General features: G+C 48.1%; 2 protein-coding genes across 3 annotated transcripts in view; both read left to right on the plus strand.

Moving 5' to 3' along the window:
* The window catches only part of cldnk (claudin k), a 280,906-nt gene extending 276,090 nt beyond the window's left edge, over nt 1–4,816 (plus strand). The window contains exons 1-2 of one of the 2 annotated variants that reach the window (XM_065010830.1): nt 1–1,549; nt 3,552–4,816. The exon at nt 1–1,549 is cut by the window's left edge and continues 626 nt beyond it. In XM_065010830.1, the coding sequence (XP_064866902.1) occupies nt 3,852–4,496 (645 nt within the window). In that variant the 5' untranslated portion in view covers nt 1–1,549; nt 3,552–3,851 and the 3' untranslated portion in view covers nt 4,497–4,816. The remainder of the gene's footprint in view (nt 1,550–3,551) is intronic. The other variant, XM_065010831.1, reaches the window with a different exon arrangement.
* A 5,717-nt stretch (nt 4,817–10,533) lies between these two features.
* hgs (hepatocyte growth factor-regulated tyrosine kinase substrate) lies at nt 10,534–60,651 on the plus strand. The gene is given in 20 exon segments (XM_065010985.1): nt 10,534–10,692; nt 12,124–12,208; nt 12,450–12,525; nt 13,093–13,185; nt 14,854–16,185; nt 28,340–28,701; nt 29,984–30,089; nt 32,178–32,276; nt 32,360–32,455; nt 35,539–35,577; nt 36,469–36,663; nt 37,138–37,348; nt 38,352–38,566; nt 42,388–42,458; nt 46,618–46,657; nt 48,283–48,312; nt 50,192–50,360; nt 54,411–54,535; nt 59,185–59,376; nt 59,713–60,651. Coding segments are annotated over 20 exon segments (3,669 nt in total). The 5' UTR covers nt 10,534–10,655; the 3' UTR covers nt 59,809–60,651.
* The last annotated feature ends 3,054 nt before the right edge of the window (nt 60,652–63,705 follow it).

The raw sequence follows: 63,705 nt of genomic DNA on the forward strand, positions 1-63,705 counted from the left end.
CCACTACAAGACCATGGTGTTTACCTACGGAGCAGCAAGGTGAACTGCCTCTCCTTGCCTTCAGGCTCAAACCCTACACCCCAACCTCTCGAGTGGTGCAGCGGTCTAAGGCATTGCATCTCAATGCTAGAGGCATCACTACAGACCCTGGTTTGATTCCAGGCTGTATCACAACCGGCCGTGATTGGGAGTCCCATAGGGTGGCGCACAATTGTCTCACCGTCGTCCGGGTTAGGGTTTGGTTAAATAAAAAAATAAAACACCTTGAGTACTCCGTTCTGGTGTCTTGGTCCTCCCACCCCTAGGGGAGTGGCAGCTCCCACTGAGCCCAGTCAAAGCTCTTCTCTGTCCCGGCACCCCAATGGTGGAACGAGCTTCCTCATGAAGCTAGGACAGCAGAGTCCCCGTCCATCTTCTGAAGACGTGTGTACCTCTTCAAAGAGTATCTTAAATAAGACATCCCACTCTTATTTCCCCTCCAACTTAAATTATACTTCTCTTTTCCTACAAGCACTGACCTTGCTGATAACTACTTCATTGAGTTAAAAAGGGACTTACTGTTAAATGTGGTTGTCCCACCTTGCTATTTTAAGATGGATGCACTGACAGTAAGTCACTCTGGATAAGAGCGTCTGGTAAATTACTTAAATGTAAATCGTAAAAAAAGTTTTATTTCGATCCCTGTCTGTTCTCCCAGTACTTCCTGTTTCTTTCGTTGGTTAGTTGAATTCTCGTCGTTGATCAGCATGGTTAACGGGCTGATGGTTGGTTACCACAGCTACAACGGTCCTTTCGTAGCTCCCAAAGGTCAAGTTAAAGGCAGGTCTTTAGGAGACTGGAGACATGTGAACAGGAGGTAGAATAAAGGGAGAGAACTGAACTAGAGCCCTCTGTGACCCGCCTCAGTCACCAACTTCAGTTGAACACATTAAACATTAGAAACAGGGAGATGAAAAGAATGGAGCACATCAAAGAACAAGAGAGGCGAAAAGATGAAAAAGAAGACAGAATGGGTTGTTGGCCTGGATGGATGGAGGAATGAATGGATGATGGTGTGGGGGTGTCGGAGAGAGAGAACAACAGTGGAGAACAGAGTGTCATTGTACTTGAACACCAGGCACTGGGAGACACACACACACACACACACACACACGGCTACACACACTGTCACACACGCTTACACAGACACACTGACAGACACACAAGCGTATGCTTCTACCCACTGCCACACAGACTTGCGCTAGCTGGCATCTCAGAGGGCAGCCCTCTCTCCAGTCCTGTCCTGTCCTGGGTGTTGAAGCTAGCTGGATGTTGAAGCTCTTCGCCCCTCTGCAGAAGCCAGCCTGACCTCTCAGGTCCTCGTTCGTACCTGTGGACTGAGCTGAACCTTCCAAGGCCTCTGTCTCTGCCTCCCCCTGAACCAGCCAACCGGTTACCTACATCCACCTCTGACCTATACAACCACAGCTCCACAGGACTGCTGAAGAACACGCTGCTTCTCCAACGACTGCTTGGAAGAGGAGAGGAGATCCATCACACTACATCTGAGGTGACTAATGTACTCTAATGTACTGTTGATTTGTGTATTGAAAATACTACGGCGTTAGTACAGTCAACAAAAACATTGTGGTATTGAAACATTCCACCTCAAGGTTAAGAAGGTGTATTCCGTAGCTTGTTGTACCTGTCTGTGTCAGGATCTCACTGTCTATTATACTAATGTGTTTATTCTCTTTTAGGATCTCACTGTCTATTATACTAATGTGTTTTATTCTCTTTTAGGATCTCACTGTCTATTATACTAATGTGTTTATTCTCTTTTAGGATCTCACTGTCTATTATACTAATGTGTTTTATTCTCTTTTAGGATCTCACTGTCTATTATACTAATGTGTTTCTTGTCTTTTATCATTAGTATGATACTGTAATTTATAAACTGGGTGGTTCAAGCCCTGAATGCTGATTGGCTGAGAGCCGTGGTATACCGTACACCACGGGTACGACAAATAATTTCTTTCTACTGCTCTATTTACGTTGGTAACCAGTTTATAATAGCAATAATGCACCTCGGGGGTGTGTGGCAAATTGGTCAATATACCATGACTAAGGGCTGTAATCCAGGCACTCTGCGTTGCGTCGTGCTTAAGAACAGCCCTTAGCTGTGGTATATTGGCCATATACCACACCCCCCCAGGCCTTATTGCTTTAAGTATCTGATGCCTATTCTTTTTTTAAACAATGTGGCATGAAACTAGAGAGGGGAAACTAAAGATAAAGGTCCCCTGTTAGACAATATTTTAATCATAGTCTTATTTCATCACCCCACTGGGCACAGACGTCAGTTCAATGTCAAGTTTGGATTTACATTTGGTTGAGTTGTCAACTAACCGTGAATTCAACTTGAAATGAACAACAAATGTCACCATGTCATTGGATTTAGGTTCAAAGTTAGGTGAAAAAAAAGACAAACTGTCCTTACGTTCATGACTTTTTGATCCGATAAGTTTTCCACGTTGATTCAACGGCGTCACGTAGATTTGTTGTTGTTGTTGAGATGACGTGGAAACAACGATGATTCAACCAATTCTTGCCCAGTGGGTTAACCTCTACCAATTCTTGCCCAGTGGGTTAACCTCTACCAATTCTTGCCCAGTGGGTTAACCTCTACCAATTCTTGCCCAGTGGGTTAACCTCTACCAATTTTGCCGATACAAGTAGTGATTGATCCATCTATTGCATCAGTCCAGCTGTTATTTCTCCCAGTGTAATTAAGACAGTCCAGAACAGAGTTAAACCGAGCTGGGTCCTCAGTCAACAGAGCCTGGGCCCACTGTACCAGTCCAGAACAGAGTTAAACCGAGCTGGATCCTCAGTCAACAGAGCCTGGGCCCACTGTACCAGTCCAGAACAGAGTTAAACCGAGCTGGATCCTCAGTCAACAGAGCCTGGGCCCACTGTACCAGTCCTGTATGAAAGCCCTGCTGTGTTCCGATCCTCCTCATGTTTTTCTGAGATAACCCAGTGTTCCGGCCAGGCAGGCGTAGCAGCTCGTAGCTCCAACACCCACAGCAGCACAGTCAATGGAAACCGTTCTCTCTCTGCTCCTTCGGGTCCACACTGGAATCCAGTCACTCTCAGGCCCTCCCCCCTGCCTGTTTACAAATAGTTATGATAAACATTAGTTACAGTAGCTAAACACTGGGATTATTTGGACTTTTAAATGTTTATGAATGCTATGCTAATCTGTGTAGGATTCAATAGACTGGGTGAATGGTACGTATGACTGACAACACAGCTCTTAGCTCCCTCAGTAGATGCCTACTGGAGAACTTTTATTTGTATTGCATTTCATCTTTTTAAGGAATTTATCTTATTAACACTTTGTTCTAGCTAGCTATTTGTGTAGGTAGCTATCAAGTAAACACAATGATTCATGATATGATTTGCTATTATTCTGGTGGTTTAGAAGTTCATTTGCATAAGTGCAGTTCAGAAATGTCCTCAACTGGATCATTATACCAACCACTGCTTTTATTTCATCTGGTTGTTAGGACGTTTGGCCTCGTCTGTCCCCAGTTGGCCTCCACATCAACCAGAGAGAAGGAGAGGGGCAAGAAGAAGAAGAAGGAGGAGGAAGACATCTGTTTTTCAAGATTTCGGGGGTGCATAGACTTTCCACGGCTTGGGACTATTTTAGTGAGACAAAGAGAAAGGACTTTAACATCCCAGTTACAACCAACGTGGTACAAATACTTACAAAAATCCAGCCAAATACCGGTAGACATCGTCAACCGTCACCACAACCGTTACTACTGCCACAACAACAACAACAACAGCCTGACACCTTAACCATGGCGACCACCGGCATGCAGCTCCTGGGCCTGATCTTGTCTCTGGTTGGCTGGGTGGGCGGCTTCCTGGTATGCTCTGTTCCGCTGTGGCGCGTCACCGCCTTCATCGGCAACAACATCGTGACGGCTCAGATCATCTGGGAGGGGCTGTGGATGACCTGCATCGTCCAATCAACGGGCCAGATCCAGTGCAAGGTGTACGACAGTCTCTTGGCCCTGCCCAGCGACATGCAGGCGGCCCGGGGCCTCACCGTGCTCTCCGTCCTCCTCTGTGGCCTGGCCCTGGCTCTAGGTGTGGTGGGGGTAAAGTGCACCAAGTGTATTGGTCAGAATAGTCTGAAGGCTCGTATTGCAAGGATCTCCGGCTTTCTGTTCGGCATCGCTGGGTTTCTCTACCTGGTTCCTATCTGCTGGACGGCCCACTCCATTATCAGGGACTTCTATGATCCCCACGTGGCCGCGCCGCACAAGAGAGAGCTAGGCCCCGCCCTATACCTGGGCTGGGGGGCGTCGGCCTTGCTCCTGATTGGTGGGTCGCTGCTGTATGCGGGGTCGAGTCCTCCCGGCATCCCCGGGTCTCCGACCTTCAGCAGTGACAGCAGCCCCCGTAGAGGACCTGCTGCTCAGGTCAAAGGTTACGTCTGATCAGAATGCCACAAAACCCCATGATTCTATGATTCCATGATTCCGAGATTCTATGATTCCATGATTCCGCCCTGACAACATGAAAAACCCTCCTCCTCTCTTAGTATTTATACTTTTTAATACTTTGGAATGTTAATGTTATTATTATTCGGTGGTGCTTTTTCTCATTCTTTCAAAAGATGCACTAGGAGGTTATGAAGGGAATTGTGAAATCATTTTGTTATTTCATGTGTCCCTGTTGTCCTCCGATAACCCTACTGTCTGTCAGTCTGTCTGTCTGTCAGTGTAAAACCCAATAAAATCATCAGTCTTTCAATTCCTCTCTGGGAAACTCCTCTGTGTGAATTCCTCTATTCTAGGATACAGTAGCCTATATTTGCCTCAAACCAGAGGATTAGGATGGTCACCAAGAGTAAATGTCTTGGCATTGTAGTGGGCCAACAGAACATGTTGTCATGTCGTCACCATTTTGCACTGTGATGGTGGTGCAGATTGGAACGGAACAATGGAACAATGGGGAACTGTGTGTGTGTGTACGTCTGTGAGTGTGTGGTGTAGCGCTGATGGAGAGAGCACCAGCCAAGGGCCTTTTCCCAACCAGCTACCACTCATCCTCCATCTCCCATCAGGTCATCACTACAGACTGTACAGTTATCTCCATGTTTCAATGTCTCCAGTCCAGTCTAGATATCAAAACCGGGCTCCTGTCCTCAGTTCTTAGAGGACACTGCCGCGTCCCAAATACCACCCTATTCCCTATACAGTTCCATGCTTTTGATGGAAGCATAGAGCTCTGGTTTAAAACTAGTGCACTACAATGAGCTCTGATCAAACAAACTATTCCCTATAACAGTTCGATGCTTTTGATGGAAGCATAGAGCTCTGGTTTAAAACTAGTGCACTACAATGGGCTCTGATCAAACAAAGTGCACTATATAGGGAATAGGGTTCAATTTAATTGAAAACTCAGACTCCAGTCCAGTTCAGCAGAACCAGGCTCCTCACAAATGATTGGCTGACAATGACATCATCAGGTGATGATGTCATTGTATCGTTCCCATACACCGTACGACAGGTTCGTCAGCCAAGTTTTTGCCTCGGGGCCCAAAAGGTTTTCAGAGCTAATAGTTAGCGGGCCGGAACACAATTAGCATATAATAGGAGCAGTTAATAGAGGCATATGTAACAGTATAACTTCAGACCGTTCCCTCGCCCATACCCTAAGCTAGCCGTTTCACATCCGTTACACATACAGTACAAATGGAACAACATATAATAGGAGCAGTTAATAGAGACATACAGTACAAATGGAACAACATTGTTTCTAAACACATGATTCAGACGTAATACATTTAATGACAATAACATCATCATTTTCAATTGATTAAAACTCATAAAATCTCCAATGTCTTCTTTATTCAGTTATTATTGTTGTGTATGTCTCTGTGTGTTGATTGGCAGGGAAAAACAGCTCTAGAATAGTCTACTGGAGGCTACGCTACTTTTATTAACGTCCACATTCCTACAGAACAATTACCTTCCATATACTGGAAGATCTGATGTCAAATCTCCACTGCTGATTCAGTACATTAGAAGAAATGACAAACATCTCTCCAATCAAACGGTAAGTGTGTGTGTGTTTTGTCAAAGCATGTTATGTGGGATGTGTTGAGCGCCAGTAATAACTATTGTATTCATGAGACATAGTTGACATCCTTCAGATTCTACAGTTGCAGTGCTGTTATAGCTACTTTAATTTGACAAGCCATTTCATAAGATCTATCCATCTTATAAATATGACACAACCCACATCAGCGCCAGGAATAATGACTACCAATGTATCATATATAAATGCAGATTTCATTAACTGAAGCAGTAGATATGGAACACAGTGCATATGGCATGTAGCCTCTTAGTGAGGTATATAAATAAATCAAGGCACATATTTTAAACACACACATTCTACTTTTAATTCAAGTAGATTTTCTGCACATAAAATGGTATCCATCTCATTAAATGAAACACGTTGTCATCTGCTAGAAGCATCTGCTATATACATCGTCTTGTTTCTTTGACTGGTGGGTGGTGAGGAAGCTCCTGGCAGCTCGTCTCTCTCTGTGTCCAGCCCTACCAGCTAACAGTAGAGACTAGTAGACAGTCTTCCTCTCTCTCTGTGTCCAGCCCTACCAGCTAACAGTAGAGACTAGTAGACAGTCTTCCTCTCTCTCTGTGTCCAGCCCTACCAGCTAACAGTAGAGACTAGTAGACAGTCTTCCTCTCTCTGTGTCCAGCCCTGCCAGCTAACAGTAGAGACTAGTAGACAGTCTTCCTCTCTCTCTGTGTCCAGCCCTACCAGCTAACAGTAGAGACTAGTAGACAGTCTTCCTCTCTCTGTGTCCAGCCCTGCCAGCTAACAGTAGAGACTAGTAGACAGTCTTCCTCTCTCTGTGTCCAGCCCTACCAGCTAACAGTAGAGACTAGTAGACAGTCTTCCTCTCTCTGTGTCCAGCCCTACCAGCTAACAGTAGAGACTAGTAGACAGTCTTCCTCTCTCTGTGTCCAGCCCTACCAGCTAACAGTAGAGACTAGTAGACAGTCTTCCTCTCTCTGTGTCCAGCCCTACCAGCTAACAGTAGAGACTAGTAGACAGTCTTCCTCTCTCTGTGTCCAGCCCTACCAGCTAACAGTAGAGACTAGTAGACAGTCTTCCTCTCTCTGTGTCCAGCCCTACCAGCTAACAGTAGAGACTAGTAGACAGTCTTCCTCTCTGTGTCCAGCCCTACCAGCTAACAGTAGAGACTAGTAGACAGTCTTCCTCTCTCTGTGTCCAGCCCTACCAGCTAACAGTAGAGACTAGTAGACAGTCTTCCTCTCTCTGTGTCCAGCCCTACCAGCTAACAGTAGAGACTAGTAGACAGTCTAGAGACTAGTAGACTCTCTCTCTGTGTCCAGCTCTACCAGCTAACAGTAGAGACTAGTAGACAGTCTTCCTCTCTCTGTGTCCAGCCCTACCAGCTAACAGTAGAGACTAGTAGACAGTCTTCCTCTCTCTGTGTCCAGCCCTACCAGCTAACAGTAGAGACTAGTAGACAGTCTTCCTCTCTCTGTGTCCAGCCCTACCAGCTAACAGTAGAGACTAGTAGACAGTCTTCCTCTCTCTGTGTCCAGCCCTACCAGCTAACAGTAGAGACTAGTAGACAGTCTTCCTCTCTCTGTGTCCAGCCCTACCAGCTAACAGTAGAGACTAGTAGACAGTCTTCCTCTCTCTCTGTGTCCAGCCCTACCAGCTAACAGTAGAGACTAGTAGACAGTCTTCCTCTCTCTCTGTGTCCAGCCCTACCAGCTAACAGTAGAGACTAGTAGACAGTCTTCCTCTCTCTGTGTCCAGCCCTACCAGCTAACAGTAGAGACTAGTAGACAGTCTTCCTCTCTCTGTGTCCAGCCCTACCAGCTAACAGTAGAGACTAGTAGACAGTCTTCCTCTCTCTGTGTCCAGCCCTACCAGCTAACAGTAGAGACTAGTAGACAGTCTTCCTCTCTCTGTGTCCAGCCCTACCAGCTAACAGTAGAGACTAGTAGACAGTCTTCCTCTCTCTCTGTGTCCAGCTCTACCAGCTAACAGTAGAGACTAGTAGACAGTCTTCCTCTCTCTGTGTCCAGCCCTACCAGCTAACAGTAGAGACTAGTAGACAGTCTTCCTCTCTCTGTGTCCAGCCCTACCAGCTAACAGTAGAGACTAGTAGACAGTCTTCCTCTCTCTGTGTCCAGCCCTACCAGCTAACAGTAGAGACTAGTAGACAGTCTTCCTCTCTCTGTGTCCAGCCCTACCAGCTAACAGTAGAGACTAGTAGACAGTCTTCCTCTCTCTGTGTCCAGCTCTACCAGCTAACAGTAGAGACTAGTAGACAGTCTTCCTCTCTCTCTCTGTGTCCAGCCCTACCAGCTAACAGTAGAGACTAGTAGACAGTCTTCCTCTCTCTGTGTCCAGCTCTACCAGCTAACAGTAGAGACTAGTAGACAGTCTTCCTCTCTCTCTCTGTGTCCAGCCCTACCAGCTAACAGTAGAGACTAGTAGACAGTCTTCCTCTCTCTCTGTGTCCAGCCCTACCAGCTAACAGTAGAGACTAGTAGACAGTCTTCCCCTCTCTCTCTGTGTCCAGCCCTACCAGCTAACAGTAGAGACTAGTAGACAGTCTTCCTCTCTCTGTGTCCAGCCCTACCAGCTAACAGTAGAGACTAGTAGACAGTCTTCTCTCTCTCTGTGTCCAGCCCTACCAGCTAACAGTAGAGACTAGTAGACAGTCTTCCTCTCTCTCTGTGTCCAGCCCTACCAGCTAACAGTAGAGACTAGTAGACAGTCTTCCTCTCTCTCTGTGTCCAGCCCTACCAGCTAACAGTAGAGACTAGTAGACAGTCTTCCTCTCTCTCTGTGTCCAGCCCTACCAGCTAACAGTAGAGACTAGTAGACAGTCTTCCTCTCTCTCTGTGTCCAGCCCTACCAGCTAACAGTAGAGACTAGTAGACAGTCTTCTCTCTCTCTGTGTCCAGCCCTACCAGCTAACAGTAGAGACTAGTAGACAGTCTTCCTCTCTCTGTGTCCAGCCCTACCAGCTAACAGTAGAGACTAGTAGACAGTCCTCCTCTCTCTCTCTGTGTCCAGCCCTACCAGCTAACAGTAGAGACTAGTAGACAGTCTTCTCTCTCTCTGTGTCCAGCCCTACCAGCTAACAGTAGAGACTAGTAGACAGTCTTCCTCTCTCTGTGTCCAGCCCTACCAGCTAACAGTAGAGACTAGTAGACAGTCTTCCTCTCTCTCTGTGTCCAGCTCTACCAGCTAACAGTAGAGACTAGTAGACAGTCTTCCTCTCTCTCTGTGTCCAGCCCTACCAGCTAACAGTAGAGACTAGTAGACAGTCTTCCTCTCTCTCTGTGTCCAGCTCTACCAGCTAACAGTAGAGACTAGTAAACAGTCTTCATCTCTCTGTGTCCAGCCCTACCAGCTAACAGTAGAGACTAGTAGACAGTCTTCCTCTCTCTGTGTCCAGCCCTACCAGCTAACAGTAGAGACTAGTAGAGACAGAGACACAATGTCACTGTATGGAGCATCAGCAGCACAGCCAAAACAATGGCCTCCAGTGTTGTGAGTGCCAGGTAGTGACTCATACATAGAAATATAATCCACAGAAAAGGGCTTGGAACCTCTAACCCTGGAAATTTGACTGGTATATGGATGGGTACACTTCACATTGGCTGTCAGTCCACCCATAATGCCATCATTGACTTGAATGGGGTGGGTCGTTCTATGCATTCTGCTTCTATGTACTCATCTATGACCTATGTATACCAGTGTAGGGAGGAGGAGAGTGTGATGAAATACAGCAAAGCAGTTCCTCTTATTCCTCATAACAATGTGATGGAATGGATAGATGGCTGGATAGGGCCTGATCAACACTTGATGACGTAAGCCAATACCACAGGAGGCTGCCGACGGAAGGATGGCTCATAATAATGGCCGTGATTGACCACATGGGAACCATGTGTTCTATGTAGGTGCTACCCGTCCACCCCAACTAAAGTGCCACCAACCTCCTGTGGCCTAGACACATAGAAGGCTGCAGCTCCACCACCCACCGACACTTAACGATCCCTCTCTTCTCTTGAACAATTTCATGTCGATTAAATTGGCTCACACAGATAGACTGTGAATGGGCCTCCGATTTGTTCTCTAATTTAAATGTCTCCCTGTATTTCACTGTATCAAACTGAGTAGAATTTAGGCGAACCAACTGATCAGAAAAACACCATTGGTGAGGATTTATTGAGTACCCAGTAAGGCTAGCTTGTTGCACCGTCATAAAATTATTCCTCTGTCAAACGTAATGTTGTAGAACCCATGTCAATTTGAATGAACTGTACACAACCAAGTCCCCCTGTACAATCCCCTCTTCAGACTCTAGGGGGCAACGTCACAATACCTTTTGGAATAGACGGACTTCACCACCGAACCACAGAGTTTCTAAACCCGAAACAGGAAGTAGGAAGTAGCAAATAACTTTACAGCTGGCTAGCGATCTATACAGTGGATGTGTTCAAATCATTTTTGGATTGACCCCCCAAAAATAACGTTCTCGTTAGCTAGCCTGCGTCATTGGATCAGCCATGGGAAAGGGTGGTGGTACATTTGAGAGGCTTCTTGGTAAGATATGAGTATCTAAACATTTTACACCGGTGATTGTTTTTTTGCGTATTGTTTTGGCAGTCGTCTGGGGCTGTGACACAGCCCTGCTAACAAGCTAACATTAGCTAACGTTACCTAGCTAAACTTGGCATTGTCTGTGTTCAGTTCGACGATAGGCCGAGGCCTCTAATCGAGTATCGTCTTTTCTATCCAGTATTGCAGTGTAACTGCTTATCAATAACATGTCATTTAATCTAATCTAAACTATGTTTACATGCCAGGCATTTTGTCTAGCCTAGGTTAGCTTGGCTAGCTAGCATGCTAGCAACGCAATCAGAGGACGTTGTGGGTGCGCTGCGCCCCGATTTTCCCGACATAAAATACAAAATAAAAACATATTTGTTTAGTTGGATATCCCCGATCGTCAGACATAAATAATTGTTTTTATAATTTGCATAACTTTCATTATTTGCCATCCAGCTAGCTAGTTGTTCTAGATATATTAGCTCGTTTGCTAGTAGTAGCTTAGTTGGCTATCTATCCAGCTCACCCCACTGCGCCAGACAACGTCACCAGACATATGTTCTTATCAGTCTCATCGTAGACTAACTTCAACCCCAAAACAGTTTAGACAACTCGCTGACAACTGTAATCATCAGTAGATTGCTTCAAGTGCTCTGATGTTATTGAGGGTGCCAGTGCCTATTGTTGAGCCCTGTGTTGGCATAATAATTTAAGGCCAACACATCATAAACTGGCCAACAGAAAAGGCCGAAGGTTTGTGTCAATCATAATAACATACAGGCTCATTCCCGGTTACCGACGTTTCCTCTTAGTTTTGCAACAGCCGCAAGCTAGTTAGTTACTGTGTAGAAATGCATTCCATAACAACATACCTTGACCCACTCACTATTAATCACTAACTAGGCCTACCCCACCCCCATCATTTACTGAATGGAGAAATCCTCTGTTTCATACCTACAGTGATCGTATACTATGATCAGTTACATTTGTATAGGCTCACACGTCATGCCTGGACATGTTCATGTTTTATTGTGATGTGGGAAAGGCTGCTTTCTGAGTCATTAATGGTTTTGAATAGGCGCTAGTCACAATCAATTTCACCTGCTCACAAGCAAACACACAACTCCACTGTTTAGAGAAATAGCCTATGCTTTCAGGTGTAAGGTTTTGTCTTATCCACCCTGGTTAAAAGACCCTCACACTTCTCTTTTCTTACTAACACTGACTTAGCTGATAGCTACTTTATTGAGGAAAAGTGTACTTGCTACGACTGTGATATGTGGTTGTCTCACCAAGCTATTTTAAGATGAATGCACTGACTGTAAGTCGCTCTGGATAACGTTGTCCGCTGAATGATGTAAATGTTTATGATGATCTTGAATGAAAGACATGTGAGACACTGAATCCTCTCCTCTCTGTCTGCAGATAAAGCAACCAGTCAGCTGCTGCTGGAGACAGACTGGGAGTCCATCCTGCAGATCTGTGATCTCATTCGTCAAGGAGACACACAGTGAGTAGTAGAGTGCCGACCACGGCCCTGATCAAATATTTAGAATCCTTCCTTCCTTCTGGTAATCACTAGCCTAATCTCTGTGATTGGATAATTGCAGTGGAGAGGTCCTTAAGTGTTTCCGTGCCGAGGCCTAGGAAGGAAGGAAGGAAGGAACCATTTGAAAATAATTGGAACTAGCCCCATGTTTCTCCACACGATAGAAGTGTGTCTGGTCTGATCAGTCTTTCTCTTCCTGCAGGGCGAAGTATGCCATCGGAGCCATTAAGAAGAAGCTGATGGATAAGAACCCGCATGTGGCCCTTTATGGTCTTGAGGTGGGTTACTAGACTGACCAATGCTGCGTGGCTCTACGCTGAACCACTCCCCACTTGTAATGACACAATCATAACCTTCTAGTGTTGCTTTACAGGATGGATGATCAATGATTCACATTGGGCCATTTTCAGATGTTTTGAATAATAAATGTGTTAAGGAAATGATATCCAGATATTTATATATTTATACGCCTCCATCACACCGACAGCGTCAGTCCATTTGGATACACCAGAGGTACGTTAGTTTCTAGTGGAACGCTGCGTTTGCCTTGCAGCATTCTATTGCAGAGGCAGTGCGTTCTGTGTGGTGCAGAGGTTGGATTTATGGAACGTAAGCATCAAACTGTATGTGTCGACGGCTCGACAGAAATGGTAGCGGAAGGTGAATGTTGAACTTTTGTTGCCCACATATCCAGATGATGCTGCGTAACATTATGAGTAATGATGCTGTCGGTGTAACCACGGTGACAGGCTAGTTCCATAGTGAAAGGTCTGACGTGAGGCGTAATCAGAAGAATTAGGCCTCTGTGTTGTGAAGTGTGATTGAGTGTTTCTTCCCCCTGTCAGGTGTTGGAGTCAGTAGTGAAGAACTGTGGTCAGACGGTCCATGATGAGGTGGCCTGTAAAACCACCATGGAGGAGCTGAAGGATCTACTGAAGGTGACCCTGTCTTGATTCACCACTCTACACCTCCTTCAACCCCTCTACACCTCCTTCAGCCCCTCTACCCCTCCTTCAGCCGCTCTACCCCTCCTTCAGCCCCTCTACCCCTCCTTCAGCCCCTCTACACCTCCTTCAGCCCCTCTACACCTCCTTCAGCCCCTCTACCCCTCCTTCAGCCCCTCTACCCCTCCTTCAGCCCCTCTACCCCTCCTTCAGCCCCTCTACACCTCCTTCAGCCCCTCTACCCCTCCTTCAGCCCCTCTACCCCTCCTTCAGCCCCTCTACCCCTCCTTCAGCCCCTCTACCCCTTCCTTTCACCCCTGTCATGCGCCATCTTTCTTAGCATCATAGCAGAGCGATACTCTTAATGATCGGCTATGAAAAGCCAACTGACATTTACTCCTGAGGTGCTGACTTGCTGCACCCTCGACAACTACTATGATTATTATTATTTGACCATGCTGGTCATTTATGAACATTTGAACATCTTGGCCATGTTCTGTTATAATCTCCACCCGGCACAGCCAGAAGAGGACTGGCCACCCCTCATAGCCTGGTTCCTCTCTAGGTTTCTTCCTAGGTTTTGGCCTTTCTAGGGAGTTTTTCCTAGCCACCGTGCTTCTACACCTGCATTGCTTGCTGTTTGGGGTTTTAGGCTGTGTTTCTGTACAGCACTTTGAGATATCAGCTGATGTACGAAGGGCTATATAAATACATTTGATTTGATGATAGCAGTCTTTCACTTCGATGATTTCCCAGGTGGGGCACAAAGGCTCAAAGGTCAACACCAGGAGCCTCTTAAACCAAAAGTTTCAATTGAAACCAACTGAAGCCAAATCATTTTAAGCAGGTTACTCAGATGATTCTCTCTCTCACCCTCCCACTCTCCGCTTGCTCAGTTCCACTCCAAGGAAGCTCCATTGAGACCTGGATGACCCCTTTCTGATGGGTCATTCCTTAAAACAAGTAGAGTCAGACCTAATGGTGTCACGTCCTAACCCTTACCTCCACTCCTTGTTGTATAGGAGTGTTACTCTAGAGTGGACTAGTCTGCTGTGGTCTTCTACAGGCCTACATCCCATCAATCTCCTCCTTGTTCTATAGGAGTGTTACTCTAGAGTGGACTGGTCTGCTGTGGTCTTCTACAGGCCTACATCCCATCAATCTCCTCCTTGTTCTATAGGAGTGTTACTCTAGAGTGGACTGGTCTGCTGTGGTCTTCTACAGGCCTACATCCCATCAATCTCCTCCTTGTTGTATAGGAGTGTTACTCTAGAGTGGACTGATCTGCTGTGGTCTTCTACAGGCCTACATCCCATCAATCTTCTCCTTGTTGTATAGGAGTGTTACTCTAGAGTGGACTGGTCTGCTGTGGTCTTCTACAGGCCTACATCCCATCAATCTCCTCCTTGTTGTATAGGAGTGTTACTCTAGAGTGGACTAGTCTACTGTGGTCTTCTACAGGCCTACATCCCATCAGTCTCCTCCTTGTTGTATAGGAGTGTTACTCTAGAGTGGACTGGTCTGCTGTGGTCTTCTACAGGCCTACATCCCATCAATCTCCTCCTTGTTGTATAGGAGTGTTACTCTAGAGTGGACTAGTCTGCTGTGGTCTTCTACAGGCCTACATCCCATCAATCTCCTCCTTGGGTTACTTCCATTCAGACAGCTCTCATAGGGCCAGTTATGTTTGTGCTGAGCCAAGAGAATGAAGGGACAGGAACAGTTGTGTTTGTGCTGAGCCAAGAGAATGAAGGGACAGGAACAGTTATGTTTGTGGTGAGCCAAGAGGATGAAGGGACAGGAACAGTTGTGTTTGTGCTGAGCCAAGAGAATGAAGGGACAGGAACAGTTGTGTTTGTGCTGAGCCAAGAGAATGAAGGGACAGGAACAGTTGTGTTTGTGCTGAGCCAAGAGAATGAAGGGACAGGAACAGTTATGTTTGTGCTGAGCCAAGAGGATGAAGGGACAGGAACAGTTGTGTTTGTGGTGAGCCAAGAGGATGAAGGGACAGGAACAGTTATGTTTGTGGTGAGCCAAGAGGATGAAGGGACAGGAACAGTTATGTTTGTGGTGAGCCAAGAGGATGAAGGGACAGGAACAGTTATGTTTGTGGTGAGCCAAGAGGATGAAGGGACAGGAACAGTTATGTTTGTGCTGAGCCAAGAGGATGAAGGGACAGGAACAGTTATGTTTGTGCTGAGCCAAGAGAATGAAGGGACAGGAACAGTTATGTTTGTGGTGAGCCAAGAGGATGAAGGGACAGGAACAGTTATGTTTGTGCTGAGCCAAGAGGATGAAGGGACAGGAACAGTTATGTTTGTGCTGAGCCAAGAGAATGAAGGGACAGGAACAGTTATGTTTGTGGTGAGCCAAGAGAATGAAGGGACAGGAACAGTTATGTTTGTGCTGAGCCAAGAGGATGAAGGGACAGGAACAGTTATGTTTGTGCTGAGCCAAGAGAATGAAGGGACAGGAACAGTTATGTTTGTGGTGAGCCAAGAGGATGAAGGGACAGGAACAGTTATGTTTGTGCTGAGCCAAGAGAATGAAGGGACAGGAACAGTTATGTTTGTGGTGAGCCAAGAGGATGAAGGGACAGGAACAGTTATGTTTGTGCTGAGCCAAGAGGATGAAGGGACAGGAACAGTTATGTTTGTGCTGAGCCAAGAGGATGAAGGGACAGGAACAGTTATGTTTGTGGTGAGCCAAGAGGATGAAGGGACAGGAACAGTTATGTTTGTGGTGAGCCAAGAGAATGAAGGGACAGGAACAGTTATGTTTGTGCTGAGCCAAGAGGATGAAGGGACAGGAACAGTTATGTTTGTGGTGAGCCAAGAGAATGAAGGGACAGGAACAGTTATGTTTGTGCTGAGCCAAGAGGATGAAGGGACAGGAACAGTTATGTTTGTGGTGAGCCAAGAGGATGAAGGGACAGGAACAGTTGTGTTTGTGCTGAGCCAAGAGGATGAAGGGACAGGAACAGTTATGTTTGTGGTGAGCCAAGAGGATGAAGGGACAGGAATCAAACTACACATTAGAATAATAAAAGCATGTTATCATTTCAATGTAGGTCAGAAAAGGAATGTCTTGTTTTTATGTCGACTGTCAGTTTTACAAGATCCAACTCATTGTGATCTCAGTGTAGAAACTGGGAGTGTTGGAGCACTGAAGTACTAATCCAATCACGTCAGGGTTTCTTCTGGACGAGGGGGAGGTTCTCCCTAGACACTGATCTTGGGTCAGTTTGCCCCCCACACTAATGGTTAAGGTTTGGAGTGGGGGAGGGGAAGCTGACCCTAGATCTAAACCTAGAGGAAACTCCAGCCCAGAGTGCTCCTTGTGGAAGGAATGCCCTCTCTTTCTCTGGAGCTCTTGTGGTTGAGTTGGGTAAAGACTAGGCTGTGTGGGCTTGCTTCCCAAATTACACCCTGTTCCCTAGTGTGCTACTTTTGACCAGGGCCCACATAGGACTCTGGTATAAAGTAGTGCACTATGGGGGGAATAGTGTGCCGTTTGGGACGTTACCATGGCGATCACAGCAGACCAGAACGGCTGTAATAACACAGCAGACACCCCTCCCTCTGCTCTGATTTCTCCACCGTGTCTAGATAGCAGACGTATTCATGGTCCCTCTACTACTGAAATCAGCTTCACCAGCTACAGTTTGTACTAGTTTTTACACACACAGTGTGATCTGTCTGGGGGATATGTCTGAGCCTTGTGCTGCACACTCCAATCCTTATGACCTTTTCACCCTGCGTCTTAGCCTCATAATCACCCACTGGTGCTGTAGTGAACTGCAGACCTGGGTTCAAATAGGGTTTGAAGTCTTTCAAACATTTCTGGTGTTTTGCTTAAACCTGTCTGGAGTGCCAGAATCTGCAGGGTTTACCGTTTTCAGACTTCTATTGGTTGCATTGCTCCAGGTGAGCGAAATCAAGCCTTGATCAAGTCTTTAAAAGGATTTTCAAATAGTATTTGAACCCTGTATTCTGACAACCTGGGAGCTGGCCAGAGGTCATTCAGTTTTCCACATAGAAATGTAGCCTAATGAGTGGAGTTGACACGATTCCTTACAAGACTGTCAATTGTATGTTCTACACAATGCATTTCTATCTGCTATGTTCAGAATAAGAGACTGATTTCAGTTTTATTCATAAAATATCTATTTTTAAATATTTATTTTTAACCTTTATTTAAGGCAAGTCAGTTAAGAACCAATTCTTATTTTCAATGATGGCCTAGAGGCAGAACGACCTTGTCAGCTCGGGGATTCGAACTCACAACCTTTCGGTTACTTGTCCAACGCTCTAACCACTAGGCTATTCTACCTGACAGTTATATCTGTTCTACACAACGCATATCTATCTGATTGTGAATGGTATGTGCCACCCTCTTGAACAGTTCATTTGGATACACTATACAGCATGACATTGCAGTCTTTTGATTGGCTTCCCACCCTTGTCAGGTGACCTTCTGTTGACTTCCTGATGGTGGTGTCATAGCTTGGTCACACGCTAATTCAGATCAGACCGACTGAGGGACTTCCCAGCACAAGTCTCTACTCTCTGTGAGAGAACACAGCGAGACAACACTCTGAACATGTAGTCTCTGAAGTGACATCTGGAATGGGATTATTTAGTGGGGGAAAGGACTGAAGGAAACCTTTTAATTTGAAGTATTTCTCTAGAGACTTGTTGGTCTGGTAAAACAAGTGTCTCTACCTAGGTTAGAACCTTGTTTCAGTCTAGGTGTATTCATATCATATTATTATAGTATATAGTGTTATCAGTCTAGGTGTATTCATATCATATTATTATAGTATAGCCTAGTGTTATCAGTCTAGGTGTATTCATATCATATTATTATAGTATAGCCTAGTGTTATCAGTCTAGGTGTATTCATATCATATTATTATAGTATAGCCTAGTGTTATCAGTCTAGGTGTATTCATATCATATTATTATAGTATAGCCTAGTGTTATCAGTCTAGGTGTATTCATATCATATTATTATAGTATAGCCTAGTGTTATCAGTCTAGGTGTATTCATATCATATTATTATAGTATAGCCTAGTGTTATCAGTCTAGGTGTATTCATATCATATTATTATAGTATAGCCTAGTGTTATCAGTCTAGGTGTATTCATATCATATTATTATAGTATAGCCTAGTATTATCAGTCTAGGTGTATTCATATCATATTATTATAGTATAGCCTAGTATTATCAGTCTAGGTGTATTCATATCATATTATTATAGTATAGCCTAGTATTATCAGTCTAGGTGTATTCATATCATATTATTATAGTATAGCCTAGTATTATCAGTCAGGTGTATTCATATCATATTATTATAGTATAGCCTAGTATTCATATCATATTATTATCAGTCTAGGTGTATTCATATCATATTATTATAGTATAGCCTAGTATTATCAGTCTAGGTGTATTCATATCATATTATTATAGTATAGCCTAGTGTTATCAGTCAGGTGTATTCATATCATATTATTATAGTATAGCCTAGTGTTATCAGTCTAGGTGTATTCATATCATATTATTATAGTATAGCCTAGTGTTATCAGTCTAGGTGTATTCATATCATATTATTATAGTATAGTAGTGTTATCAGTCTAGGTGTATTCATATCATATTATGTCTATAGTATAGCCTAGTGTTATCAGTCTAGGTGTATTCATATCATATTATTATAGTATAGCCTAGTATTATCAGTCTGGTGTATTCATATCATATTATTATAGTATAGCCTAGTGTTATCAGTCTAGAGTGTATTCATATCATATTATATAGTATAGCCTAGTGTTATCAGTCTAGGTGTATTCATATCATATTATTATAGTATAGCCTAGTGTTATCAGTCTAGGTGTATTCATATCATATTATTATAGTATAGCCTAGTGTTATCAGTCTAGTATTCATATCTATTATTATGTTAGTGTTATCAGTCTAGGTGTATTCTCATATTATTATAGTGTTATCAGTCTAGGTGTATTCATATCATATTATTATAGTATAGCCTAGTGTTATCAGTCTAGGTGTATTCATATCATATTATTATAGTATAGCCTAGTATTATCAGTCTAGGTGTATTCAGCCTATGGTATGTATTCATATCATGTATTATAGTATAGCCTAGTATTATCAGTCTAGGTGTATTCATATCATATTATTGGTATGTAGTGTTATCAGTCTAGGTGTATTCATATCATATTATTATAGTATGCCTAGTATTATCAGTCTAGGTGTATTCATATCATATTATTATAGTATAGCCTAGTGTTATCAGTCTGGTGTATTCATATCATATTATTATAGTATAGCCTAGTATTACTCAGTCTAGTGTATTCATATCATATTATTATAGTATAGCCTAGTGTTATCAGTCAGTGAGTGGTGTATTCATATTCATATTATTATATTATAGTATAGCCTAGTGTTCTGTGTATTCATATCATATTATTATAGTATAGCCTAGTGTTATCAGTGAGTGGTGTATTCATATCATATTATTATAGTATAGCCTGTGTTACTCAGTCTAGGTGTATTCATATCATATTATTATAGTATAGCCTAGTGTTATCAGTCTGGTATTATGTATTATCTTGTATTCTGGAGGTGTATTCATATCATATTATTATAGTATAGCCTGTGTTATCAGTCAGTGTATTCATATCATATTACTATAGTATAGCCTAGTGTTATCAGTCTAGGTGTATTGTATCATATTATTATAGTATTCTGTGTTACCCCAGTCTAGGTGTATTCATATCATATTATTATAGTATAGCCTCAGTGTTATCAGTCTGGTGAGCTAGTTCAGTGAGTGGTGATGTATATTAACAGTATAGCCTAGTGTTATCAGTCTAGGTGTATTCATATCATATTATTATAGTATAGTAACTAGTGTTATCAGTCTAGGTGTATTCATATCATATTATTATAGTATAGTGACTAGTGTTATCAGTCTAGGTGTATTCATATCATATTATTATAGTATAGCCTAGTGTTATCAGTCTAGGTGTATTCATATCATATTATTATAGTATAGCCTAGTGTTATCAGTCTAGGTGTATTCATATCATATTATTATAGTATAGCCTAGTATTATCAGTCTAGGTGTATTCATATCATATTATTATAGTATACCTAGTATCAGTCTAGGTGTATTCATATCATATTATTATAGTATAGCCTAGTATTATCAGTCTAGGTGTATTCATATCATATTATTATAGTATAGCCTAGTGTTATCAGTCTAGGTGTATTCATATCATATTATTATAGTATAGCCTAGTATTATCAGTCTAGTGTATTCATATCATATTATTATAGTATAGCCTAGTGTTACTCAGTGAGTGGTGTGTCATATCATATTATTATAGTATGCCTAGTGTTATCAGTCTAGGTGTATTCATATCATATTATCTGTATAGCCTAGTATTATCAGTCTAGGTGTATTCATATCATATTATTATAGTATAGCCTAGTATTATCAGTCTAGGTGTATTCATATCATATTATTATAGTATAGCCTAGTATTATCAGTCTAGGTGTATTCATATCATATTATTATAGTATAGCCTAGTGTTATCAGTCTAGGTGTATTCATATCATATTATTATCAGTATAGCCTAGTGTTATCAGTCTAGGTGTATTCATATCATATTATTATAGTATAGCCTAGTATTATCAGTCTAGGTGTATTCATATCATATTATTATAGTATAGCCTAGTATTATCAGTCTAGGTGTATTCATATCATAGTTATAGTATAGCCTAGTATTATCAGTCTATCTGTGTATTCATATCATATTATTATAGTATAGCCTAGATTATCAGTCAGTGTATTCATATCATATTATTATAGTATAGCCTAGTGTTATCAGTCTAGGTGTATTCATATCATATGGTATAGTATAGTCAGTGTTATCAGTCTAGGTGTATTCATATCATATTATTATAGTATAGCCAGTGTTATCAGTCTAGGTGTATTCATATCATATTATTATAGTATAGCCCCTAGTATTATCAGTCTAGGTGTATTCATATCATATTATTATAGTATAGCCTCCTGATCAGTCTGGTGTATTCTGATCATATTATTAAGATTGTGCTCATGAAGGTGGAGGGTCAGTCAGATCCCAGATCAGTCTAGGTGTATTCATATCCTAGCCCCTAGACACTCCTATTATTATAGTACCTGTGTTATCAAGTATTCATATCATATTATTATAGTATAGCCTAGTATTATCAGTCTAGGTGTATTCATATCATATTATTATAGTATAGTCTAGTATTACCTGGATTCATATCATATTATTATAGTATAGTCTAGAAACACGGTGGCAGCTGTAGTATCCCTTGTTTCTCAGGTGTCCTCAGGTTTTCCAGTCGGGTCTGGAGGTTGGCTATGATCTGGGATTCAGACTAGTGTTACACAGTATTCACTAACTAGTGTTACACAGCAAAACAGAATAGTTATCAGTCTAGTGTCACAGTAAATATTGATCTTGTATTAAAAAAGTCTTTATCCTGTATTGTTAGTGTTACATCTTGTATCTCCTATTATTATGTTCCAGGTCACGTGTTTCCAGAGTTCAAGTGAGAGGTGTATTCATATCGCCTAGTATTATGTTTGCTGCAGAGTTAGAGTAAGAGTCTTCCTCTCACTGATGTTGTTCTGGTTCATGATTAAATGTCAGGGATGATACATCCTTACTACAGTGAATGTTCTCAGCTTGTTAGGAGGACCTCTAATGTCTGGTGTGAGTGGTGATCTCTCTACAGTGTGTGTCCAGGCTCCAGATTGGGTGGTTTACCTTCCAGGCCTGGGCCCAGCCTTGGATGCGGAGGAGTGTGATGTCGCTACAGTGTGACTGGGTTCAGTTTGGTGATGACTAGAAACAGTGTAGCTGTACTGTAACTCATGAGACGGCTGGCAGAATGACAGACTGGTGTATCTGTGACTGGCAGTGAGTGGTGATGTACTACAGTGTATCTGTGGACTCAGTGGTGGGAGGTACGGACTGTGACTGTGACTCAGGAGTGGGATGGACAGTGGACTGACTGTAACTCGGGAGTGGTGATGTACTACAGTGTATCTGTGACTGTAACTCAGTGAGTGGTGATGTACTACAGTGTATCTGTACTGTGACTGTAACTCAGGGTGGGATGGAGGGACAGTGACTGTGACTGTAACTCGGGAGGGGAGGGAGTGGTGATGTACTACAGTGTATCTGTACTGTGACTGTAACTCAGGAGTGGTGCTGTACTACAGTGTATCTGTGACTGTAACTCAGTGAGTGGGAGTGTATCTGGACTAACTCAGGAGTGGTGATGACTACAGTGTATCTGTGACTGGGTGAGTGGTGATGACAGTGATCTGGCTGTAACTCAGTGAGTGGGATGTACTACAGGTAGTGACTGTAACTCAGTGGTGGGATGTACTACAGGAGGACGGACTGTAACTCAGTGAGTGGTGATGACAGTGATCTGTGACGGGAGTGGTGGACTACAGGTCTGACTGTAACTCAGGAGTGGTGATGTACTACAGGTATCTGTGACGGGAGTGGGAGGACAGGATCTGTGACTGTGACTCAGTGAGTGGTGATGTACTACAGTGTATCTGGACGGGAGGGAGGGAGGACGGACTGGCGGGAGGGAGGGAGAGAGGAGGGGACGGACTCGGGAGGGAGATACAGGAGGAGGTGGAGAGGGAGGGAGTGGCGGGAGGGATGAGAGGGAGGGAGGATGACTACTTCTGTGACGGAGACTCAGGGGGAGGACAAGGGAGGGAGACTACCAGGTGGACTGAGGACACGGGAGGGAGGGAGGGAGGGTGGAAGTACTGTGGGAGGGAGGGAGGGATGAGGACTGTGAGGGACTCAGTGACTTTGTACTCTGATTGGAGGGAGTGGGGATGGACTCGGGAGTCTGTCTGAGGGAGGAACTCTCACCACTCCTGAGAGGCAGGGAGGACGGACTGTAACTCAGGAGTCAGATCTGTCTGTCTGTGTATCTGACACTGTAACTCAGTGAGTGGTGAGTACTACACCATCTGTACTGTGACTGTAACTCAGTGAGTGGAGACGGACAGTGTATCTGTGACTGTAACTCAGTGAGTGGTGACAGACTACAGTGTATCTGTGACTGTAACGGACTGAGTGGTGATGGGAGTGTATCTGTGACTGTAACTCAGTGAGTGGTGATGTACTACAGTGTATCTGTGACTGTAACTCAGTGAGTGGTGATGTAGGGACAGTGTATCTGTGACTGTAACTCAGTGAGTGGTGCTGTACTACAGTGTATCTGTGACTGTAACTCAGTGAGTGGTGATGACTACAGTGTATCTGTGACTAACTCAGTGAGTGGTGATGTACTACAGTGTATCTGTGACTGTAACTCAGTGAGTGGTGATGTACTACAGTACTGTGACTGTAACTCAGTGAGTGGTGATGTACTACAGTGTATCTGTGACTGTAACTCAGTGAGTGGTGATGTACTACAGTGTATCTGTGACTGACTCAGTGAGTGGTGATGTACTACAGTGTATCTGTGACTAACTCAGTGAGTGGTGATGTACTACAGTGTAGACTGTAACTCAGTGAGTGGTGATGTACTACAGTGTAGACTGTAACTCTGAGTGGTGGATCTATCTGTGACTGTGAGTGGTGATTCAGGAGTGGTGATGAGAGGGACCACTTCTCCAGGTTTTCCTCCTGTTGCAGGGAGAGAGGGTGGTCATTGATCTGTCTGCCTGGCATCTGACAGGGAGAGCAGCACCACTGTAGAGCCTGAGGCCTCAGCCTTGTTTACTGTCAGGACTGGAGGTGGAGGGTTCAGATCCCAGATCAGCCCCTAGCCCCTGTTGAGGGAGATGGCTACTGGAGGAGGATCAGAGAGAGACACTCTGTCTGTGACTGTGGAGGGAACACGGAGGAGGATTCTCAGGTGTCCTCAGGTTTTCCATCGGGTCTGGAGGTTGGCTATGAGGGACTGTAGAGGAGGTCACAGTAAATATTGATCTTGTATTAAAAAAATCTTTATCTGTATTCTGGACATCTTGTATCGGGAGGGACTGGGTTCAGGGAGTGCACCACTGTAGAGGACTGATGTTGTTCTGGTTCGATAGATCTTACTACTGAATGTTCTCAGCTTGTTAGGGAGGACTGGCAGGAGGGAGGGATGCGGAGGAGGACTGCCGGGAGAGGAGGGAGCATGGACTGGCAGGAGGACGGACTCAGAATGAGGACTGACGGACTGGCGGGAGGGAGGACGGACTGGCGGGATGACAGACTCGGGAGGGAGGACAGACTGGCGGGGGAGAGGAGGGACGGACTGACTGGCAGGGTGGACTGGCGGGAGGGAGGGAGGAGGGACTGGGGGAGGGAGGACGGACACGGGAGGGAGGGAGGAGGAAGGACTGGCGGGAGGGGGAGGACGGACTGGCGGGAGGGAGGAGGACTGGCGGGAGGGAGCGGACTGGCGGGAGGGAGGGAGGGAGGGAGGACGGACTGGCGGGAGGGAGAGAGGGAGGGAGGACGGTGGCGGGAGGGGAGGGAGGACGGAGGCGGGAGGGAGGGAGGACGGACTGACTGACTGGAGGGAGGGAGGGAGGGAGGACGGACTGGCGGGAGGGAGGGAGGACGGACTGGCGGGAGGGGAGGGAGGAGACGGAGAGAGGGAGGGAGGGACTGGCGGGGAGGGAGGGGGGAGGGAGGACGGACTGGAGGGAGGGAGGAGGACGGACTGGCGGGAGGGAGGGAGGGACGGACTGGGGGGAGGGAGGGAGGGAGGGACGGACTGGCGGGGAGGAGGGGGGGAGGAGGAGGACGGACTGGCGGGAGGGAGGGAGGGAGGGAGCGGACTGGCCGGACTGGCGGGAGGGAGGAGGGAGGGAGGAGGAGGGGGGAGGGAGGGAGGAGGACGGACTGGACTGGCGGGAGGGAGAGAGGGAGGGAGGGGGAGTACGGACTGGGAGGGAGGGAGGACGGACTGGCGGGAGGGAGGAGGAGGGAGGACGGACTGGCGGGGGAGGGAGAGGACGGACTGGCGGGAGGGAGGATCGGGCTGAGGGGCTGATCTGGGAGCCTGAGGTCAGGACGGACTTCTAGGGAGGTAGACGGAGGGAGGGAGGACGGACTGGCAGGCGGACCGGGAGGGAGGAGGACGGGAGAGGCCTGTGGAGGAGGGATCTGACTGGCGGGAGGGAGAGAGGGAGGGAGGGAGGACGGACTGGCGGGAGGGAGAGAGGGAGGGAGGACGGACTGGCGGGGATTGGGAGGGAGAGGGAGGACGGACTGGCGGGAGCTTGGAGAGATGGGAGGGAGGACGGACTGCGGGAGGAGAGAGAGAGGGAGGGAGGGAGGACTGGCGGGAGGGAGGGAGGGAGGACGGACTGGCGGGGGAGGGGAGGACGGACTGGCGGGGAGGAGGAGGGAGGACGGACTCGGGGAGGGAGGGAGACGGACTGGTGGGAGGGAGGACAGACTGGCGGGAGGGAGGGAGGACGGACTGGCGGGAGAGAGAGAGAGGAGGGAGGGAGGGAGGACTGGAGGGAGGGAGGGAGGGAGGGAGGGAGGACTGGCGGGAGAGGGAGGACGGAGGGAGGGACGGGACTGGCGGGAGGGAGGGGGACGGGGAGGGAGGGACGGACTGGCGGGAGGGAGAGGGAGGGAATGAGGACGGACGGGAGGGGAGGGAGGGAGGACAGACTGGCGGGAGGAGAGAGGAGGGAGGACGGACTGGCGGGGGAGGAGGAGGGAGGACGGACTCGGACTGGCGGGGAGGGGGAGGGGGGAGGACGGACTGGCCTGACGGGGAGGGAGAGGGAGGGAGGGAGGTACGGACTGGCGGGGGAGGCGGACTGGCGGGGGAGGGAGGACGGACTGGCGGGAGGGAGGGAGGGAGGACGGACTGGCTGAGGGAGGGAGGACGGACGGACTGGCGGGAGGGAGAGGGAGGACGGACGGACTGGCGGGAGGGGAGGAGGACGGACTGGCGGGGGGAGGGAGGACGGACTGGCGGGGGAGAGGAGGGAGGGAGGGAGGGGACGGACTGGCGGGAGGGAGGGAGGACGGACTGGCGGGGGGAGGGGAGGGACGGACTCGGACTGGCGGGAGGGAGAGAGGGAGGAGGACGGAGCGGGAGGGGAGAGGGAGGGAGGACGGACTGGCGGGAGGGAGGGAGGACGGACTGGCGGGAGAGGGAGGGAGGGAGGACGGACTGGCCGGACTGGGGAGGACTGGCGGGAGGGAGGGAGGGAGGACGGACTGGCGGGGAGGGAGGAGAGAGAGAGGGAGGGAGGACGGACTGGCGGGAGGGAGGGAGGACGGACTGACTCGGGAGGGAGAGAGGGAGGACGGACTGGCGGGAGGGAGGGAGGGAGGGGACTGGCGAGAGGGAGGGAGGACGGACTGGCGGGAGGGAGAGAGAGGGAGGGAGGGAGGAGGACGGACTGGCGGGGAGGGAGGGAGGACGGACTGGGAGAGGGAGGGAGGAGGACGGACTGGCACGGACTGGCGGGGGAGGGAGGGAGGGAGGGGGAGGACGGTGGCGGGAGAGAGGGAGGGAGGGAGGGAGGACTGGCGGGAGGGAGAGAGGGAGGACGGACTGGAGGGAGAGAGGGAGGACGGACTGGCGGGAGGGGAGGACGGACGGACTGCCTGACATTCTCTCCCTCCTGTTGCAGCACCACTGTAGAGCCTGTGGTCAGATCTTCTGTCTGTCTGACATTCTCTCCCTCCTGTTGCAGCACCACTGTAGAGCCTGTGGTCAGATCTTCTGTCTGTCTGACATCCTCTCCCTCCTGTTGCAGCACCACTGTAGAGCCTTTGGTCAGATCTTCTGTCTGTCTGACATTCTCTCCCTCCTGTTGCAGCACCACTGTAGAGCCTGTGGTCAGATCTGTCTGTCTGTCTGACATCCTCTCCCTCCTGTTGCAGCACCACTGTAGAGCCTGTGGTCAGATCTGTTTGTCTGCCTGACATTCTCTCCCTCCTGTTGCAGCACCACTGTAGAGCCTGTGGTCAGATCTGTCTGTCTGCCTATCTGCCTGTCTTCTGTCTGTCTGACATTCTCTCCCTCCTGTTGCAGCACCACTGTAGAGCCTGTGGTCAGATCTTCTGTCTGTCTGACATTCTCTCCCTCCTGTTGCAGCACCACTGTAGAGCCTGTGGTCAGATCTGTCTGTCTGCCTATCTGCCTGTCTTCTGTCTGTCTGACATTCTCTCCCTCCTGTTGCAGCACCACTGTAGAGCCTGTGGTCAGATCTCTCTGTCTGTCTGACATCCTCTCCCTCCTGTTGCAGCACCACTGTAGAGCCTGTGGTCAGATCTGTCTGTCTGCCTATCTGCCTGTCTTCTGTCTGTCTGACATTCTCTCCCTCCTGTTGCAGCACCACTGTAGAGCCTGTGGTCAGATCTCTCTGTCTGTCTGACATCCTCTCCCTCCTGTTGCAGCACCACTGTAGAGCCTGTGGTCAGATCTGTCTGTCTGTCTGACATTCTCTCCCTCCTGTTGCAGCACCACTGTAGCGCCTGTGGTCAGATCTTCTGTCTGTCTGACATTCTCTCCCTCCTGTTGCAGCACCACTGTAGAGCCTGTGGTCAGATCTTCTGTCTGTCTGACATTCTCTCCCTCCTGTTGCAGCACCACTGTAGAGCCTGTGGTCAGATCTGTCTGTCTGACATTCTCTCCCTCCTGTTGCAGCACCACTGTAGAGCCTGTGGTCAGATCTGTCTGTCTGCCTATCTGCCTGTCTTCTGTCTGTCTGACATTCTCTCCCTCCTGTTGCAGCACCACTGTAGAGCCTGTGGTCAGATCTCTCTGTCTGTCTGACATCCTCTCCCTCCTGTTGCAGCACCACTGTAGAGCCTGTGGTCAGATCTGTCTGTCTGCCTGACATTCTCTCCCTCCTGTTGCAGCACCACTGTAGAGCCTGTGGTCAGATCTTCTGTCTGTCTGACATTCTCTCCCTCCTGTTGCAGCACCACTGTAGAGCCTGTGGTCAGATCTTCTGTCTGTCTGACATTCTCTCCCTCCTGTTGCAGCACCACTGTAGAGCCTGTGGTCAGATCTTCTGTCTGTCTGACATTCTCTCCCTCCTGTTGCAGCACCACTGTAGAGCCTGTGGTCGGATCTGTCTGTCTGTCTGACATTCTCTCCCTCCTGTTGCAGCACCACTGTAGAGCCTGTGGTCAGATCTGTCTGTCTGTCTGACATCCTCTCCCTCCTGTTGCAGCACCACTGTAGAGCCTGTGGTCAGATCTGTCTGTCTGACATTCTCTCCCTCCTGTTGCAGCACCACTGTAGAGCCTGTGGTCAGATCTGTCTGTCTGACATTCTCTCCCTCCTGTTGCAGCACCACTGTAGAGCCTGTGGTCAGATCTTCTGTGGGAAGTGTTCCTCCAAGTACTCCACCATCCCCAAGTTTGGCATCGAGAAGGAAGTGCGTGTGTGTGAGCCCTGCCACGAGCTGCTCAACAAGTGAGTTACCGGGAGTTAGTGAGTTACCGAGGGAGTTAGTGAGTTAACGAGGGAGTTAGTGAGTTAACGAGGGAGTTAGTGAGTTACCGAGAGTTAGTGAGTTAACAAGGGAGTTAGTGAGTTAACGAGGGAGTTAGTGAGTTACCGAGAGTTAGTGAGTTACCGAGAGTTAGTGAGTTACCGGGAGTTAGTGAGTTACCGAGAGAGTTAGTGAGTTAACGAGGGAGTTAGTGAGTTACCGAGAGTTAGTGAGTTACCGGGAGTTAGTGAGTCACCGAGCGTGTTAGTGAGTCACCGAGAGAGTTAGTGAGTCACCGAGAGAGTTAGTGAGTCACCGAGAGAGTTAGTGAGTCACCGAGATAGTTAGTGAGTCACCGAGAGAGTTAGTGAGTTACCGAGAGTTAGTGAGTTACCGAGAGTGTGAGAGAGAGAATATGTTACCTGGCTAGAGAGAGAGAGAGGCTCAGTCAAAACCACCCTCAATTCCATTTCATCAGCCTGTATATTTAAAATGTCCCACTTCAGCCTTCATAGAGCATTTCATCAGCCTGTATATTTAAAATGTCCCACTTCAGCCTTCATAGAGCATTTCATCAGCCTGTATATTTAAAATGTCCCACTTCAGCCTTCATAGAGCATTTCATCAGCCTGTATATTTAAAATGTCCCACTTCAGCCTTCATAGAGCATTTCATCAGCCTGTATATTTAAAATGTCCCACTTCAGCCTTCATAGAGCATTTCATCAGCCTGTATATTTAAAATGTCCCACTTCAGCCTTCATAGAGCATTTCATCAGCCTGTATATTTAAAATGTCCCACTTCAGCCTTCATAGAGCATTTCATCAGCCTGTATATTTAAAATGTCCCACTTCAGCCTTCATAGAGCATTTCATCAGCCTGTATATTTAAAATGTCCCACTTCAGCCTTCATAGAGCATTTCATCAGCCTGTATATTTAAAATGTCCCACTTCAGCCTTCATAGAGCATTTCATCAGCCTGTATATTTAAAATGTCCCACTTCAGCCTTCATAGAGCATTTCATCAGCCTGTAGAAGTTGTTGTTCTAGTATAATGGGTACAGATAACGAATGATCTGTATGGATACCTGTGATCTTCTACTGTAAATACCATTCTGCTGCTCAGTTCCCCGTCGGTTTCCATCCATCCAGTTTATTGTCCATGTCCAACAACCTCTGACTCACCAAGTTGTGTGTCTGACCCCTGACCTCCCTTCTGACCCCTCTCCTCACCAGCCACCCTTCCCTCTCTCCCCCGCCTAGGAAAGCTGAAGGGGGTAAACCGGTCGGGACATCCACGTCCGTGGCCCCAGGCCCGGCAGAGCTGCCCCCAGAGTACCTGACCAGCCCCCTGTCCCAGCAGTCTCAGGTAGTGGTCCAGGAAACAGTAAGTGAATGTATGGCCTGAGAGACGACCCCCCCCCCTGGTGGTGATAGCCAGGGTCAAGGTGTCTACGTCCCAAATGGCACCCTATTCCCTACATAGTGCACTACTTTGGGCTGTGACCACCAGAGCTCTATGGTAGTGCACTACTTTGGGCTGTGACCACCAGAGCTCTATGGTAGTGCACTACTTTGGGCTGTGACCTCCAGAGCTCTATGGTAGTGCACTACTTTGGGCTGTGACCACCAGAGCTCTATGGTAGTGCACTACTTTGGGCTGTGACCTCCAGAGCTCTATGGTAGTGCACTACATAGGGAGTAGGGTTTCATTTCAAGTGCAGACCCAGACAGTCTCATCCTCCCCCAATAGAGACGATGTATGGGGGATCAGTTTAACATGCCATAAACTACAACTTGGGAGTTGTAATTCGATGAGCCTTTTTTTTTTTTTGGGGGGTTGTAGTTTGACGTGGTAAAATGATTCCCAATGATCACCAATCATCTCCCTCCCCCGTTCGAACACACAGAAAACAAGTCTTTGTTATTAGATTCTTATCAGGCCCACCTGCTGTCTCCCATTTCTCCTAACTCTCCCTGCCTCCTTGACCGCGGTGGGGTTCCAGGTTGTCTGGGGTTCCAGGTTGTCTGGGGTTCCAGGTTGTCTGGGGTTGCAGTGAGGCTGCTCCTCCATACATGCCCCTTGGTTGGAGAGCGAGGCGGCAGCAGTGTTCCCTTCCCTCTGATGATCAGATCTCACAACGTCTGTCGGACTGTTTTCAAGTCAACCATCAATCCTGGAACCGCAACAATATGATAAAAGTAATATTCTGGGCCTCCCGGGTGGCGCAGTGGTTAAGGGCGCTGTACTGCAGCGCCAGCTGTGCCATCAGAGTCCCTGGGTTCGCGCCCAGGCTCTGTCGTAACCGGCCGCGACCGGGAGGTCCGTGGGGCGACACACAATTGGCCTAGCGTCGCCCGGGTTAGGGAGGGCTTGGTCGGTAGGGGTGTCCTTGTCTCATCGCGCACCAGCGAATCCTGTGGCAGGCCGGGCGCAGTACGCGCTTACCAAGGTGGCCAGGTGCACGGTGTTTCCTCCGGCGCATTGGTGCGGCTGGCTTCCGGGTTGGATGCGCGCTGTGTTAAGAAGCAGTACGGCTTGGTTGGGTTGTGTATCGGAGGACGCATGACTTTCAACCTTCGTCTCTCCCGAGCCCGTACGGGAGTTGTAGCGATTAGACAAGATAGTAGCTACTACAACAATTGGATACCACGAAATTGGGGAGAAAAAGGGGTAAAATTCCTTTCCCCTGGGGGCCTCCCTGGTCCTCCCTGGTCCTCCCTGGTCCTCTCTCCTCCCTGGCCTTCTCCCCTGGGGGCCTCCCTGTTCCTCCCTGGCCCTCTCCCCTGGGGGCCTCCCTGTTCCTCCCTGGCCCTCTCCCCTGGGGGCCTCCCTGTTCCTCCCTGGCCCTCTCCCCTGGGGGCCTCCCTGTTCCTCCCTGGCCCTCTCCCCTGGGGGCCTCCCTGGCCCTCTCTCCTCCCTGTGGGCCTCACTGGTCCTCCCTGGTCCTCTCTCCTCCCTGGCCCTTTCCCCTGGGGGCCTCCCTGGTCCTCTCTCCTCCCTGTCCCTCTCCCCTGGGGGCCTCCCTGGTCCTCTCTCCTCCCTGGCCCTTTCCCGTGTGGGCCTTCCTGTTCCTCCCTGGTCCTCTCTCCTCCCTGGCCCTCTCTCCTCCCTGGCCCTCTCTCCTCCCTGGCCCTTTCCCCTGGGGGCCTCCCTGGTCCTCTCTCCTCCCTGGCCCTCTCCCGTGGGGGCCTCCCTGGTCCTCTCTCCTCCCTGGCCCTTTCCCCTGGGGGGCCTCCCTGGTCCTCTCTCCTCCCTGGCCCTTTCCCCTGGGGGCCTCCCTGGTCCTCTCTCCTCCCTGGCCCTTTCCCCTGGGGGCCTCCCTGGTCCTCTCTCCTCCCTGGCCCTCTCCCGTGTGGGCCTTCCTGTTCCTCCCTGGTCCTCTCTCCTCCCCGGCCCTCTCCCCTCCGGGCCTCCCTCCCCTGTGGGTCTCATCTCTCTTCCCTGTCTCACCAGGTGCCCCCCAAACGGGACGAGGCGGCCCTGCAGGAGGAGGAGGAGCTTCAGCTGGCCATCGCCCTATCACAGAGCGAGGCTGAGGAGAAGGAGAGGATGGTGGGTAGTGCTGTATATAAATCATGGGACTGTAGCTCCACAGTGGGAATGGAAAGACACTGATACATGTTGTGTGTCTACAGAGACAGAAGAACTCGTACGGGGTCTACCCCAAAGCTGACCCCGCCCCAGTCACCTCCTCAGCCCCGCCCGTCAACTCACTCTACTCCTCTCCTGTGGTAAGACTTACTCTCATCCACTCCCTCCATCCTCTCTCTCTATAGATGTACTCTGTGTTCACACCATCCCCTCTCTCTCTATAGATGTACTCTGTTAACACCATCCTCTCTTTCTCTATAGATGTACTCTGTGTTAACACCATCCTCTCTCTCCCTCTCTATAGATGTACTCTGTGTTAACACCATCCTCTCTCTCTCTATAGATGTACTCTGTGTTAACACCATCCTCTCTCTCTCTATAGATGTACTCTGTGTTAACACCATCCTCTCTCTCTATAGATGTACTCTGTTAACACCATCCTCTCTCTCTCTCTCTAGATGTACTCTGTGTTAACACCATCCTCTCTCTCTCTCTCTCTAGATGTACTCTGTGTTAACACCATCCTCTCTCTATAGATGTACTCTGTGTTAACACCATCCTCTCTCTCTCTATAGATGTACTCTGTGTTAACACCATCCTCTCTCTCCCTCTATAGATGTACTCTGTGTTAACACCATCCTCTCTCTCTATAGATGTACTCTGTGTTAACACCATCCTCTCTCTCTCTCTATAGATGTACTCTGTGTTAACACCATCCTCTCTCTCTCTCTCTCTCTCTATAGATGTACTCTGTGTTCACACCATCCTGTCTCTCTCTATAGATGTACTCTGTTAACACCATCCTCTCTCTCTATATATAGATGTACTCTGTGTTCACACCATCCTCTCTCTCTCTCTCTCTCTCTCTCTCTCTATAGATGTACTCTGTGTTAACACCATCCTCTCTCTCTCTCTATAGATGTACTCTGTGTTCACACCATCCTCTCTCTCTAGATGTACTCTGTGTCACACCATCCTCTCTCTATATAGATGTACTCTGTGTTAACACCACCCTCTCTCTCTCTATAGATGTACTCTGTGTTAACACCATCCTCTCTCTCTCTATAGATGTACTCTGTGTTCACACCATCCCCTCTCTCTAGATGTACTCTGTTAACACCATCCTCTCTCTATAGATGTACTCTGTGTTTACACCACCCTCTCTCTCTCTATAGATGTACTGTGTTCACACCATCCTCTCTCTCTAGATGTACTCTGTGATAACACCATCCTCTCTCTATAGATGTACTCTGTGTTCACACCATCCTCTCTCTATAGATGTACTCTGTGTTAACACCATCCTCTCTCTCTCTCTATAGATGTACTCTGTGTCACACCATCCTCTCTCTATAGATGTACTCTGTGTTCACACCATCCTCTCTCTCTATAGATGTACTCTGTGTTCACACCATCCTCTCTCTCTCTATAGATGTACTCTGTGTTCACACCATTCCCTCTCTCTAGATGTACTCTGTGTTCACACCATCCTCTCTCTCTATATATATGTACTCTGTGTTCACACCATCCTCTCTCTCTAGATGTACTCTGTGATAACACCATCCTCTCTCTATAGATGTACTCTGTGTTCACGCCATCCTCTCTCTCTAGATGTACTCTGTGATAACACCATCCTCTCTCTATAGATGTACTCTGTGTTAACACCATCCTCTCTATAGATGTACTCTGTGTTAACACCATCCTCTCTCTCTATATAGATGTACTCTGTGTTCACACCATCCTCTCTCTAGATGTACTCTGTGATAACACCATCCTCTCTCTATAGATGTACTCTGTGTTAACACCATCCTCTCTCTCTCTATAGATGTACTCTGTGTTCACACCATCCTCTCTCTCTATAGATGTACTCTGTGTTCACACCATCCTCTCTCTATAGATGTACTCTGTTAACACCACCCTCTCTCTCTCTATAGATGTACTCTGTGTTAACACCATCCTCTCTCTCTCTATAGATGTACTCTGTGTTCACACCATCCTCTCTATATAGATGTACTCTGTGTTAACACCATCCTCTCTCTCTCTATATGTACTCTGTGTTAACACCATCCTCTCTCTCTCTATAGATGTACTCTGTGTTCACACCATCCTCTCTCTATAGATGTACTCTGTTAACACCATCCTCTCTCTCTATAGATGTACTCTGTGTTAACACCACCCTCTCTCTCTGTAGATGTACTCTGTGTTAACACCATCCTCTCTGTAGATGTACTCTGTGTTAACACCATCCTCTCTCTCTCTATAGATGTACTCTGTGTTCACACCATCCTCTCTCTCTATAGATGTACTCTGTGTTCACACCATCTTCTATACACCTTCTATACACCTGTAATTACTCTGCCGGGGGCCCATGCACCTGTAATTACTATGCCGGGGGCCAGTACACCTGTAATTACTATGCCGGGGGCCCATGCACCTGTAATTACTATGCCGGGGGCCCATGCACCTGTAATTACTATGCAGGGGGCCCATACACCTGTAATTACTATGCAGGGGGCCCATGCACCTGTAATTACTATGCAGGGGGCCCATGCACCTGTAATTACTATGCAGGGGGCCCATGCACCTGTAATTACTATGCCGGGCGCCCATGCACCTGTAATTACTATGCCGGGGGCCCATGCACCTGTAATTACTATGCAGGGGGCCCATGCACCTGTAATTACTATGCCGGGGGCCCATGCACCTGTAATTACTATGCAGGGGGGCCATACACCTGTAATTACTATGCAGGGGGCCCATGCACCTGTAATTACTATGCAGGGGGCCCATGCACCTGTAATTACTATGCAGGGGGCCCATGCACCTGTAATTACTATGCAGGGGGCCCATGCACCTGTAATTACTGTGCCGGGGGCCCATGCACCTGTAATTACTATGCCGGGGGCCCATGCACCTGTAATTACTATGCAGGGGGCCCATGCACCTGTAATTACTGTGCAGGGGGCCCATACACCTGTAATTACTATGCAGGGGGCCCATGCACCTGTAATTACTATGCAGGGGGCCCATGCACCTGTAATTACTATGCAGGGGGCCCATGCACCTGTAATTACTATGCAGGGGGCCCATACACCTGTAATTACTATGCCGGGGGCCCATGCACCTGTAATTATTGTGCAGGGGGCCCATGCACCTGTAATTACTGTGCAGGGACTTAACCATGTATGGGCTCTGTTGTGATGTATAATGTGTGTGTTCTTCACAGAACTCCTCTGCTCCCTCAGCTGAAGATGTCGACCCTGAGGTAAGACACATGTCAACTCTGACACTCCTGTGCTGTCTACTGAGCTGTCTACTACGCTGTCTCTGAACAGTCTCTGAACAGTCTCTGAGCTGTCTCTGAGCTGTCTACTGAGCTGTCTACTGAGCTGTCTCTGTGCTGTCTACTGAGCTGTCTCTGTGCTGTCTACTGAGCTGTCTCTGTGCTGTCTACTGAGCTGTCTCTGTGCTGTCTACTGAGCTGTCTCTGCTGTCTACTGAGCTGTCTCTGTGCTGTCTCTGTGCTGTCTACTGAGCTGTCTCTGTGCTGTCTACTGAGCTGTCTCTGTGCTGTCTACTGAGCTGTCTCTGAGCTGTCTACTAAGCTGTCTACTAAGCTGTCTACTGAGCTGTCTACTGAGCTGTCTACTGAGCTGTCTACTGAGCTGTCTACTGAGCTGTCTACTAAGCTGTCTACTGAGCTGTCTACTGAGCTGTCTACTGAGCTGTCTCTGCTGTCTACTGAGCGGTCTACTGAGCGGTCTACTGAGCTGTCTCTGTGCTGTCTCTGAGCTGTCTACTAAGCTGTCTACTGAGCTGTCTACTGAGCTGTCTACTGAGCTGTCTACTGAGCTGTCTACTGAGCTGTCTCTGTGCTGTCTCTGTGCTGTCTAGAATTAAACCTATGTCTCATTTGATACAGTTACAGTTACAGCTCAGACTGCACTATAGTGTAAATGAACTATATACTGGGGTGAGTTTCCCAGAAACATAAAGGTGATTACTAGATCACTGGTTGTCCATTGCCCACTTATGGATGTATGATCTTACTGCTAAAGACGATCTTTATGTGTTTGGGAAACTGGTCCCAGGTCAGTATGTCTAGTCATGTTTTTGTTGAGAGGACATTCCTGAACTATAATGGTCTTCTCTCCAGCTGGCTCGCTACCTGAACAGAACGTACTGGGAGAAGAAACAGGAAGAGGCACGCAAGAGTCCCACCCCGTCTGCCCCTGCCCCCGTACCATTGGCTACTGAGCCTCTGCCAATCAGCCAGCCCCAGCCAGTGGAAACTGTCGCACCACTCCCAGCACAAGTCGTCATGGCCCCGCCTCCAGTCAACATAGTGGAGGTTAGTTGTACACTGCTGTGTTATGAGAGATGGGAGACAAACGGATTTTCTTATTTGTTCAGGTGAAAATTCATGCATAGCAGCAGAGATTGAAGTAGATTTAGATTAGAAATGACTACATGCTCTGTCATTAGCTGTTTGTTCCTGCTGATTGACTTTCCATCCTTTCTCTTCCTCCCCGTCCTCCCTTTCTCCTCTTCCTCCCCGTCCTCCCTTTCTCCTCTTCCTCCCCGTCCTCCCTTTCTCCTCTTCCTCCCCGTCCTCCCTTTCTCCTCTTCCTCCCCGTCCTCCCTTTCTCCTCTTCCTCCCCGTCCTCCCTTTCTCCTCTTCCTCCCCGTCCTCCCTTTCTCCTCTTCCTCCCCGTCCTCCCTTTCTCCTCTTCCTCCCCGTCCTCCCTTTCTCCTCTCCCTCCCCGTCCTCCCTTTCTCCTCTCCCTCCCCGTCCTCCCTTTCTCCTCTCCCCCACCCCCAGCAGCAGTATCAGAACGGTGAGTCGGAGGAGAACCACGATGCGTTCCTGAAGGCTCTGCAGAACGCGGTCACCACCTTCCTGAACCGTATGAAGAGTAACCACATGCGTGGTCGCAGCATCACCAACGACAGCGCTGTGCTCTCCCTCTTCCAGTCCATCAACACCATGCACCCCCAGCTACTGGACATCCTCAATCAGCTGGACGAGAAGAGACGTGAGTTAGGGGGGAGATTTGGTTCTGAGTGTGTGTGGGGGGTGGTTCTGTGTGTGTGTGTGGGGGGGTGGTTCTGTGTGTGTGTGGGGGGTGGTTCTGTGTGTGTGTGGGGGGTGGTTCTGTGTGTGTGTGGGGGGTGGTTCTGTGTGTGTGTGGGGGGTGGTTCTGTGTCTGTGTGTGTGGGGGGTGGTTCTGTGTGTGTGTGTGGGGGGTGGTTCTGTGTGTGTGTGGGGGGTGGTTCTGTGTGTGTGGGGGGTGGTTCTGTGTGTGTGGGGGGTGGTTCTGTGTGTGTGTGTGTGTGGGTTGGTGGTTCTGTGTGTGTGTGGGGGTGGTTCTGTGTGTGTGTGTGGGGGTGTGGTGTGTGTGTGGGGGGGGTTCTGTGTGTGTGTGTGTGTGTGTGGGGGGGTTCTGAGTGTGTGTGTGACTTTGTTTCAGTGTTTGTTTATGTAAGCCGGGATTCAATCTGAAAGCGCTTTGTCTGCAATGCATGTTTTAAAAACGACGTTCCCATGTTTGTGGAGACCACATTCACTGTAAACAATATGTCTCAATCAGGAATATCCTATAAATGGCATGTTGTCCAAATCTGTGATTGGATTCGATCCCGGCCTCACTCTTGCTCAAACCGTGGGCATGTCTGTCTGCTTGTTGGTTTACCATGTTTGTTGTCTTGGTCCTGTACAGTTTAACCACTAACTAAACATCTCCATGTCTGTCTGCCAGTGTACTACGAGGGTCAGTTTAACCACTAACTAAACATCTCCATGTCTGTCTGCCAGTGTACTACGAGGGTCAGTTTAACCACTAACTAAACATCTCCATGTCTGTCTGCCAGTGTACTACGAGGGTCAGTTTAACCACTAACTAAACATCTCCATGTCTGTCTGCCAGTGTACTACGAGGGTCAGTTTAACCACTAACTAAACATCTCCATGTCTGTCTGCCAGTGTACTACGAGGGTCAGTTTAACCACTAACTAAACATCTCCATGTCTGTCTGCCAGTGTACTACGAGGGTCTGCAGGACAAGCTGGCCCAGGTGCGTGACGCGAGGCAGTTTAACCACTGTCTAACTAAACGCTCTGAACGCCCTAGGGCTGTCGAGACCACTAACTAAACAGCAGTCAGAGAGAAGCTGCGTCGTGCTGCCGAGGAGGCGGAGAGACAGAGACAGATCCAGTTGGCCCAGAAACTAGAGATCATGAGACAGAAGAAACAGGTGACAGAACTGGGGAACAACGGGGCTGGGAGTCTGTTTAGGAGAGGTGCTGTGTTATAGATAATAACAGGACTGGGAGTCTGTTTAGGAGGGGTGCTATGTTATAGATAATAACAGGTGACAGACTAGGGAAGAACAGGGCTGAGTCTGTTTAGGAGAGGTGCTATGTTATAGATAATAACAGGGCTGGGAGTCTGTTTAGGAGGGGTGCTATGTTATAGATAATAACAGGGCTGGGAGTCTGTTTAGGAGGGTGCTATGTTATAGATAATAACAGAGGCTGGGAGTCTGTTTAGAGGGGTGCTATGTTATAGATAATAACAGGGAACTGGGAGTCTGTTTAGGAGAGGTGGTTATAGATAATAACAGGGCTGGGAGTCTGTTTAGGAGGGGTGCTATGGGATAATAACAGGGCTGGGAGTCTGTTTATGTTATAGATAATAACAGGGCTGGGAGTCTGTTTAGGAGAGGTCTGTTATAGATTAACAGGGCTGGGAGTCTTTTAGGAGAGGTGCTATGTTATAGATAATAGGGTGCTATGTTATAGATAATAACAGGGCTGGGAGTCTGTTTAGGAGGGGTGCTATGTTATAGATAATAACAGGGCTGGGAGTCTGTTTAGAGGGGTGCTATGTTATAGATAATAACAGGGCTGGGAGTCTGTTTAGGAGGGTGCTATGTTATAGATAATAACAGGGCTGGGAGTCTGTTTAGGAGGGTGCTATGTTATAGATAATAACAGGACTGGGAGTCTGTTTAGGAGAGGTGCTATGTTATAGATAATAACAGGGCTGGGAGTCTGTTTAGGAGAGGTGCTATGTTATAGATAATAACAGGGCTGGGAGTCTGTTTAGGAGAGGTGCTATGTTATAGATAATAACAGGGCTGGGAGTCTGTTTAGGAAGGTGCTATGTTATAGATAATAACAGGACTGGGAGTCTGGGAGTCTGTTTACTGGGAGAGGTGCTATGTTATAGATAATAACAGGGCTGGGAGTCTGTTTAGGAGAGGTGCTATGTTATAGATAATAACAGGGCTGGGAGTCTGTTTAGGAGAGGTGCTATGTTATAGATAATAACAGGGCTGGGAGTCTGTTTAGAGGACTGGGAGTCTGTTTAGGAGAGGTGCTATGTTATAGATAATAACAGGGCTGGGGTCTGTTTGGGAGTCTGTTTAGGGCTGGGAGGTTTAGGAGGTGCTATGTTATAGATAATAACAGGACTGGGAGTCTGTTTAGGAGAGGTGCTATGTTATAGATAATAACAGGGCTGGGAGTCTGTTTAGGGAGGTGCTATGTTATAGATAATAACAGGGCTGGGAGTCTGTTTAGGAGGTGCTATGTTATAGATAATAACAGGGCTGGGAGTCTTTTAGGAGAGAGTGCTGTTATAGATTAACAGGGCTGGGAGTCTGTTTAGGGGGGTGCTATGTTATAGATAATAACAGGGCTGGGAGTCTGTTTAGGAGAGGTGCTATGTTATAGATAATAACAGGCTGGGAGTCTGTTTAGGGAGGGGTGCTATGTTATAGATAATAACAGGGCTGGGAGTCTGTTTGGGGGGTCTGTGTTATAGGAGGGAGGTGCTATGTTATAGATAATAACAGGGCTGGGAGTCTGTTTAGGAGAGGTGCTATGTTATAGATAATAACAGGCTGGGAGTCTGATAATAACAGGGCTGGGAGGAGTGCTGTAGTTATAATAACAGGGCTGGGAGTCTGTTTAGGAGAGGTGCTATGTTATAGATAATAACAGGGCTGGGAGTCTGTTTAGGGGGTGCTATGTTATAGATAATAACAGGGCTGGGAGTCTGTTTAGGGGGTGCTGTGTTATAGTCTGGGAGTTTAGGGGGTGCTATGTTATAGATGATAACAGGGCTGGGAGTCTGTTTATATGTTATAGATAACAGGGCTGGGAGTCTGTTTAGGAGAGGTGCTATGTTATAGATAATAACAGGACTGGGAGTCTGTTTAGGAGGGGTGCTATGTTATAGATAAGTCTGTTAAGGTGCAGGACTGGGAGTCTGTTTAGGAGGGGTGCTATGTTATAGATAATAACAGGGCTGGGAGTCTTTTTAGGGGGGTGCTGTGTTATAATAACAGGGCTGGGAGTCTGTTTAGGGCTGGGGGGTGCTATGTTATAGATGATAACAGGGCTGGGAGTCTGTTTAGTCTGAGGAGGTGCTATGTTATAGATAATAACAGGACTGGGAGTCTGTTTAGGAGGGTGCTATGTTATAGATAATAACAGGACTGGGAGTCTGTTAAGATATATTGTGTAGAACAGATCAGCTGTTTAGTGTTTAAAGGCCCAGTGCAGTGTAAAAACGTGATTTCCCTCTTATTCACATGAGGTATGGGTTCTGCGGTAGGGGGTTAGTCACATGATGAGGTATGGGTTGTTTTGCATCGGGGTTGGTCACATGAGGTATGGGTTGTTCTGCATTAGGGGGTTAGTCACATGATGAGGTATGGGTTGTTGTCCAGTAGGGGGTTAGTCACATGATGAGGTATGGGTTGTTATCCAGTAGGGATTAGTCACATGATGAGGTATGGGTTGGTCTGCGGTAGGGGGTTAGTCACATGATGAGGTATGGGTTGTTCTGCAGTAGGCGTTAGTCACATGATGAGGTATGGGTTGTTCTGCAGTAGGGGTTAGTCACATGATGAGGTATGGGTTGGTCTGCAGTAGGGGGTTAGTCACATGATGAGGTATGGGTTGTTCTGTAGTAGGGGGTTAGTCACATGATGAGGTATGGGTTGTTATCCAGTAGGGGTTAGTCACATGATGAGGTATGGGTTGTTATGCAGTAGGGGTTAGTCACATGATGAGGTATGGGTTGTCATGCGGTAGGGGGTTAGCCACATGATGAGGTATGGGTTCTGCGGTATGGGGGTTAGTCACATGATGAGGTATGGGTTCTGCGGCAGGGGGTTAGTCACATGATGAGGTATGGGTTCTGCGGTAGGGGGTTAGCCACATGATGAGGTATAGGTTCTGCGGTAGGGGGTTAGACACATGATGAGGTATGGGTTCTGCGGTAGGGGGTTAGCCACATGATGAGGTATGGGTTCTGCGGTAGGGGGTTAGTCACATGATGAGGTATGGGTTCTGTGGTAGGGGGTTAGCCACATGAGGTATAGGTTGTTCTGACTGTTATGGAGTTTCTTCACTCTGTTATAAGTGTTCTTGGTTTCAGGAGTACCTAGAGATGCAGCGTCAGCCTGTTAGGTGGTATATGGTGTCTGATGTGGTGTCTGATGTGGTGACTGTTTCAGGAGGACCTAGAGATGCAGCGTCAGCCTGTTAGGTGGTATATGGTGTCTGATGTGGTGTCTGATGTGGTGACTGTTTCAGGAGCACCTAGAGATGCAGCGTCAGCCTGTTAGGTGGTATATGGTGTCTGATGTGGTGACTGTTTCAGGAGTACCTAGAGATGCAGCGTCAGCCTGTTAGGTGGTATATGGTGTCTGATGTGGTGTCTGATGTGGTAACTGTCTCGGGAGTACCTAGAGATGCAGCGTCAGCCTGTTAGGTGGTATATGGTGTCTGATGTGGTGTCTGATGTGGGGACTGTGTTTCAGGAGTACCTAGAGATGCAGCGTCAGCCTGTTAGGTGGTTTATGGTGTCTGATGTGGTGACTGTTTCAGGAGTACCTAGAGATGCAGCGTCAGCCTGTTAGGTGGTATATGGTGTCTGATATGGTGTCTGATATGGTGTCTGATGTGGTGACTGTGTCTCAGGAGTACCTAGAGATGCATCGTTAGCCTGTTAGGTGGTATATGGTGTCTGATGTGGTGTCTGATGTGGTGACTGTCTCAGGAGTACCTAGAGATGCAGCGTCAGCTGGCCATCCAGCGGCTCCAGGAGCAGGAGAAGGAGAGACAGATGAGGCTGAGCAACAGCACACCATCCAGAAACCAGATGCCTGCCTTCCCCACCATCCAGATGAGAGACCCAGATGCCTGCCCATACCCTACCCACAGGTAGAGACTACACTATACCCTACCCACAGGTAGAGACTACACTATACCCTACCCACAGGTAGACACTACACTACCCTACCCACAGGTAGACACTACACTATACCCTACCCACAGGTAGACACTACACTATACCCTACCCACAGGTAGACACTACACTATACCCTACCCACAGGTAGACACTACACTACCCTACCCACAGGTAGACACTATACTATACCCTACCCACAGGTAGACACTATACTATACCCTACCCACAGGTAGACACTACACTATACCCTACCCACAGGTAGACACTACACTATACCCTACCCACAGGTAGACACTACACTATACCCTACCCACAGGTAGACACTATACTATACCCTACCCACAGGTAGACACTATACTATACCCTACCCACAGGTAGACACTATACTATACCCTACCCACAGGTAGACACTATACTATACCCTACCCACAGGTAGACACTATAGACAGGTAGACACTATACTATACCCTACCCACAGGTAGACACTACACTATACTACCCACAGGTAGGCCCTACCCACAGGTAGACACTACACTATACCCTACCCACAGGTAGACACTACACTACCCTACCCACAGGTAGACACTACACTATACCCTACCCACAGGTAGGCACTATACTATCCTACCCACAGGTAGACACTACACTATACCCTACCCACAGGTAGACACTACACTACCCTACCCACAGGTAGACACTACACTATACCCTACCCACAGGTAGACACTACTACACTATACTATACCCTACCCACAGGTAGACACTACACTATACCCTACCCACAGGTAGACACTACACTATACCCTACCCACAGGTAGACACTACACTACCCTACCCACAGGTAGACACTACACTATACCCTACCCACAGGTAGACACTATACTATACCCTACCCACAGGTAGACACTACACTATACCCTACCCACAGGTAGACACTATACCCACAGGTAGACACTACACTACTACCCAGACTACCCACAGGTAGACACTATACTATACCCCCTACCCACAGGTAGACCCACAGGTAGACACTATACTATACCCTACCCACAGGTAGACACTACACTATACCCTACCCACAGGTAGACACTACACTATACCCTACCCACAGGTAGACACTACACTACCCACAGGTAGACACTATACTATACCCTACCCACAGGTAGACACTATACTATACCCTACCCACAGGTAGACACTACACTATACCCTACCCACAGGTAGACACTACACTACCCTACCCACAGGTAGACACTATACCATACCCTACCCACAGGTAGACCCTATACCATGCCCTACCCACAGGTAGACACTATACCATGCCCTACCCACAGGTAGACACTACTACACTATACCATGCCCTACCCACAGGTAGACACTACTACACTATACCATACCCTACCCACAGGTAGACGCTATACTATACCATGCCCTACCCACAGGTAGACGCTATACTATACCATGCCCTACCCACAGGTAGACGCTATACTATACCATGCCCTACCCACAGGTAGACGCTATACTATACCATGGCCTACCCACAGGTAGACGCTATACTATACCATGCCCTACCCACAGGTAGACGCTATACTCTACTATGGCCTACCCACAGGTAGACGCTATACTCTACTATGGCCTACCCACAGGTAGACACTATACTATACCCTACATTTTACATTTAAATCATTTAGCAGACGCTCTTATCCAGAGCGACTTACAAATTGGTGCTTTCACCTTAAGACATCCAGTGGAACAGCCACTTTACAATAGTGCATCTAGGTCTTTTAAGGGGGGAGGGGGGTGAGAAGGATTACTTTATCCTATCCTAGGTATTCCTTAAAGAGGTGGGGTTTCAGGTGTCTCCGGAAGGTGGTGATTGACTCCGCTGTCCTGGCGTCGTGAGGGAATTTGTTCCACCATTGGGGGGCCAGAGCAGCGAACAGTTTTGACTGGGCTGAGCGGGAACTGTACTTCCTCAGTGGTAGGGAGGCGAGCAGGCCAGAGGTGGATGAACGCAGTGCCCTTGTTTGGGTGTAGGGCCTGATCAGAGCCTGGAGGTACTGAGGTGCCGTTCCCCTCACAGCTCCGTAGGCAAGCACCATGGTCTTGTAGCGGATGCGAGCTTCAACTGGAAGCCAGTGGAGAGAGCGGAGGAGCGGGGTGACGTGAGAGAACTTGGGAAGGTTGAACACCAGACGGGCTGCGGCGTTCTGGATGAGTTGTAGGGGTTTAATGGCACAGGCAGGGAGCCCAGCCAACAGCGAGTTGCAGTAATCCAGACGGGAGATGACAAGTGCCTGGATTAGGACCTGCGCCGCTTCCTGTGTGAGGTCGTACTCTGCGGATGTTGTAGAGCATGAACCTACAGGAACGGGCCACCGCCTTGATGTTATTTGAGAACGACAGGGTGTTGTCCAGGATCACGCCAAGGTTCTTAGCGCTCTGGGACGAGGACACAATGGAGTTGTCAACCGTGATGGCGAGATCATGGAACGGGCAGTCCTTCCCCGGGAGGAAGAGCAGCTCCGTCTTGCCGAGGTTCAGCTTGAGGTGATGATCCGTCATCCACACTGATATGTCTGCCAGACATGCAGAGATGCGATTCGCCACCTGGTCGTCAGAAGGGGGAAAGGAGAAGATTAATTGTGTGTCGTCTGCATAGCAATGATAGGAGAGACCATGTGAGGTTATGACAGAGCCAAGTGACTTGGTGTATAGCGAGAATAGGAGAGGGCCTAGAACAGAGCCCTGGGGGACACCAGTGGTGAGAGCACGTGGTGAGGAGACGGATTCTCGCCACGCCACCTGGCAGGAGCGACCTGTCAGGTAGGACGCAATCCAAGCGTGGGCCGCGCCGGAGATGCCCAACTCGGAGAGGGTGGAGAGGAGGATCTGATGGTTCACAGTATCGAAGGCAGCCGATAGGTCTAGAAGGATGAGAGCAGAGGAGAGAGAGTTAGCTTTAGCAGTGCGGAGCGCCTCCGTGATACAGAGAAGAGCAGTTTCAGTTGAATGACTAGTCTTGAAACCTGACTGATTTGGATCAAGAAGGTCATTCTGAGAGAGATAGCGGGAGAGCTGGCCAAGGACGGCACGTTCAAGAGTTTTGGAGAGAAAAGAAAGAAGGGATACTGGTCTGTAGTTGTTGACATCGGAGGGATCGAGTGTAGGTTTTTTCAGAAGGGGTGCAACTCTCACTCTCTTGAAGACGGGAGGGACGTAGCCAGCGGTCAGGGATGAGTTGATGAGCGAGGTGAGGTAAGGGAGAAGGTCACCGGAGATGGTCTGGAGAAGAGAGGAGGGGATAGGGTCAAGCGGGCAGGTTGTTGGGCGGCCGGCCGTCACAAGACGCGAGATGTCATCTGGAGAGAGAGGGGAGAAAGAGGTCAGAGCACAGGGTAGGGCAGTGTGAGCAGAACCAGCGGTGTCGTTTGACTTAGCAAACGAGGATCGGATGTCGTCGACCTTTTCAAAATGGTTGACGAAGTCATCTGCAGAGAGGGAGGGAGGGGGAGGAGGATTCAAGAGGGAGGAGAAGGTGGCAAAGAGCTTCCTAGGGTTAGAGGCAGATGCTTGGAATTTAGAGTGGTAGAAAGTGGCTTTAGCAGCAGAGACAGAGGAGGAAAATGTAGAGAGGAGGGAGTGAAAGGATGCCAGGTCCGCAGGGAGGCGAGTTTTCCTCCATTTCCGCTCGGCTGCCCGGAGCCCTGTTCTGTGAGCTCGCAATGAGTCGTCGAGCCACGGAGCGGGAGGGGAGGACCGAGCCGGCCTGGAGGATAGGGGACATAGAGAGTCAAAGGATGCAGAAAGGGAGGAGAGGAGGGTTGAGGAGGCAGAATCAGGAGATAGGTTGGAGAAGGTTTGAGCAGAGGGAAGAGATTATAGGATGGAAGAGGAGAGAGTAGCGGGGGAGAGAGAGCGAAGGTTGGGACGGCGCGATACCATCCGAGTAGGGGCAGTGTGAGAAGTGTTGGATGAGAGCGAGAGGGAAAAGGATACAAGGTAGTGGTCGGAGACTTGGAGGGGAGTTGCAATGAGGTTAGTGGAGGAACAGCATCTAGTAAAGATGAGGTCGAGCGTATTGCCTGCCTTGTGAGTAGGGGGAAGGTGAGAGGGTGAGGTCAAAAGAGGAGAGGAGTGGAAAGAAGGAGGCAGAGAGGAATGAGTCAAAGGTAGACGTGGGGAGGTTAAAGTCGCCCAGAACTGTGAGAGGTGAGCCGTCCTCAGGAAAGGAGCTTATCAAGGCATCAAGCTCATTGATGAACTCTCCGAGGGAACCTGGAGGGCGATAAATGATAAGGATGTTAAGCTTGAAAGGGCTGGTAACTGTGACAGCATGGAATTCAAAGGAGGTGATAGACAGATGGGTAAGGGGAGAAAGAGAGAATGACCACTTGGGAGAGATGAGGATCCCGGTGCCACCACCCCGCTGACCAGAAGCTCTCGGGGTGTGCGAGAGCACGTGGGTGGACGAAGAGAGAGCAGTAGGAGTAGCGGTGTTGTCTGTGGTGATCCATGTTTCCGTCAGAGCCAAGAAGTCGAGGGACTGGAGGGAGGCATAGGCTGAGATAAACTCTGCCTTGTTGGCCGCAGATCGGCAGTTCCAGAGGCTACCGGAGACCTGGAACTCCACGTGGGTCGTGCGCGCTGGGACCACCAGATTGCGGTGTGGAGCGTTTGTATGGTCTGTGCAGAGAGGAGAGAACAGGGATAGACAGACACATAGTTGACAGGCTAGAGAAGAGGCTACGCTAATGCAGAGGAGATTGGAATGACAAGTGGACTACACGTCTCGAATGTTCAGAAAGTTAAGCTTACGTAGCAAGAATCTAATTGACTAAAATGATTAAAATGATACAGTACTGCTGAGGTAGGCTAGCTGCGTTGTTGACACTACCCTAATCAAGTCGTTCCGTTGAGTGTGAAGTTTCTACAATGCTGCTTTTCGGGGGCAAGCTGGCTAGCTAGCAGTGTTGGTTACGTTACGTTGCGTTAGGAGAACGACAATAGCTGGCTAGCTAACCTAGAAAATCGCTCTAGACTACACAATTATCTTTGAAACAATGACGGCTATGTAGCTAGCTACGATCAAACAAATCACACCGTTGGGACTGTAATGAAATGAAATGAAGATATGATACTACCTGTGGAGCGAAGCGGAATGCGACCGGAATGCGAAAGTTCTATTCAGTAGACGTTGGCTGGCTGTTGGCTAGCTAGGAGTGTCTCCTACGTTAAGGACGACAAAATAGCTGGCTAGCTAACCTCGGTAAATTAAGATAATCACTCTAAGACTACACACTCTAACTACACAATTATCTTGGATACGAAGACAGCAAAGACAACTATGTAGCTAGCTAACACTACACTAATCAAGTCGTTCAGTTGAGTGTGATAGTTACTACAGTGCTACGGTAGACGGTGAACGTGTTGGGCAGATAGGAGACGACGAAATACGATAATTACGCAATTATCTTTGATACAACGACGACTATGTAGCTAGCTAAGAAGAAATTGCTAAGATTAGACAAATCAGACCGTTGTACTATAATGAAATGAAATGAAAAAGTTATACAACCTGCAGACCGAAGCGCGGATGCGACCCTACCCACAGGTAGACACTATACTATACCCTACCCACAGGTAGACACTACACTATACCCTACCCACAGGTAGACACTACACTACCCTACCCACAGGTAGACACTATACTATACCATTCCCTACCCACAGGTAGACACTACACTATACCCTACCCACAGGTAGACACTACACTATACCCTACCCACAGGTAGACACTACTACACTATACTATACCCTACCCACAGGTAGACACTACTACACTATACCCTACCCACAGGTAGACACTACACTATACCCTACCCACAGGTAGACACTACACTATACCCTACCCACAGGTAGACACTATACTATACCCTACCCACAGGTAGACACTACTACACTATACTATACCCTACCCACAGGTAGACACTACACTATACCCTACCCACAGGTAGACACTACACTACCCTACCCACAGGTAGACACTACACTATACCCTACCCACAGGTAGACACTACACTATACCCTACCCACAGGTAGACACTACACTATACCCTACCCACAGGTAGACACTACACTATACCCTACCCACAGGTAGACACTATACTATACCCTACCCACAGGTAGACACTATACCATGCCCTACCCTCAGGTAGACACTATACCATGCCCTACCCACAGGTAGACACTACTACACTACACTATACCCTACCCACAGGTAGACACTATACTATACCATGGCCTACCCACAGGTAGACGCTATACTATACTATACCATGGCCTACCCACAGGTAGACGCTATACTATACTATACCATTCCCTACCCACAGGTAGACGCTATACTATACCATGCCCTACCCACAGGTAGACGCTATACTATACCATGGCCTACCCACAGGTAGACGCTATACTATACCATGCCCTACCCACAGGTAGACGCTATACTATACCATGCCCTACCCACAGGTAGATGCTACAACCAAGCCCTGCCCACAGGTAGACGCTATACTATACCCTGCTCGCTGGCCGGCACACGGGGGAGGCCTGCTCGCTGGCCGACACACGGGGGAGGCCTGCTCGCTGGCCGACACACGGGGGAGGCCTTCTCTCTGGCCGGCACACGGGCGAGGCCTTCTCTCTGGCCGGCACACGGGCGAGGCCTTCTCTCTGGCCGGCACACGGGCGAGGCCTTCTCTCTGGCCGGCACACGGGCGAGGCCTTCTCTCTGGCCGGCACACGGGCGAGGCCTTCTCTCTGGCCGGCACACGGGCGAGGCCTCTGGCCGGCACACGGGGAGGCCTCTCTGGCCGGCACACGGGCGAGGCCTTCTCTCTGGCCGGCACACGGGCGAGGCCTTCTCTCTGGCCGGCACACGGGCGAGGCCTTCTCTCTGGCCGGCACACGGGCGAGGCCTTCTCTCTGGCCGGCACACGGGCGAGGCCTTCTCTCTGGCCGGCACACGGGCGAGGCCTTCTCTCTGGCCGGCACACGGGCGAGGCCTTCTCTCTGGCCGGCACACGGGCGAGGCCTTCTCTCTGGCCGGCACACGGGCGAGGCCTTCTCTCTGGCCGGCACACGGGCGAGGCCTTCTCTCTGGCCGGCACACGGGGGAGGCCTGCTCGCTGGCCGGCACACGGGGGAGGCCTGCTCTCTGGCCGGCACACGGGCGAGGCCTTCTCTCTGGCCGGCACACGGCCTTCTCTCTGGCGGCACAGGCCTTCTCTCTGGCCGGCACACGGGCGAGGCCTTCTCTCTGGCCGGCACACGGGCGAGGCCTTCTCTCTGGCCGGCACACGGGCGAGGCCTTCTCTCTGGCCGGCACACGGGCGAGGCCTTCTCTCTGGCCGGCACACGGGCGAGGCCTTCTCTCTGGCCGGCACACGGGGGAGTTAGTCTTCAAGCAGATCCTTGGGGAAGACGTGTCACGACACACTGTTAGTCTACAGAGGTTCTGTGTAAATGGTTGCTGCAGGAGTTTCACCTGGCGTTTACCTTAGTGGCTGTTCTTTTTGTCCAGCTCTTGTGTAAATTCCTCTCCTTTTCACCCTAGATGCAGTCTTTGCCCCCCAACGTGGCAGGAGGGGTGGTGTACGGGCAGCCGGGGGGACCCCCCAGTTACCCAGGCACCTTTAGCCCCTCAGGGTCAGTGGAGGGGTCGCCCATGCACAACGTCTACATGAACCAGTCTGGACCAGGACAGTACCAGGCCATGCCTCCAGGTTAGTACAGACCCCAATGAGTCAAATGTTTGTGTCATGGTAGTTAGTCTAGGGGCCAGCATGGTAGTTAGTCTGGGGGCCAGCATGGTAGTTAGTCTAGGGGCCAGCATGTCTAGTTGAATAGCATGGTAGTTAGTCTGGGGGCCAGTATGGTAGTTAGTCTAGGGGCCAGCATGTCTAGTTGAATAGCATGGTAGTTAGTCTAGGGGCCAGCATGGTAGTTAGTCTAGGGGCCAGCATGGTAGTTAGTCTAGGGGCCAGCATGTCTAGTTGAATAGCATGGTAGTTAGTCTGGGGGTCAGCATGGTAGTTAGTCTGGGGGCCAGTATGTCTTGTTGAATAGCATGGTAGTTAGTCTGGGGGCCAGCATGGTAGTTAGTCTGGGGGCCAGCATGGTAGTTAGTCTGGGGACCAGCATGGTAGTTAGTCTAGGGACCAGCATGGTAGTTAGTCTGGGGGCCAGCATGGTAGTTAGTCTGGGGGCCAGCATGGTAGTTAGTCTGGGGGCCAGCATGTCTAGTTGAATAGCATGGTAGTTAGTCTAGGGGCCAGCATGGTAGTTAGTCTAGGGGCCAGCATGTCTTGTTGAATAGCATGGTAGTTAGTCTAGGGGCCAGCATGGTAGTTAGTCTGGGGGCCAGCATGGTAGTCTAGGGGCCAGCTGGGGGCCAGCATGTCTAGTTGAATAGCATGGTAGTTAGTCTAGGGGCCAGCATGGTAGTTAGTCTAGGGGCCAGCATGTCTTGTTGAATAGCATGGTAGTTAGTCTAGGGGCCAGCATGGTAGTTAGTCTAGGGGCCAGCATGTCTTGTTGAATAGCATGGTAGTTAGTCTAGGGGCCAGCATGGTAGTTAGTCTGGGGGCCAGCATGGTAGTTAGTCTGGGGGCCAGCATGGTAGTTAGTCTAGGGGCCAGCATGTCTAGTTGAATAGCATGGTAGTTAGTCTAGGGGCCAGCATGGTAGTTAGTCTGGGGGCCAGCATGTCTTGTTGAATAGCATGGTAGTTAGTCTAGGGGCCAGCATGGTAGTTAGTCTAGGGGCCAGCATGGTAGTTAGTCTAGGGGCCAGCATGTCTTGTTGAATAGCATGGTAGTTAGTCTAGGGGCCAGCATGGTAGTTAGTCTAGGGGCCAGCATGGTAGTTAGTCTGGAGGCCAGCATGGTAGTTAGTCTAGGGGCCAGCATGGTAGTTAGTCTGGGGGCCAGCATGTCTAGTTGAATAGCATGGTAGTTAGTCTGGGGGCCAGCATGTCTAGTTGAATAGTTGAATAGGGGCCAGCATGGTCTAGTTAGTCTAGGGGGCCAGCATGGTAGTTAGTCTAGGGGCCAGCATGGTAGTTAGTCTAGGGGCCAGCATGTCTAGTTGAATAGCATGGTAGTTAGTCTAGGGACCAGCCTAGTTGAATAGCATGGTAGTTAGTCTGGTTAGTCTAGGGGCCAGCATGTCTAGTTGAATAGCATGGTAGTTAGTCTAGGGGCCAGCATGGTAGTTAGTCTGGGGGCCAGCATGTCTAGTTGAATAGCATGGTAGTTAGTCTGGGGGCCAGCATGTCTAGTTGAATAGCATGGTAGTTAGTCTGGGGGCCAGCATATGGTAGTTAGTCTGGGGGCCAGCATGGTAGTTAGTCTGGGGACCAGCATGTCTTGTTGAATAGCATGGTAGTTAGCCTAGGGGCCAGCATGTGTAGTTGTCTAGGGGCCAGCATGGTAGTTAGTCTGGGGCACCAGCATGTCTAGTTGAATAGCATGGTAGTTAGTCTGGGGACCAGCATGTCTTGTTGAATAGCATGGTAGTTAGTAGGGCCAGCATTTCTAGTTGAATAGCATGGTAGTTAGTCTAGGGGCCAGCATTTCTAGTTGAATAGCATGGTAGTTAGTCTGGGGGGCCTAGGGGCCAGCATTTCTAGTTGAATAGCATGGTAGTTAGTCTAGGGCCAGTATGTCTAGTTGAATAGCATGGTAGTTAGTCTGGGGACCAGCATGGGACCAGCATTTCTAGTTGAATAGCATGGTAGTTAGTCTAGGGGCCAGCATGGTAGTTAGTCTAGGGGCCAGCATTTCTAGTTTAATAGCATGGTAGTTAGTCTAGGGGCCAGCATGGTAGTTAGTCTAGGGGCCAGCATTTCTAGTTGAATAGCATGGTAGTTAGTCCTGGGGACCAGCATGTCTAGTTGAATAGCATGGTAGTTAGTCTAGGGGCCAGCATGGTAGTTAGTCTGGGGACCAGCATGTCTTGTTGAATAGCATGGTAGTTAGTCTAGGGGCCAGCATGGTAGTTAGTCTGGGGGCCAGCATGTCTAGTTGAATAGCATGGTAGTTAGTCTAGGGGCCAGCATGGTAGGGACCAGCATGTTAGTTGAATCATGGTAGTTAGTCTAGGGGCCAGCATGGTTAGTTAGTCTAGCATGGTAGACCAGCATGTCTAGTTGAATAGCATGGTAGTTAGTCTAGGGGCCAGCATGGTAGTTAGTCTAGGGGGCCTAGTTGAATAGCATGGTAGTTGTCTAGGGCCAGCATGTCTAGTTGAATAGCATGGTTAGTTAGCTTGGTAGTTAGTCTGGGGGCCAGCATGTCTAGGGCCAGCATGTCTAGTTGAATAGCATGGTAGTTAGTCTAGGGGCCAGCATGGGGCCAGCATGTCTAGTTGAATAGCAGTGGTAGTTAGGGGCCAGCATGTCTGGGGGCCAGCAGTTGAATAGCATGGTAGTTAGTCTAGGGCCAGCATGTCCAGCATGGTGTAGTTAGTCTAGGGGCCAGCTTGGTAGTTAGTCTGGGGGCCAGCATGTTAGTTGACCAGCATGGTAGTTAGTCTGGGGCCTGAAGGGGCATGGTAGTTAGTCTGGGGGCCAGCATGTCTAGTTGAATAGCATGGTAGTTAGTCTGGGGGCCAGCATGTCAGTTGAATAGTGGTAGTTAGTCTGGGGGCCAGCATGTCTAGTTGAATAGCATGGTAGTTAGTCTAGGGGCCAGCATGGTAGTTAGTCTGGGGGCCAGCATGTCTTGTTGAATAGCATGGTAGTTAGTCTGGGGGCCAGCATTTCTAGTTGAATAGCATGGTAGTTAGTCTGGGGACCATGGTAGTTAGTCTGGGGCCAGCATGTCTAGTTGAATAGCATGGTAGTTAGTCTAGGGGCCAGCATGTCTAGTTGAATAGCATGGTAGTTAGTCTAGGGGCCAGCATGGTAGTTAGTCTAGGGGCCAGCATGGTAGTTAGTCTGGGGCCCAGCATGTCTAGTTGAATAGCATGGTAGTTAGTCTAGGGGGCAGCATGGTAGTTTCTGGGGGCCAGTATGGACCTGGCTTGTTGAATAGCTAGTTAGGGGCATTGTCAGCTGAAACATGGAAAGGGCCCTTCCTCAAACTGTTGCCAGCATTAGTTAGTCTGGGGCCCCTTCAGTTGAATAGCATAAACATGGTAGTTTCTGTTGGACCTGGCCTCCTGCCACCATTATTCCTCCTTCACTAAACTTCCTCCTTCATGACAGCTGGCACTATCCATTGGACCTGTTATCATTCTCCTGGTATCCTCCAAACCCATTGAGCATGGTGATTTTAGTCTTGTGTGCGGCTGCTCGGCCATGGAAACCCATTTCATGTTATTGTGCTGACGTTGCTTCCAGAGGCAGTTTGGAACTTGGTAGTGAGTCTTGCAATCGAGGATAGATGATTTTTACATGCTTCAGCACTCAGCTTTCCCGTTCTGTGAGCTTGATGCTCCTAGACGTTTCCACTTCACAATAACAGCACTTACAGTTGACTGGGGAAACTCTAGCAGGGCAGAAATGTAACCAACTGACTTGTTGGAAAGGTGGCATCCTATGACGGTGCCACGTTGAAAGTCACTGAGCTCTTCAGTAAGGCCATTCTACTGTCAATGTTTGTCTATGGAGATTGCATGGCTGTGTGCTTGATTGTATACACCTGTCGGCAACGGGTGTGGCTGAAATAGCAGAATCCACTAATTTGAAGGGGTGTCCACATACTTCTGTATATATTGTGTACATTGACCTTCTGTAACGTGACTCTCCTGTGTTTGCCTCCCTGCTCCAGACCCCAACATGTACATGTACCAGCCTGCAGGAACCAATGGGCAGCCTGCACCCCCTGGCCAGGCCCCGCCCACTACTAGCCCCGCCTACTCTAACTACCAGCCCACACCCACACAGGGATACCAGGTGAGAACAGAGGGGGGAGGGTCATGCCTGTTACAATACTATTGGTGTTCAAATGGAAACGTGCTCGTGGACTTCCTCATGCTGAGTTTGTCGTCTAGGTAACTGGGTTTCCTCCTTAATGTGAACCACATGATGTAATGCCTGATGTCCCAATGAGAGGCTCAGCAATACACCGTCAGATCAAATCAAATGCTGTTTGTCACATGAGCCCGAAACCAACCGGTGTAGAGACCTTACAGTGAAATGCTTACTGACAAGCCCTTAACCAACAGGTGTAGAGACCTCACAGTGAAATGCTTATTTAAAGCCCTTAACCAACTTACAGTAACCTTAACCAACAGTGAAATGCTTATTTAAAGCCCTTAACCAACAGGTGTAGAGACCTCACAGTGAAATGCTTATTTAAAGCCCTTAACCAACAGGTGTAGAAAGACCTTCACAGTGAAAGCTTACTGACTTATTTAAAGCCCTTAACCAACAGGTGTAGAGACCTCACAGTGAAATGCTTACTGACAAGCCCTTAACCAACAGGTGTAGAGACCCACATGAAAGCTTATTTAAAGAACATGCTCACAGTGAAATGCAAGCCCTTAACAACAACATGCTTATTTAAAGGTGTAGAGACCTCACAGTGAAATGCTTACCTTAAAGCCCTTAACCAACAGGTGTAGAGACCTCACAGTGAAATGCTTATTGACAAGCCCTTAACCAACAGGTGTAGAGACCTCACAGTGAAATGCTTATTTAAAGCCCTTAACCAACAGGTGTAGAGACCTCACAGTGAAATGCTTATTTGACAAGCCCTTAACCAACAGGTGTAGAGACCTCACAGTGAAATGCTTATTTAAAGCCCTTAACCAACAGGTGTAGAGACCTTACAGTGAAATGCTTATTTAAAGCCCTTAACCAACAGGTGTGACCTTACAGTGAAATGCTTATTTAAAGCCCTTTAACCAGCTTACCAGGTGCTTACAGTGAAAAGACCTTAACCAACAGGTGTAGAGACCTCACAGTGAAATGCTTATTTAAAGCCCTTAACCAACAGGTGTAGAGACCTCACAGTGAAATGCTTATTTAAAGCCCTTAACCAACAGGTGTAGAGACCTCAAACAGTGAAATGCTTATTTAAAGCCCTTAACCAACAGGTGTAGAGACCTCACAGTGAAATGCTTATTTAAAGCCCTTAACCAACAGGTGTAGAGACCTCACAGTGAAATGCTTATTTAAAGCCCTTAACCAACAGGTGTAGAGACCTCACAGTGAAATGAGCCCTCAACAGTGAAATGCTTACTGACAAGCCCTTAACCAACAGGTGTAGAGACCTCACAGTGAAATGCTTACTGACAAGCCCTTAACCAACAGGTGTAGAGACCTCACAGTGAAATGCTTATTTAAAGCCCTTAACCAACAGGTGTAGAGACCTCACAGTGAAATGCTTATTTAAAGCCCTTAACCAACAGGTGTAGAGACCTCACAGTGAAATGCTTATTTAAAGCCCTTAACCAACAGGTGTAGAGACCTGCAAAGTGAAATGACCTTATTTAAAGCCCTTAACCAACAGGTGTAGAGACCTCACAGTGAAATGCTTATTTAAAGCCCTTAACCAACAGGTGTAGAGACCTTACAGTGAAATGCTTACTGACAAGCCCTTAACCAACAGGTGTAGAGACCTCACAGTGAAATGCTTATTTAAAGCCCTTAACCAACAGGTGTAGAGACCTTCACAGTGAAATGCTTATTTAAAGCCCTTAACCAACAGGTGTAGAGACCTCACAGTGAAATGCTTATTTAAAGCCCTTAACCAACAGGTGTAGAGACCTCACAGTGAAATGCTTACTTAAAGCCCTTAACCAACAAGCCAGTGAAATGCTTATTTTAACCAACAGGTGTAGAGACCTCACAGTGAAATGCTTACTTAAAGCCCTTAACCAACAGTGAAATGAGACCTCAACAGTGAAATGCTTATTTAAAGCCCTTAACCAACAGGTGTAGAGACCTCACAGTGAAATGCTTATTTAAAGCCCTTAACCAACAGGTGTAGAGACCTCACAGTGAAATGCTTATAAAGCCCTTAACCAACAGGTGTTACAGTGAAACAAGCCCTTAACCAACAGGTGTAGAGACCTCACAGTGAAATGCTTATTTAAAGCCCTTAACCAACAGGTGTAGAGACCTCACAGTGAAATGCTTATTTAAAGCCCTTAACCAACAGGTGTAGAGACCTCACAGTGAAATGCTTATTTAAAGCCCTTAACCAACAGGTGTAGAGACCTCACAGTGAAATGCTTATTTAAAGCCCTTAACCAACAGGTGTAGAGACCTCACAGTGAAATGCTTACTGACAAGCCCTTAACCAACAGGTGTAGAGACCTTCAAGTGAAATGCTTATTTAAAGCCCTTAACCAACAGGTGTAGAGACCTCACAGTGAAATGCTTATTTAAAGCCCTTAACCAACAGGTGTAGAGACCTCACAGTGAAATGCTTACTGACAAGCCCTTAACCAACAGGTGTAGAGACCTCACAGTGAAATGCTTACTGACAAGCCCTTAACCAACAGGTGTAGAGACCTCACAGTGAAATGCTTATTTAAAGCCCTTAACCAACAGGTGTAGAGACCTCACAGTGAAATGCTTACTGACAAGCCCTTAACCAACAGGTGTAGAGACCTTACAGTGAAATGCTTATTTAAAGCCCTTAACCAACAGGTGTAGAGACCTCACAGTGAAATGCTTATTTAAAGCCCTTAACCAACAGGTGTAGAGACCTCACAGTGAAATGCTTATTTAAAGCCCTTAACCAACAGGTGTAGAGACCTCACAGTGAAATGCTTATTTAAAGCCCTTAACCAACAGGTGTAGAGACCTCACAGTGAAATGCTTATTTAAAGCCCTTAACCAACAGGTGTAGAGACCTCACAGTGAAATGCTTATTTAAAGCCCTTAACCAACAGGTGTAGAGACCTCACAGTGAAATGCTTATTTAAAGCCCTTAACCAACAGGTGTAGAGACCTCACAGTGAAATGCTTATTTAAAGCCCTTAACCAACAGGTGTAGAGACCTCACAGTGAAATGCTTATTTAAAGCCCTTAACCAACAGGTGTAGAGACCTCACAGTGAAATGCTTATTTAAAGCCCTTAACCAACAGGTGTAGAGACCTCACAGTGAAATGCTTATTTAAAGCCCTTAACCAACAGGTGTAGAGACCTCACAGTGAAATGCTTATTTAAAGCCCTTAACCAACAGGTGTAGAGACCTCACAGTGAAATGCTTATTTAAAGCCCTTAACCAACAATGCAGTTTTTAAGAAAATAATTCAATGTTAAGTAAAACAATAGAAAATAAAAGTAACAAATAATTAAAGAGCAGCAGTAAAATAATAGTAGGCTATATACTGGGGGTACCGGTACAGAGTCAATGAGTGGGGGCACGGTTAGCTGAGGTAATATGTACATGTAGGTAGTTAAAGTGACTATGCATAGATAATAAACCGAGAGTAGCAGCAGTGTTAAAGAGGGTCTGGGGAGCCCTTTGATTAGCTGGTCAGGAGTCTTATGGCTTGGGGGGTAGAAGCTGTTAAAAAGCCTCTTGGTACACCGACCCCGACAAACCATTTCTGTAAGGACCTGACTTTGTGCTCGGGGGCAACGTCATGCTGAAACAGGAAAGGGCCTTCCTCAAACTGTTGCCACCATTATTCCTCCTTCACTAAACTTCCTCCTTCATGACAGTTGACGCTATACATTAGGACCTGGTGCTCCGGTACCACTGACCTGGACTCCTTTTAAAAGGGGATTCTGGTTTCATGTCCCTCTTTCATTTTGTGTCCCGGTCCTCACTTACTTTCCAAAGCTCTTCCTCCTCCTCCTCTTCCTCCTCCTCCTCCTCCTTATTTAGCATCATAATGTGATGATGTTTAAAGGGAGTCAAAGCTCAACGTGGCTCCTCCTCTTCCTCCTCCTCCTCCTCCTCTCCTCCTCCTCCTCCTCCTCCTCCTTATTTAGCATCATAATGTGATGATGTTTATAAAGGGAGTCAAAGCTCAACGTGGCTCCTCCTCCTCTTCTTCCTCCTCCTCCTCTTCCTCCTCCTCCTCCTCCTTATTTAGCATCATAATGTGATGATGTTTATAAAGGGAGTCAAAGCTCAACGTGGCTCCTCCTCTTCCTCCTCCTCTTCCTCCTCCTCCTCCTTATTTAGCATCATAATGTGATGATGTTTATAAAGGGAGTCAAAGCTCAACGTGGCTCCTCCTCTTCCTCCTCTTCCTCCTCTTCCTCTTCCTTATTTAGCATCATAATGTGATGATGTTTATAAAGGGAGTCAAAGCTCAACGTGGCTCCTCCTCTCCTCTTCCTCCTCCTCTTCCTCCTCCTCCTCCTTATTTAGCATCATAATGTGATGATGTTTAAAGGGAGTCAAAGCTCAACGTGGCTCCTTCTCCTCTTCCTCCTCTTCCTCCACCTCTTCCTCCTCTTCCTCTTCCTTATTTAGCATCATAATGTGATGTTTATAAAGGGAGTCAAGCGGCTCATGACTAGTGGTTATAATCTATTATAACCACATCATAATACATTCTACATGTAGGCTTTAAATCATCTGTTAGCGACGTCTGTAATGTTAATGTTTTCTTGTCATCGGTCTCAGCAGAACGTGGTGTCCCAGGCCCAGTCTCTGCCCCCCATGTCCCAGCCTCCCCCCACTAACGGTATGTCCTACGTGGCCTACCCTCCACCCTACGCCATGCAGAGTATGATGGCAGCCCTACCTGGGCAGGACCCCAACATGCCCCCACAACAACCCTACATGCAGGGCCCAGGACAACAGCCCATGTACCAACAGGTAGGAGTTATTGGTTTCTCTCTTCCCCCTCTCTTCCTCTCTCTCTCCCTCCGCTCTTCCTCTCTCTCTCCCTCCGCTCTTCCTCTCTCTCTCTCCTCTCTTCCTCTCCCTCCTCTCTTCCTCTCTCTCTTCCTTTCTCCCTCCTCTCTCTCGCCCTCTTCCCTTACTCACTCACTCACTCACACTCTCTCTCTCTCTCTGCATAATGTTGCCTGTCTATGGGGGACTTCTGATTCTGTATGTCAGAGGCTGGTTTGTTCTATGTAGTGGGAGTTGCAGTGAGGGATTGATGGTAACCTCATCTCTCTCACACTACTTCTGTCTCTCTCTGTGTAGATGGCTCCCCCTGGTGGCCCCCAGCAGCAGGTTCAGCAGCAGCAGCCTCCGCAGGTCCATCCAGGCAGCGAGGCACAGCTCATTTCCTTCGACTGATCCCATCCACCTGGCTAGCTCAGCTTAACATTACCACCTGCTGCTGGCAGGGTTCAACACACTACACCCTCTCTCTCCTCTTCTGTCCTCACCTCTCTTCTCCTCTTCTGTCCTTACCTCTCTTCTCCTCTTCTGTCCTCACCTCTCTTCTCCTCTTCTGTCCTCACCTCTCTTCTCCTCTCCTCTCTTCTCCTCTTCTCTCCTCACCTCTCTTCTCCTCTTCTCTCCTCACCTCTCTTCTCCTCTTCTGTCCTCACCTCTCTTCTGTCCTCACCTCTCTTCTGTCCTCCTCTCTCTCTCTCTCTGCTGGGCTCGTGGCCTGGATTCCCCAACAAACACACGTTTCTTACAATGTTTCTGTTACGGCAATGTTGTGAAATATTATAGTTGTGTAACAGACATGTTACCTCTCCTCCTAGCCATCCTCTCTCCCCCAGCTGACATGGAGGATGAGAGGAGTGAGGAGGGGGTTAGGTAGTGTTACTATGCACCATGCGTACCCCAGGGTTGTATTCACTAGGAACCTAGACGGGGAGGGACTACCTGAGCTTATAAGAAACACTTCCCCTTTTAATGCGTTTTGCTACAGTGTTCTGTCCTCACCTCTCTCTCTTTCTCTCTCTCTTTCTTTCTCTCTCTCTCTCTGTCCTCACCTCTCTCTGTCCTCACCTCTCTCTGTCCTCACCTCTCTCTGTCCTCACCTCTCTCTGTCTCTCTCCTCTCTCTGTCTCTCTCCTCTCTCTGTCTCTCTCCTCTCTCTCTCTCTCTCCTCTCTCTGTCTCTCTCCTCTCTCTGTCTCTCACCTCTCTCTGTCTCTCACCTCTCTCTGTCTCACCTCTCTCTGTCTCCTCTCTCTGTCTCTCTCCTCTGTCTCTCACCTCTCTCTGTCTCTCACCTCTCTCTGTCTCTCTCCTCTCTCTGTCTCTCTCCTCTCTCTGTCTCTCTCTCTCTCTGTCTCTCTCCTCTCTCTGTCTCTCTCTGTCCTCTCTCTGTCTCTCCTCTCTCTGTCTCTCTGTCTCTCTCTCTCTCTGTCTCTCTCCTCTCTCTGTCTCTCCTCTCTCTGTCCTCTCCTCTCTCTCTCCTCTCTCTGTCTCTCCTCTCTCTCTCTCTCTCCTCTCTCTGTCTCTCTCCTCTGTCTCTCTGTCTCTCTGTCTCTCTCTGTCTCTCTCTCTCTCTCTCTCTCTCTCTCTCTCTCTCTCTCTCTCTGTCTCCTCACCTCTCTCTGTCTCTCTCCTCTCTCTGTCTCTCACCTCTCTCTGTCTCTCACCTCTCTCTGTCTCTCACCTCTCTCTGTCTCTCTCTCTCTCTCCTCTCTCTGTCTCTCTCCTCTCTCTGTCTCTCCTCTCTCTGTCTCTCTCCTCTCTCTGTCTTCTCTCCTCTCTCTGTCCTCACGTATCTCTGTCTCTCTCTCTCTGTCTCTCTGTATCTCTCTCTGATAATGTATGTAGTCTTTCTCTTCTGAAACTAATAACTGAAGCTCATCTAGTCAGTGGTATAATAAAGGAACAAATCAAATATGACAGGAATCAATGGAATCTAAGACAAGACCATAACCATCCTTTCTCATATTTGTATAAGCTAGTTTGCATGTTAAAGCCGTTATTTCCATGGTCATGTCAGGTGTTACAGCAGTAACTGTTCTGGAGTCATATTGTGGTGATTGGACATGTCAGGTGTTACAGCAGTAACTGTTCTGGAGTCATATTGTGGTGGTTGGACATGTCAGGTGTTACAGCAGTAACTGTTCTGGAGTCATATTGTGGTGATTGGACATGTTTCATATTGCCCGCTTGGTTGACAGGGGCTGTGAGAGTTAATGGAGAGATGAGTGAAGGAAAGATGTAGGACGGAGCACAGAAAAGCACCTCTAACAGGTTCCAGGGTTCTAGTGAGAGTGTCAGAGACACACAGAAAAGCACCTCTAACAGGTTCCAGGGTTCTAGTGAGAGTGTCAGAGACACACAGAAAAGCACCTCTAACAGGTTCTAGTGAGAGTGTCAGAGACACACAGAGATCATTTTAATGTATAGATGTGCCGTCTTATGTTCCTACGGCTTGGTAGTGTTTTTCACTCAAGCTTTTTGAGTTGATGATTGAGAACATGGGAGAAAGGAAGTACCTTTTTTATTAGGTTTTACACTTCTGATATCGTCTCACCAATCAGACTGGCTGAGGGGAAGCAGTATGGAACTACAATAGAACACTTACATCCAGTGTGGAACTACAATTCCCAATATTCACAGCTCCAGAGACCGATTACCACCATCACTCTCTCAAGGTGTCCCGTGTCACAACTGTTGACATAATGGGTCTCTCCCAACAACTCCATTAACCACAATGCCTTGCATCACACTCCAGGAGGAACTAGTGTGAATATAACGTAAGATTACAAATGTAGTTCCATTGCCAAATATTAACTAGCAGTTATCCAGAGGGTTGCAGTCAGGTCTATATGGCTGTTTACACAGGCAGTCCCATTCTGATCTTTTGACCAATTAGTGGCAAAAGATCTGACCTGATTGGTCAAAAGATCAATTAGTGTCAAAACCCCCAGAATGGGTCTGCCTGTATAAACACAGCCTATGAGCGAGTTGAGAGACCCTCTGACGGGGTGTGTCCTAAATAGCACTCTTTTTCCTATATAGTGCACTACTTTTGACAAAAGCCCTATAGGTGTGTATCTGTGGGTGCTGAGGTGTAGACAGGGCTGAGGTGGAGTTATCTGTAGAGGGGGACTCTACATTAGATGGGCATCCATTTTGTTTCTGGTGCTAGTTTCAGTAAAGTTCAGTTTAATCACAAAATTATTTCCTCAATTCCCTCATTTAATTTCCTTGGTTCTTCTCTAATTCTTTGCCTGCTTCTGTCGGATGTTTTGAGGAGGAGAGAGAGAGAGGACGTAGGGGAGGGAATCAGGAAAATACCTTTTGAGATCCACCCTTTCAGAGTGTCTTTCAGAACCCTGTGGGCCGGGAGTGGAGAGGTGGTGGTAGTCAGTTCTTCAGGGTATGTGCATGTGATGTAACGTGATGTAACATCCACCCAATCAGTGACTTCCTATGTAACCCCCTTTGACGCCATCTTTGAACTTCTTTACTTCATCATTAATGATCTCCTTTCTGTCTGACTTCTTTAAAGTCATTTTAAGATTATATTTAATAAATATCTTGTTCTTCTCTTGTCTACCTGCTTTGTGTGTTTTCTAGAACAAACAGATGTGAGACCAGGCTGTAGAGCCAACTCAATATAGAACAAACAGATGTGAGACCAGGCTGTAGAGCCAACTCAATATAGAACAAACAGATGTGAGACCAGGCTGTAGAGCCAACTCAATATAGAACAAACAGATGTGGGACCAGGCTGTAGAGCCAACTCAATATAGAACAAACAGATGTGAGACCAGGCTGTAGAGCCAACTCAATATAGAACAAACAGATCTGGGACCAGGCTGTAGAGCCAACTCAATATAGAACAAACAGATGTGGGACCAGGCTGTAGAGCCAACTCAATATAGAACAAACAGATGTGGGACCAGGCTGTAGAGCCAACTCAATATAGAACAAACAGATGTGGGACCAGGCTGTAGAGCCAACTCAATATAGAACAAACAAACAGATGTGATCTGGGACCAGGCTGTAGAGCCAACTCAATATAGAACAAACAAACAGACCAGGCTGTAGAGCCAACTCAATATCTGGGACCAGGCTGTAGAGCCAACTCAATATAGAACAAACAGATGTGGGACCAGGCTGTAGAGCCAACTCAATATAGAACAAACAGATGTGGGACCAGGCTGTAGAGCCAACTCAATATAGAACAAACAGATGTGAGACCAGGCTGTAGAGCCAATAGAACAAACAGATCTGGGACCAGGCTGTAGCCAACTCAATATAGAAC

The sequence above is a fragment of the Oncorhynchus nerka genome, linkage group LG26 (genome assembly GCF_034236695.1).
Source record: "Oncorhynchus nerka isolate Pitt River linkage group LG26, Oner_Uvic_2.0, whole genome shotgun sequence".
Lineage (NCBI taxonomy): Eukaryota > Metazoa > Chordata > Actinopteri > Salmoniformes > Salmonidae > Oncorhynchus > Oncorhynchus nerka.